At 34.5% G+C, this 72,089-nt stretch overlaps 2 protein-coding genes, 1 long non-coding RNA gene and 1 pseudogene across 3 annotated transcripts; 3 read left to right on the top strand and 1 right to left on the bottom strand.

The window, feature by feature from the left end:
• Positions 1-12,428: 12,428 nt before the first annotated feature.
• LOC142618467 (putative receptor-like protein kinase At1g11050) lies at positions 12,429-14,691 on the top strand. Its single transcript, XM_075791407.1, has one exon. The coding sequence runs from the start codon at positions 12,469-12,471 to the stop codon at positions 14,290-14,292; it is 1,824 nt and encodes a 607-aa protein (XP_075647522.1). The 5' UTR covers positions 12,429-12,468; the 3' UTR covers positions 14,293-14,691.
• Positions 14,692-39,285: 24,594 nt separating this feature from the next.
• On the bottom strand, positions 39,286-39,924 carry LOC142620472 (uncharacterized). Its single transcript, XM_075793836.1, has one exon. It carries the CDS (start codon positions 39,922-39,924, stop codon positions 39,286-39,288), a length of 639 nt encoding a protein of 212 aa, XP_075649951.1.
• A 4,635-nt stretch (positions 39,925-44,559) lies between these two features.
• LOC142618665 (uncharacterized) lies at positions 44,560-47,716 on the top strand. Its single transcript, XR_012841326.1, has 2 exons — positions 44,560-46,830; positions 47,353-47,716. It is a non-coding gene; the product is annotated as an uncharacterized LOC142618665 (long non-coding RNA).
• Positions 47,717-50,531: 2,815 nt separating this feature from the next.
• LOC142618990 (pentatricopeptide repeat-containing protein At1g77360, mitochondrial-like) lies at positions 50,532-51,963 on the top strand (annotated as a pseudogene).
• Positions 51,964-72,089: the final 20,126 nt, after the last annotated feature.

Below are 72,089 nucleotides of genomic sequence, written 5' to 3'. Positions count from 1 at the left end.
CTAGGAAAAAATGTGCACACCAAAGGAAAAGAGTGGGTTGGGTTTCTAAGATCTCAAGGCCTTCAATTTAGCTCTTTTAGCTAAACAAGGATGGTGACATATTAATTATTAATACAAAGGTGTGAATGACACTCATGAAATGATAAGTTGTTGCGACAATAATGTCTCCTTTTCTATACAAGAAATTTTATAGGCACAAAAATTTTGACAAAATTTTTTATAATCGTTAATAGGAGGTATAAAAATGATTTCAATGGTAGACCTAAATGAGACTAATACAAAGTTATTAATTCAACTGTTGTGAAAAATATTGTGAAATTTTTTGTACTTAGTGTTGGAGCATTTTAATATTAATTAATTAAAATGAATAAATATCACAACATAAATGTAAAGATGTGGAAGTAAATATAGAAGATGAAGAGTAAGTGAAAATGTTTAATCTCATATTAAAAAAAGAAAGAATATTTTATTCATTTTAATTATGGTGATTAATAGGCTAATATGAATTGACTTAGATATTGGACTAGATACATGCTTGAATCTCCTTAAAGAGAACAAGTGCCGCACTTCAATCCAAAGGAAAAGAAATGAAAGGAAAGGTCCTCTTCTACTTGAGTCTTCTTAAATTCGCCTACATCCTTACTAACAAGAATCCATCAAAGGTTTCTACCGATAAGATAAGTGAGGAAGAATTTAGTCTTCATCAAGAAAAAATAGATAATTATACAAAAGATGAATATAATTGTTGCTCTTATCTTTTTAATTGTTTTGCCGATCATTTCTATGATTATTATGATACAACTTATAATTATGCCAAGAAAATTTGGAAAGTTTTACAAGCAAGTATAATACCGAGGAGACTGGTGCAAAGAAGTGTGCTGCTAGTAGATTTTTTCATTACCAAATGGTGCATGGAAATACGGTGGTGGATTAAGTACATGACTTCCAAATGATTGTGGCAGAATTGAGATTCGAAGGCATAAAGATTGGAGACAATTTGGTGGTAGCTGATATAATTGAAAAACCACCACAATTTTGGAGGGAGTTCCAAAAGACTTTACGGCACAAAAAAAAAAAAAGGGACATCCTTGGAGACTTTGATCACACGCATTTATGTGGAGGAAGCTAGAGAACAAGATACACTCATGACACAAGAGAGCAATGGTAATTCTACCACAAAGGTAAACCTTATTTCAGTCAATAATAATATACCCAAAAATCATTTTCCTAGAAATGGTCAATTGAAGCCTAAAAAAAAGAGTTTTCAAAAATAATAATAGACCTCAAGGAAGGGGAAACTCGAATAAAAATTAAAATAAATACCAAGGACCCCCTTCACAAGATTAATTTAATTGATCATGTTTTGTCTGTGGCAAGAGTGGGCATATTGCTCGATTTTGCAAATTTAGGAAACGTGAATTTGTCCCACAGGCTAACATATGGTGCAATATGTTGAAGGGTGGTGGGTAGATTTTGGTGCTAATAGGCATGTCTGCTATGAAAAAAATTGGTTTAAATTGTACACTCCTTTTGAAGAAGAAAAAACTATTGTGCTTGATGACTCTAGCAAAACCAAGGTTCTTGGGAGTGGTGAAGTTGATTTGAAATTCACTTTTGGATGTGTACTAACATTAAAATATATACTTTACACTCTGTCCATGAGGAAGAATTTGATGTCAAGTTTTTTGCTTAACAAGACTGACTTCAAGCAAACTATGGAATCTAATAATTATGTAATCACTAAAAAAGGATTATTTGTGGGCAAGGGTTATGCTTATGATGGAATGTTTAAAGCATCTACCAGTTCAGTTTATATGCTTTCTTCTATTAATTTTTAGTATACTTGTTTATGTCATATAAATAGTAGATATGTGGGAATCATGAGTAGTTTAGGATTAATTCCAAGACTATCAAATTTTTTTGAAAAATGTGAAACTTGTAGTCAAGCTAAGATTACAAAAAGGCCTCATAAAAGTGTTGTAAGAAATACCGAATGGCTTGAGTTGATTTACTTCGATTTATGTGAATTTGAGAAAATTTTAACTCGTGGGAGAAATAGATATATTATCACTTTTATTAATGATTTCTCAAAATATACAACTATTTATTTGTTGAAAAATAAAGTGATTCTTTTGAAAAAATTTCAAGATTTTTTAAAAGAAGTTGAAAATCAATTCGGTAGAAAAATAAAAAGAATAAGAAGTGATAGAGGCCGTGAGTATGAATCAAGTGCATTCAACTCATTTCTAGTGCACCTTTACATATTTAGGGAGAAGCTATTTTAACTGCATGTTATGTTTTGAATAAGTTGCTACATAAAAAGTCATATATCACGCATTTTGAGATATGGAAAAGACATAAGCCAAATTTGGGATATTTTAGAGTATATGGCTGTCTTGCGGCTTATTGACCCTAAAATACCTAAATTAGGCATAAGAATTGCTACTTGTACTTTTCTTGGTTATGCAATTAATAGTGTAGCCTATAGATTTTTTGATCTTGAAAACAAAATATTTTAACTGCATGTTATGTTTTGATTAAGTTGCTACATAAAAAGTCATATATCACACATTTTGATATGTGGAAAAGACATAAGCCAATTTGGGATATTTTAGAGTATATGGTTGTCTTGCGGCTTATTGACCCTAAAATACCTAAATTAGGCATAAGAGTTGCTACTTATGCTTTTCTTGGTTATGCAATTAATAGTGTAGCCTATAGATTTTTTGATCTTGAAAACAAAATAATTTTTGAATTTGGTGATGCAATTTTTCATGAAGAAAATTTTCCTTTTAAATTGAAAAATAGTGGGGGTGAAGAAAATATTTTGTCACAACCTAGTTCTTCTACTTCTCATTTACAAAATCAAGAAAATTTTGAAATGGAATCTGGAAGGAGTAAAAGAGCTAGAGTTGAAAAGGATTTTGGTCTTGATTATTATGTTTTTAATATTGAGGAAAATCCTCAAAATTTAAAAGAGAATTTAACATCACTTGATGCTATATTTTGGAAAGATGCAGTAAATGATGAGATGGAATCTCGAATTTCTAATAGAACTTAGATTTTAGTAGGTCTTCCACTGGGTTGTAAGACTATAGGTTGCAAATGGGTCCTTAGAAAAAAGTTGAAATCTGATGGATTAATAAATGAGTTTAAAGCTAGACTTATTGCAAAAAGTATTAAATAAAAAGCTGATCTTGATTTCTTTGATACTTTTTCTCCAGTAACAATAATTACATCTCTTAAATTGTTAATTGCTGTTGCTGCAATTTTTTATTTGAAAATTCATCAAATGGATGTAAAAACTGCTTTTCTAAATGGGGACTTAGAGGAAGAGATTTATATGGATCAATCCGAAGGCTTTGTAGAGCTTGAAAAAGAAAGCAAGGTATGTAAGCTAACTAAATCGCTATATGGCTTAAAGCAAGCACCTAAGCAGTGGCATGAAAAGTTTGATTCCTGCATGATTGAGAATGATTATAAATCAAATAAATGTGATAAATGTATTTATTCTAAATCATGGAATAATTTACATGTTATTATTAGCCTCTATGTGGATAATATGTTGATTTTTGGCTCAAATATACATGTCATAATTGAGACGAAAAATATGTTTAATAGCCATTTTAACATGAAAGATCTTGGTGAGGCTAGTTTTATTTTGGGTATGAAAATTACAAAAATATGTGATGGAATATTTCTTGATCAATCACATTATGTTGAGAAAATATAATTTTTATGATCACAAAAGTATATCTACTCCTTTTGATTCTAGTGTTCATTTATTTCTTGTGAATAATGATGATGAGATTTTTAATAAAATGATTATGCTAATATCATTGGTAGTTTATGTTATGCTACTGATTGTACTAGACCTGACATTGCATATATAGTAAGAGTGCTAAGCAGATTTACTAGCAAGCCTAGTAAAGATCATTGGCTAGCTATTGAGCAAGTCATGAGATATTTAATTGGTACTAAAAGTTATGGCTTATTTTATAAAAAGTATCCTGCTATGATTGAAGCTTTTAGTGATGCTGATTGGAATACTTTGTCAAGTGATTTTCTCTCTTCCACTAGTTATATTTTTACCTTAAGTAGTGGTGCTATTTGTTGGAAATCTAAAAAGTAAACAATAATTGCTAATTCAATAATGGAAGCTGAATTAATAGCATTAGCTTCAGCTAGTGAAGAGGCAAATTGGCTTCGAGATTTGTTATATGAAATTCCACTTCTGGAAAAACCAATTTTACCTATATTAATTCATTGTGATAATACTGTCACAATTGGTAGAGTTAAAAACCGTTACTACAACAGTAAATCCAGACCTATAAAAAGAAAGCATAGTACCACGTGATCTTATTTGAGTAGTGGCATCATAACTGTGGATTATATTAAATCTAATGGTAATCTTACAGATCCATTTACCAAGGCTTTGACAAAAGATATGGTCTAGAATACATCGAGGGGGATGGGACTAAAGTCCATAGAATCATGAGTCATGTATGAGGATAACCAACCCAAGGACTAGAGATCCTGAGAATTGAGTTCAATGGGAAAAACGAACCATACGATGGTCGTAAGAAATGCACTATTTATTTCTTCCATTATTTATTTTATAAATAATTTTTTTATTGTTCATCCCTATTATGTAAGTTCATTTATCTTGTAATGTTGAAAGGTTGAGTAAAAAACTCTTAATGAAATTTGTAGCTCGTATGAGTGGAGTGTCAGAATTATAGAAGTACTATTAACAAAATTTCACCTATGTGAGTGTGGGGGTGGGGTCACTCCCTATGAGATTTGGACTTAATCTCAAATACACTCATGAAATTGGGATCAACAAAGTGCTAGCTATAAAAGTTCATGTCTACACTTGGGTTGTTATATGTAAGCAGTGACGCTTAATTTCTCCAAAACAATTTTAGTTAAAGTTGGAGATCACTACGACTCTGGAGTTGAGATCATTGTTTTACTAAGTGAAGGTTCAATACAGATTAGTAGAGCACACCTTCATAATGCATAGTGATCCATCTTTGCCTGGTAATATCTTTTTAATTAAAAAAAAGTTTAATATTAATATTAGTGAGGGATTGTTGGAGCATTTTAATATTAATTAATTAGAATGAATAAATATCACAACATATAAATGTAAAGATGTGGGAATGAATATGGAAGATGAGGAGTTAGTGAAAATGTTTAATCCCACATTGAAAAAGAGAGAGACTATTTTATTCTTTTTAATTGTGGTGATTAATGAGTTAATATGAATTGACTCAGATATTGGGCTAGATAAGTGCGAAAGGAGGAGGTGAAGGGTGGAGGTGTCAAAAATGAAAATGAGACAGCCTCTTGGATCCTCATACTTGACAACCTTTTCATTTTTATTATGAAAAATGAAAAACCATTAACCCACTTAATAAACTATCCGTTTGGGTCTTTTCATTCTTCAGAAACTCCTTATCTCACAATTAATTGTGTAACTCCAGCCCATCGAATTAATATCGAGCAATTAATCTTGTAACTCCCACTACATCAGAATGATTGACCTAATTAATTAGATTAATTTGGGTAGTAATTTCATGAGGCCCATTGAGCCTATAAATAGCCTTATTTAGACCCAATTCAAGTTACTGTAATATACACAAAAAAAGAAAGAAAGGAAGGTTCTTGTTAAGGAAATGTGTTTTTCTAGTGGAGTTTTGGACTTGAACACTTTGTGCAGAGACTGTTTTAGCCATATGACACTTGTTGGATTGTTGTATCCTAGATGAGACAAGTCAAAGAAGGTCTGCACTAGTTACAAAGTTTAGCTAATGAAGGATTTGAATCTCCTTAAAGAGAGCGAGTGTTGCGCCCCAATCCAAATAGAGTTGTGTAATTTTTCTCTTTAAATTAATAATATTCAGAAGTTATTAGGTTTCTCTTTATGTTATTTCTATTATTATTGTGTTTACACCAACACTCAGCATTGTTGCTCTTTTCATATATAGAAATAATAATGGGATTGATACATAGCCATGTACGATTTTAGAATCAAGATTTAGCTCTATGAAAAATCTGGTTACACTTCAATCATTTATTTCAGCTCTTGTACTGTTGTATAATAGGATAGCACAAATAAGATCCTCTTCAATTTAAGTCTTCTCAATTTTGTCATTTCACATTCAAAGTTTTATTTTTTAGATTTAAAAAATAATGTGACAAATTGTGATCATTTATATTTTTCAAATTTAAACCGAATTATGAAATAAATGCACTTTAATTGTAAAGTGGAGTCAGTCCACATGAGTCATCCCGTTCATTTCTTATAATTTTGTTATGTGACTACTTAATTAAAAAATATACTTTTATTAATGAAAAAGAATATACTTTTCTCATTAATGAAAGTTTATTTTTTCTCATTAATATACTTGGAATTAATCCAATTATTGTCTCATTACAACCTATAGTCTTGTAATTAATCCAATTATTGTATCTAAATCTTTCACGTCACAAGATAATGCATTGATAAATAAAAGGGATCAAGGACAAAGAGGGATACCATCTATGTTGTGAAGGTATTTGGCTAATGTTCTTTCTTCTTCTGAAGGCTAAGAATTTAACTCCTAATTTACGTACAAAGCAATATTTAATGATTATCTATTGAGCCTTTTTTACTCTAAGCATCAAGCAAACTCTTTCACAATTAGTATAACAATTAAAAATCCTGTTCAGTTGAGGCTTTTGACTAACGAGAAGTTTGGGGTGTGAAATTAAAATTGCTCAATTAATCCCGGCTCTCATCCAGAAATTTTCTTTGGTTACACTATTTTAAAGAAAATAGAAAGCAAGAATTCAAAGTACTTCGTTACTGTTACTGCTGCAGGCCATCTTAACAATCATGAAAATACTTTCTCAAAAAAAAAAAAAAAAAAATCATGATAAGAGAATCAGAAAGGTCAAGGTACAACTAGTACTAAAAATAAGGCTCTTGTCCTTCCCTGTGAATGAGTTTCCTAGAACTTTCCCTTGCCAAGTTTGGATTATTAATCTGAGGACATTATAATTATATTATGTGAGAATTTATATAAGGAAAAAATAAATAAAAAGAAGAATAAATAAAAATGAAATAAAAGGAGTGGATACGGATTGTTCTTTTTAAACGCGTGGAAATTTATAAACTAACAGAAAGAAAGAAATATATAATCTTGTTATTATATGTTTATTTCTTTTTTCTTTTTCTCTAATTGAATAGTACTAATGGGATAGAAAAGATTTCACTTACTTTGGATAGAATCATGGAATACAGAATTAATTCTTTTCTTTTCTTTCAAATGACCAAATGGTTTGCATCTATTAAGTTAACCCCTTTTTGTTTTGGAGATTGGAGAAGATTTTTTTTTTTGTTAAACTTTATTTCATTGTTTATTTGGTTATGTTTAATTTTTTAAACCCTTTTTTTTAGGTATCGAACGTCTTGAAGGGACTTTTTTAAGGTAGATTCATATTTTATATAATTTAATTTAATATTTTTTTAAACAAAATACATCAACAAAAGTAGTCTCATCCATCGCACGTGGAACTTGTGGATTCATCTTCTATCATCTTTTACTTAGAAACAGAAAAGGCAACAAGTTTAGCAAAAAAAAAAAAAAGAGAACGGCAACAAGGTGGGGTCTGCAATTTCATTTTACTCGCTTCATTTCTACCCAAATTCCCTCGTTTCAAACTATATGAATTAGTGCTTTGAAAATCAAGTCCTTCCAATTTAACGTGACATTTTTATTTTTTATTTTTTGGTTTTTTCTGTGTGTGTGGAAGAAACAGGCATATCTAAACTTATTCAAGGCTCAATTCCCTAGTTTTTTTTTTTTTTTTTTGGGTGTGTGCAATACCCATGTCTAAGGTTTTCAGACCCAGACCGTTCATTGAACCGTAAAAGGGAGAGATTTAAGGTTTGTAAGGTTGAACCGGAGTCGAACCGTGATGACGTCATAATTAATTTAATAATTATTTAAATATAAATAAATATATTAAATTAGTATAAATAGAAAAATTAAATTAAATGACCCAATTCAATATAAAAATCTATCTTTTAAATGTATTTTTTCATATAATAACTTTCACAGAACAAATAAGAAATATCATATTCTAAGCATACATAGATATAATATTTCTTTATTTATTTATATGTTAATTAGTTAAACTCGTCATAATAATATTGTAATAATATAGGAATTAAAAGGAAACTTAGTAATTTTAAATTAAAATAATTATTTAATAATTATTATATACTTAATTGTATATATTGGCTCATTATTTTTTCTCTACCATTCAATTTTTTCTTTTAAGTAAACAGTTAAACTTATTAAAATACACACAAAAAATATAACAAATAAAATATTATAAGTACTTTTAATTAATATTTACAAATTCTTTTAAAAATTTTAAAATTACAAAATATTTCGCAGCTTTTTTATCATTACCAAGTTGAAAAGTTTGAACGGTCAAAACTCTTTGACCATCTTGTATACTGTGCAGTAATGTGCACAGTGTACCAGACCTGCAGCATTAAAAAAAGAAAAAAAAAAAAAAACATGCTCTCTCTGTTCAATGAACAGTGTTCATTATACCATTACTGAGAAAAACACAAAGAAGTGTCTAGTGCCACAACACGGGCTCATCTAACGGCTGAAACAGTTTTCCCTTTAATTCAAAAACCAAAAGTTTTCACTTTCCCAATGCAAGTCACGTGAATGTTCTTTGGTAACATAAAAAAAGAATTCAGAAGTCAAAACAAGCACAAACAGAGAGAAGGTGAGAAACTCAGAAACCACTGCAGCAGAGACGGAAAGAAGAAAGAGAAGAAGGAGAAAAAGAAGAAAGAAGCGGAAGACGAAGATGAAGGCTGTGATTGGCGATCTGTGCTAGGTTGCTAGCTTGCTTCAATTTTGCACAACCCCTACTTTCTCATCTTTTTCTTCAATTTAACACGTGACATTTTTTTTTTTGGTATTTTTTTTTGGTTTTATGTGTGTGTGGAAGAAACAGGCATATCTAAACTTATTCAAGACTAAATTCCCTAGTTTTTTTTTTTGGGTGTGTGCAATACCCATGTCCAAGATTTTCAGACCTGAACCGTTCATTGAACCGTAAAAAAAAGAGGTTTAAGATTTTTAAGGTTCAAGGTTGAACCAGAGTCAAATCGTGATGACGTTATAATTAATTTAATAATTATTTAAATATAAATAAATATATTAAATTAGTTTAAATAGAAAAATTAAATCAAATGACCCAATTCAATATAAAAACCTATCTTTTAAATGTATTTTTTTATATAATAACTTTCACAGGACAAATAAGAAATATCATATCCTAGGCATGCATAGATATAATATTTATTTATTTATTTATATGTTAATTAGTTAAACTCGTCATCGTAATATTGTAACAATATAATAATTAGAAGGACACTTAGTAATTTTAAATTAAAATAATTATTTAATAATTATTATATACTTAATTGTATATGTTGGCTCGCTATTTTTTCTCTACTATTCCATTTTTTTAGTAAACAGTTAAACTTATTAAAACATATAAGAAAAATGTAACAAATAAAATATTATAAATACTTTTAATTAATATTTACAATTAAAAAAAAATTAATGTTACAAAATATTTCGCAGCTTTTTATCATTATCAAGTGGAAAAGTTTGAACGGTCAAAGCTCTTTGACCATCTTGTGCACTGTGCCGTAATGTGCACAGTATACCAGACCTGCAGCATTAAAAAAAGAAAAAAAAAAAAAAACATGCTCTCTCTGTTCAATGAACAGTGTTCATTATACCATTACTGAGAAAAACACAAAGAAGTGTCTAGTGCCACAACACGGGCTCATCTAACGGCTGAAACAGTTTTCCCTTTAATTCACAAAACCAAAAGTTTTCACTTCCCCAATGCAAGTCACGTGAATGTTCTTTGGTAACATAAAAAACAATTCAAAAGTCAAAACAAGCACAAACAGAGAGAAGGTGAGAAACTCAGAAACCACTGCAGCAGAGACGGAAAGAAGAAAGAGAAGAAGGAGATAAAGAAGAAAGAAGCAGAAGACGAAGATGAAGGCTGTGATTGGCAATCTGTGCTAGGTTGCTAGCTTGCTTCAATTTTGCACAACCCCTACTTTCTCATCTTTTTCTTCTCAGTTTGTTTTTTTTCCCTCACAATTCTTTTGGTTCCAGATCTGAAAAAAGTCCAAAGTGCATGCCGGCAAAATCTATAACTTCAGCCGGTATTTGCTGAAAAAAAAAAACCGCGAGAATCGTTCACGGTTTCAAGAACCGTGCGGTTCACACGGTTTCATGCTTTTCTTGTAGAGAGGTTGTTCTGGTTAAAAGAACCGCAAAAAAAAGGGTTTCCGATTAACCGGATCAGACCGTATGGTCCGGTCCGAGTTTCAAAACTATGCCATGTCTCACACATCAAATATCATAGAGAATCCTTTAGGAGTATCCTAAAACAGTAATTTGAGGTTTCAAACTAAAACTTCATGAATATTATAAGATCTTCAAAATGACTAAGCTCACGTCTTGGGATTGTGAATTTTGTGACTTTGATAGTAAAAGTAGTAAATTTCAGAAGCTTTCAATTTTATTGTTGATTTTTAGCGACCATCCTAAACATTTCGAATTTCCAATTAGAAGACTCGAGGTTTCTTTTGGACATATCGTTTTAATTTTGGGTGTTCTGGTTAAGGAAAATGAGCAGGAAACAATGATACAACAAAATAGTTTGATGAGCAATTCAATTACAAGATATATCGAAGTCACTAATTGCTAATAACAATTAATTTGGAATTATCTTTTTGACCGTGTGTTTGGATTAAAAGTAGAGTGTATAAGAGGAAGAAGTGGGAAAAATCTACGTAGGGAGAGGGATAACTTTTTTTTTTTTTTGTTGAGAAAGGGAGAGATCCTCTTCCCATCTGTTTTTGATGTTTTAAAATGAAAATGAAAAGAGGAAATGATAGTATATTGTTTAATTACAATTATACATGTTCAATTTAATTCAATCTATAAGTAAATTAACATGTGATCTCAATTTTTACATAGACTAGTATTTAAACTGTGCTTACGTATGAGGATGATAAATTATAGTAGTGCTATTGATGTTAGCTTGGGTTATAAGACATATAAGATATTAGTTCGACTAGGATATTTAGAAGTACTAAAATATTTTTTTTCTTTCAATTTTCTTGATATTGGTTACACTGAATTTCTCATTACATTACTATTTATGTATTTAATGTTGAAAATCACAATTAGATATTACATATACAATATTAATTTACAATCACTAATCATAGAATTCTACTAAATACAACACAAAATAAAAAAACAAATTAGCCCAATAGTATCTCCTAAATTGAATAGGAATAGGTGCTTAGATCGTTCAGCTTAATTAAAATTTGTTACGTTAATAGAAATATTATAAAAAATATGCTCATGAGTTGAACAAAAAAAAATAGCAGCAAAAATCTAAACAATTCAATTTATATGGAAAGCTAACAAAAGTAGAATTCACAATTTTGCACACAATTAAATTTTCTCTAAGCACGCGCGCGCACACACACACACACATATATATATATATATATATATATTATGGTTTATTCATATTGACTCCTTGTTTTCTACATTGAATTAACTCACTTAGCACTAAAATTTAAAAACTTGTATTAAATAAAACATGTGATGCAAAATTAAGCTCTAATTAAATTTCAACTTTTTATACTGAATTAACTAACTTGACACAAAAATTTAAAAATTTAGATTAAATGGGATATGTGGCATAAAATTGGACATTAATTGAATTTCAATTTAAAATCTAATTGAATTTTCTCTTTTTTCTATATATATTAGTATTTATTGAACATGCAAGTCATACAATAATCTCTGTTTGAAGTTTTTAATTTTTTTTTTTTGACAGAGAATTTCATCTCTTTATCATCAGACCAAAACACCAATCAGTTTTTGGAGTAGACGGGGATTGAACCCCAAATCTTTTATTTAACCATAAGAGACTTTACCAGTTGAGCTAGCTGGAACCCACTAAAACTTTTAATTGTTTTATATGATTTTCATGAATTTATAATTAGAAAAATCAATTCTTTCTCGGCCAATTTTGTTGGTCTTTACTTACAAAAAGTTGACGCGAAACTCAGTTCAAATTGAACACGGACTATAATAAACTGATTTTATTATTTAGTAACGGCCCTTATCCATATTCCATACCACTACCCGCAGCCAAACTTTCATAGAAACTTCATTGGCCGGTGGGTTTGATAGGTCAATGTTTGACCGAAGGTGATCCAAGAGAACTCACAAACATGCTTTCTTGACTAAACTACAGGCAGCCAGCCATCATAGTTTACTTCCCAGAACTCCACTCTATAATACGAGTCCAACTTGTTCTAACACCAATATTTCAATGTTTGAGAATATGGGCAAGTCCCTCACGTTCTCTTCCCTTCTCTTCCTCTTCTTCTTCACCAATTTTTTCATTGATTCAGCCACTTCTTCATGCCCCATAGATCTTAGCTACGTTGAAACGTTCCCATGGAACACTACAATGTGCCGTGAGGCCCGTGACCCGAATGGGACTCACTGTTGCCAGACCCTTCTTAGTCTCTTTGGCATAGGACTAGCCCAACACCTCAAAGACACCTCTAGGTTCCAACTTCCTGATTTAGCGTCTTCTTCTTCTTGCCTTTCCAATCTCCAAACCAAGCTTGAAGCTTTGTCAATCCAGCCTTCTTTAGTCCCACAATGCTTAAGTGCAACAAATTTTGTTGCTAATACTTCACAGTGTGCTGGAATCATAACAATCCAAGATTGGTACCAAAGGGTTAATGGAACAACACAATTGGATTCATCTTGCCAAGGAGACATGACAGGGCTGATCAGATGTGGCTCATGCGTTGATGCTGGCAAGCAAGTGAATTCCCAGTTGGCCAATTTTGACCAAAATAACTCACAAAAATGCTTCTACTTCACAGTCCTATATGCTGCAGGAATTGCTAATGAGTTTGGTCCAAAGGATGTCAGGACTGCTAATTGCATACTGGGCATGCCATTGTCTAGCTCTGCATCAAATAAGTCAGGGGACCATTTGAGTAGAACAACTCAATTAAGGTTGATTTTTGGGTTATTGGGTGCTCTTGTTGGAGTTTTGCTTGCTTTAGGAGGGATCATCTTGTATAGGAGATGGGACAAGAAAGAGAGGCAAAATTCTGTGCATGAAGAATATGTAAGCAGTTTCAGAAGTAGTGTATTGCCCAACGCAGGTGCAAAATGGTTTCGTTTATCGGAGCTTGAACAAGCCACAGATGGATTTTCTCAGAGAAATTTGATTGGTCAAGGTGCATATGGGGTTGTCTACAAAGGAACCCTTTCAGATGGGACTTTGGTAGCGGTGAAACAAATTCTTGATTTGGAGTCAACAGGGGATGAAGACTTTTGCAATGAGGTTGAGATCATTAGCAAAATAAGGCATAGAAACATTCTTGCTCTTCGAGGTTGTTGCGTTACAAGCGATAATCAGAAAGGTAAGAGGAGGTTTTTAGTTTATGATTTCATGTCAAATGGTAACGTTGGTGATCAATTGTTTTTATGTAGGGAGAGATTAACATGGCCTCAGCGTAAGAATATAATTCTTGATGTGGCCAAAGGGCTTGCTTACTTGCATTATGGAATCAAACCCGCTATTTATCACCGAGATATTAAGTCCACCAACATACTTTTGGACTCCGCAATGAAGGCTAGAGTGGCAGATTTTGGTTTGGCAAAGCAAAATAGTGAAGGTCAGTCTCATTTAACCACAAGGGTTGCTGGCACACATGGTTACTTAGCACCTGAGTATGCTCTCTATGGGCAACTAACAGAGAAGAGTGATGTGTATAGCTTTGGGATCGTTATTCTTGAAATCATGAGCGGAAGGAAAGCACTGGACACATCAAAATCCTCAATACTATTGGTCACAGATTGGGCTTGGATGCATGCAAAATCAGGGAATGTTGAAGAGATTTTTGATGAGTCAATAAGAGAAGAAGGGCCAAAAGGGGTCATGGAAAGGTTTGTTCAAGTTGGAATACTTTGTGCTCATGTTATGGTGGCTTTTAGGCCTACTATAGCTGAGGCCCTTAAAATGTTAGAGGGTGACATTGATATTCCTAGAATACGAGACAGGCCATTGCCACTTAGTCATGAATCTTTTAGATCTTCTTGGCGGAGGAGCATATCAAAAGAGAGATGAAGGCTTAATTAGATCAACCATGAGTACTAGAGCAGAATGCATCTATCAATTGGACTGGAAAACCTTGTTTGTGAGAAAACTTGGACTTGCATCCTTTGGGTCAAAAATTAACTTCCATCGACCAGCCAACCTTTGGACATTCAAATCAAATGGTCAACGCTGGCTAAAGATAAGTACTGGAATTTGAATTTTTCTTATTTTCTTTTTTTGTTGTCCAATTTATATATAGTACCATTCAGAAATCACACAGAGAGAAGGTACTGTTAGAAAGAAGTTTTTATTACTTTTTTTAACCTTATAAAAAGTGCAAAGGTTTAATTCTTGCTGAGAAATGTAATCAATTACTACTTTATATTATGCTACAAGAAAATTAGTGATGCTACCTTCATTTTTCTCTCATTGAAAAACCAGTGTTCAACGAGTTGTTTGGTTAGGTTATTAGTGCAAGTTTCTTTCTAATTAATTTTATATCTTTTCCGGTAGTAGTTTATCCTAGCTTCGAATTAATTACTTTGTTGTTATTCATAGCCATAAATGCATACTCCTTTTTCTCATACTTTCTCATATAATTGTAAGTCTCACTAATGTGAGAGGGAGAGTATGCACTTCTGATACTTCCAAAGTGTTCAATAATTTTCCATATCTATTTAGCATCAAATACATTTGAATTATATTTTGCACTTAGATACATTTAACATAATTAAAGCAACCTAACTTTGAATAGTTTAATTTCAGACGCTATGACCTTTGAACTTACGTTATGCAATTACACCCAGATAAAGTCAGGCATTTTTGGACCCATAACCCTTAAACACAAAGTCATATACATCCTCAAGACCGCCTTGTGGGTTAGAGCAAGATTTAGACTTAAAGCTACCTTGAATCACAATTTTTTTCATTGAACAAACAAATTAGCGACCACAATGGGAGATGCCAAGGAAAACAAGAAATGTATAAAACATTAATGGTCTGCTTGAATAGAAGAGAGAAAGTGGGAGAGTGGAGGAGAGTTGGCTTAAAATAGACTCATTTCTAGCTAAATCTACTTTACAATCCCTACTTTACTTTACTCCTCCTCCCACTCCCTTTCCTTCAATCCAAACGGGTCATAACAGTACAAATAATGAGACTCGAAACCCAAAAGGAAGCCAATTCAAGCTCCTTTTACATACCAATGCCACAATTATGTTTGGTAGCAGCAATTTGGGGATCATAATGCCTCTTAAATATAACATGAGTGTTGAAGGTCAGAACTACAAGAAATACCATCAAATGTCTTATTGATGTGGTAGGCAACAAACAAGAATGAAGATATGGAGCAAATCAGTAAAATAGCTTTTAACTACCAAATACCTAGCTACTTCTCAAATACTAAGGAGATTAAATAATAAATCCAAAATATTTTCTTTAAATGATGAGAAAGCTCTAGGTCCCAATGGCTTTAATGCCCTTTTTTTACAGTCGGCTTAGTGTGCAATTTGAAACGAAGAGATGCATGCCAAGATACCATTAAATGTTTCTTTGATTCAAGTAAACTATATTGGAATGATGGGTTGGGAAGGATTGGATTTTAAATCTTTTGGAAACTCAAGATTGGATTAGATTTGAGATGTAAAATATTTAACTTCAATGATCCGACCCAACTCATGTTATTAATAATAAGTGCATGTATTTTAAAATTGTTAGTTGATTTATTTTTAACTTTGAGATTTTGTTTGATCGCAGGTCTGATTTTTTTTAAGTAAAAATAATATAATTTTTTTCCTCTTTCTTCCTCTATGTGCTACTTCTTTGTCAACAACACCATCGTGACCTAGCTCGACTCAAGAGGTGACTAGACTCCAAGGTTAAATGTCTCACACGGTCACAAACTGGTACAACCCTATTGACTAGTCACCGTTTGGGGTGGAAAATGGGTGAGTTGGGTCATAAATGGATTGGGTGTGTAATTACTCATTTATCCATTTATGATCCGTTTATACATAAATTAATTATCCATTACTAACTCAACCCATGTAATTACTAACCCACCCATTTAACTCAATATGACTCAAATACCTCTAAAATTATTTGAATACCCTCTTGACCTACAAAATTACCAAAATACCAATATACTTGAAACGACGCAAATACCCCTACACTTCCAAAATTACCAATATACCCTTGGACATAAAAAATTATACCAAAAATCTCTAAAATGAGGAAAATATCGCCAAAATCTCTAAAATGAGCAAAATACCTATGAAATCTCTAAAATAACCAAAATACCTCTGATATCTCTAAAATTACCAAATATGCTCAAAAACCACTAAAATGACTAAAATATCCCCAAAATCTCTAAAATAAGCAAAATACTCATGAAACCTCTAAAATGGCCAAAATACTCCCGATATCTCTAAAATCACTAAATATGCTTAAAAACCACTAAAATGACCAAAATACCTCCAAAATCTCTAAAATGACCAAAGCACCCCTGAAACCTAAAAAATGACCAAAATACTCCCAAAACCCAAAAAATGACCAAAATACCCCCAAAAACCTAAAAATGTCCAAAATACCCTCTAAAACCAAAAAAATGACCAAAACACCTCCAAAACCAAAAAAATGACCACAATACCCTCGAAACCTAAAAATGACCAAAATACCCCTGAAACACAAAAAATAACCAAAATACCTCCAAAACACAAAAAATGACCAAAATACCCCCAAAACCCAAAAAACGACCAAAATACTCTCGAAACCTAAAAATGACCAAAGTACACCCAAAAACCAAAAAAGTTACCAAAGTACCCCCAAAACCCAAAAAATTACCAAAGTACCCCCAAAACCCAAAAAATGACCAAAACACCCCCGAAACCTAAAAATGCCCAAAATACCCCCAAAACCCAAAAAATAACCAAAATACCCCTGAAACTCAAATATTGACCAAAATACCCCCAAAAACCCACATTTCAGTACTGACCTCCTACATTTCAAGGGAGAATGCCGCTGCTGTTATTTACGCTATTTTTCTTCGTCCGCCTACTGTCTCAACCGATATTGATGAGCCCGAGATCAAAGACTCTCACTTCCAATCGCCAAAGTTAGCATTTCTTTTTCTTCCTTTTTCTGCCCTTTCTTAATAAGAAGCATTCTTATCCCTGCCTACTATCTTCTAGAAAAGACAAAGCGCATCGCTCTCACACTCGTTAGGAAAGTAAGTTATTCACCAATGAGTGTTGTGTACTAAAAAACCGGCTTACCGTAAGCACAAAGAAAGAATCAGGAAGAGCTTTTTTCCAAAAAATGGGAAAAAAAAGGATTCAATCCGGCTTGGGGTCTCCCCCAAGCTACCTTGTGACGAGTGATCCCGAGAAGGGATTTTCTGGCCCCACCCCTATTACTAAGACGGAAGGAGACGAATAAAGCTCAGAGAGAAAAAAAAATCTCATCATCAATTCTTTTTTATTAGCCTTCACTTTCTGTTATGATCTGAAAAATGACCAAAATACCCTTGAAACCTAAAAATGACCAAAATACCCCTCGAAATCTAAAAAATTACCAAAAAACCCCAAAACCTAAAAATTACCAAAACACTTCTAAACTCTAGAAATTTACCGAAATAACCAAAAAATATAAAAATTATTGAAATAACCCTAAAACCTAAAAGATGACAGAAATGCCCTCGTAACCTAAAAAATGATTAAAATAACCCTGAAACCTAAAAATTTTCTGAAATTCCCTCGAAACCTATAAAATGACTGAAATACTCTTTAGAACCTTTAATTTGTCTAAAATATCCACGAAACATCCAAAATGCCCTAAACCTCTATTTCGGTAATTTTAGATGTTTCAGGTGTATTTTGGTCATCTTACATGTTTAGGGGTATTTTGGTCATAATTTAGGTTTCGGGAGTTTTTATCAATCATTTTTTTAGGTTTTGGGGTTATTTTGGTCATTTTTTTTTAAGTTTTAGGGTATTTTTTATCATTTTTTAGGTTTTGGGGTATTTTTATCATTTTTTAGGTTTTAGGGTATTTTGGTTTTTTTTTTTTTTTAGGTTTCGGGGGTATTTCAGTTATTTTTTAGGTTTTGGAGGTATTTCGGTCATTTTTTTAGGTTTAGGGTATATTTTGGTAATTTTTAGGTTTTGGGGGGTATTTCGGTCATTTTTTTTAGGTTTTGGGGGTATTTTGTTAATTTTTTTAGGTTTTGGGGTTATTTTAGTCATTTTTTAGGTCTTGGGGGTATTTTAGTCATTTTTTAGGTTTAGGGGGTATTTTGATAATTTTTTTAGATTTAGGGTGTATTTTAAACGGTGACTCATTGTGCACGCCTTAGATTTCACATTCCAAATTCTATATCCCCTACATCAAATTTCCTCACCAATTTATTAAGATGATGTCAATATTTTTTCTTCAATTTAGTGCTTTGCTTTTCGGGGGGGGGGGGGTTGTGACTTGTGAACTCAATATAATACATACATTATGGTAAAACTATGGTGAAATGTGGTTTAATAATTTTATTTGGTCTTGGGTTAGAGGAATTGTCCTCTTAATAATTTACCATTGTTTTGGAAAATGCTATGTTTTGGATTCGATTATCTTAGTAATTTTTTTTGACATTTTCTACAAAAAAAAAAACAAAAAAAAAAACTCCAATCATTCAACATAATTCAAAACAACAAGAGGTTGAGCTGGGAAAAAATGTGCACACCAGAGGAAAAGGGTGGGTTGGGTTTCCGAGATCTCAAGGCCTTCAATTTAGCTCTCTTAGCTAAACAAGGATGGATATTACAAATGAACTCTCACTCCTGGCTCATAGAGTACTTAAAGCCCGTTATTTCCCAAATAAAGATTTCTTACACGCAGAGTTAGGCACAAAACCATCGTTTGCATGGTGAAGTATCTTGTCCACTCAATCCGTTGTGCAGTCGGGCTATCATTGGCAGGTAGGAGACGGTAAATCCATTGGAGTTTGGACTGATCATTGGCTGCTAAGACCCTCCACTTTCCGAGTCCTAACACCTCCTGCCTTACTTCCAGCAAACACAATGGTAGACTCTCTCATTGACCCGGATAGCAGTGATTGGAAAATCAATCTGATCAACCAAATTTTTCTTCCTGACAATGCCACTTACATCCTTAGCATTCCACTAAGCCGCCACAAACTGCGAGACTACATGATTTGGGCATACACTCCTAGGGAGTGTTTCATTGTCAATAGTGCATATAAAGTGGCGCTGTCCATGACCGAGACTTCAATTTTGGCAGAAACATCCCATGACACCAGTCAGAACCGGTTTTGGTGTCAAATTTGGAACCTTCACATCCTTAACAAGATAAAACTCCTCACCTAGAAAGCAAGCAAACATATTTTTTCTATCGAAGACAACCTCTACCATAGACGAATCATTGAAGACCCCACCTATGAAGCCTGCGTTCTTGCACCGGAAACAGTTGGACGCTTGTTCTGGGATTGTACTGTCACTAAGGATGTTTGGAATCTCTCGGATATAACGTTTGATAAAAACAGGATCAACCACAAAGACTTCATGGACTTCCTTTGGCATTTTCTCTTCAAGCAACACATGGGCACCGAACTTATTGAACTTGTCATCACAATGGCATGGAGTGTATGGTTCAGCCACAACAAGACACAACTGGGGGAAGCTCGCCAATTAGGGCACGAAATCCTGATGAGAGCTCGCTCACTACTGCAGGAATAACAACTTGCTCATCTTTGGCCCACCCAGTTCAAGGAAGCCACGGATGGTCGCTAGGTCCCACCTATGTTCCCCTAGTACAAGGTCAACATGGATGCTGCAGTCTTCTCCCACCTCAGCATGATTGGAATCGGTGCGATCATTTGAGACCACGTTGGATTTGTCATTGCTGCCTTAAGCAAGCGCCTCCCTCTCCCTTTGGGTCCTTTGGAAGCAAAAGCTATGGTACTGGATGAAGCCACTATTTTTGCATGGGACATAAGGGTCAGAGATGTCATTTTTGAAACTGACTCTACTACTGTATGTCATGTTATTGAGAGTCCCATTGATACCCCAATCTCTAGCTCTACTATAGTCTAGGAACTTGCTCTAGACTACGTGAGTTTTGTACTTTCTAATCATCACACGTGGAGGAGACAAGGGAATTGACTAGCTCATACTTTGGTAGCTTTTACTGAGAATATTGATTCATTGGTAACATGGATTTAAGAGCGTCCATCACATCCTTTGATTCTCAAGATGCCATCTTCTTTTTTGCAATTTAATGAAATGCAAGTATTTCTTATCCAAAATAATAATAATAATAATAACTACAAATTGACATGATACTTGTTAAGGGTATGCAGGCAACCTAAATACATTAATTAGGTGCAATCATAAATAAATGCAAAAACATATTTTCACTTAAAATACTAAAAAATTATAAAGACGTCATGATTAGAATCAAAGGATTTTTCATTAAAATAAGTAATTATAACTAAAAGATACATGGTCTTGAACGGGCATTACACATTAATAAAGCTCGTATAGAAGTACACCTAAAGACATACCAGTTAAATGTGGTTTAATAATTTTATTTGGTAGAAATAGTCACTTCGGAAACCAATGGAGGTGTTTGATACTTGATTCAAACAACAATTTTCAGTTTTTAAACAATATTACACATATTTTCATACATTTTTTCACTCACACGTATTTCTAAAAAAATATTTTAAACTTGAAAACTGTTGTTTAAATACACATACCAAATGGGCCCTAAGTCTTCCTCAATAATACGTGTTCCTTTGATGGGTAATGGGCTTGAGGAAAGAGAGTGGGCTGGGAATGATCTTGTAAGAAACCTCATTGCTCTCCGTTGTCACATCCATCGCTAGTTGTTGTCCTCATAAATGGGTTGTGCGACGACTTGGGGTTCGTGGTGATGGGTCAACATAGTTAGGGTTCTGGGTGGTTTATGACAGCAACTTAGGGTTAGGGTGGTGTTGTGGGATGGCTAATTTGCAAAGGTCCCCCCCCAATTGCTAGTGTGTCTAGAAATGATATTATTTTGATGGGATATACACCAAAATAAAGAAAATTAAATGATGTTGGTGTGAAAGTAGAAAATGTGACTTTTTTGGGTTTAGAAAAGAAAAAGTATGTCCAAGTCCAACTAGATGTGAATGTGCTAAGAAAAATACAAAATAAATAGTATTGGATAAATGGAAATTGGCTAATAGAAACGGGAAGGAAGAATTATAAAATTGTACATGGTATAGTTTCTTCTACAACTACAACTTTTGGCACAATTAGATGAGATTGTTGGAATCATTTTCATGTGGTTTTATCATTTTTCTTTACCACTTATAGTCAACTATTAGAAATTATGGTAAAAGTTGCGCCTCAAAAGTTGTGTGCCTAACTTGCTCAAAAAGAGTATAAAAAATTGACAAAAGAAATTAAAATAATATAAGAGAAGGCAATTCTCACCACAACTTTTGTTATAATTTGTTGAATATCAATAAGTAGTTATTAAAAATAAACGATAACTCTATGTGAAAATTTTTCCTCCCTTCAGCAATGATTATTTCAACAAATTACAAACAAAACCATGGGAAAATTCGAGTGCATGCAAGAACCGATAATATAATATTGTAAAAAGATAAAGTTGACAAAACATGGAAAAGTGAATGAGAAGAATATAAGATACTAGCATTGGATGTTCTAAATATTAAGTTTTTAGCATTTAATACATCAAACATAAAAAATATCACTATATTCTTGAGTTGAACTGATAGTGGTATTTTAATACCACTACACATGGAGAGGAGGGAGAATGTCTTAAAGAAAATGACAGTGGTATATATTTAAAAAGGACAAAACTTAGGTACAGTACCTTAGGTAATATTCCTTAGGTTTTCCTCTTAAGATTCAGTCATGCGGCTACTTAACTTAAAAATACACTTCTATCTCATGAGAAAAAATCCACATGGTAGAATTTTAAAAGGGGAACCTAAGGAATAGTACTTAAGTCTTGCTCATTTAAAAAACACTGCTATATCAAATGTAAATGACAAAAAAAAAAAGGTATTTATGACCGTACACTTTTATTAGTAGAAGTGTGCAGTAAAAAATGCTAAAGTTAAAAGTTAGTGTTAATGGATGTCCTTAGGATAATTGTTAATAAACTATAATAGGAAAGTTTTGACAAATCTTTCATGGGAAAAAAAAAAATAGCAATAACATTTATTTTTTTATCATTATCCTAATAAAATGTTTTTAAAAATAGTTCCTAAAGAATATTGGTTAACATTTCCCTTTTTTATTTAACGTCTCTCTCTCTCTCTCTCTCTCTCTCTCTCTCTCTCTCTCTCTCTCTCTCTCTCTCTCTCTCTCTCTCTCTCTAGGTAGTTGGTTCGATTTGCTAAAACTTTCGGTATTATATGATTACTTGCTCTATCTTTTATTAATAAAGAAAGAAATAAAAAAATTTTTTAAATAAAGTGAAAAATAATAGAAAAGGTGATTAGAGTGTTATGTTAAGTGGTGTGTCAAAATAGATAAAATAATTTTTTAATATGTCAAAATAGAATTTCTTTCATAGCTAATACTAATGCTAATGCAAATAGCCTAATACTGGCAACAGTACAAAAAACAGTGATAGTGAGATTGAGATATGATAATCAATACATAAAAATTATTGTGAAAAGGAGAAACAAATTTCCAGAGGCACAAATTCATCAATGAAAAAGCGAAGAGAGACGAATCAGATAAGATAATACAAGAACGGAGGCAGAGAACATGAATCACAAGAATAAATAAAGGAGTTTGAACACTTTGACTTTCTCTATTTTCAAATAAGGGGGAGAAATGATATTTAGGATCTGTGTCCCCGGCCACCGTAGACTGTAGACTGTAGTGGGTGTTTTGAGTCTTGCAAGCTACATGCAAATTTCTTCGTCTCTTAGCTTCTTGGTACAAACAAGTCTGCTGGTCCCTTCAAACGATTTGTGGGGGCAGCAAAAGTGTGGCAGCAAAATCTCTACAGCTTCCAGTGTTCACAATGAAACTTTTTTTTTTGATAGATACCAAATTTCATTACAGAAAATAAATAAAGAAATCTTCCATGCATGCAAAATTAACGAAACATTTGGTCACCATACAAGAAAGTTCCTAGTTCAAAAGCATTAGAGAAAATGTTGGATATAACAAGTATCTATCTGCATAATAATTATGGAGCGCTAGTTAAACTAAGTAAACTTTTCTAGAAATCTCTTTTTCTATTTTTGCTACCTACAATATCTAATAGGGTTTGGATTCTCGTATATCCACTTTATATATATATATATATATATATATATATATATATATATATATATGTATATTTCTACTCTAACCTAATCTAAGTGTATATGTGTGTGAAGCTTCCTCTTGAAGACTTGAATCCTGGCCCTTGCCCCCTGTTGAGGTATAAAAAGTCACAACATCAAGGCCCAAAGTAACACAGTGAATACACTCCATGGAAAATAACAATAAAAGAGTTAAAACTACCCACAAAAGGGAGGGGAGTAAGCCTAAGTCAATTAAAAAAAGATTTCAAGCCCAAGATCCATGGAGGGATAGGCCTTAGGGCTTGGGGTCCTCGAGGTGTGCAGAACAGCTGGGAATGAGATTAAGACAGCTCAAGAGGAGTATCAAGGAACGCAGGAAACGAAGAGCAAAAACATCATTCCCAATCACCCGATGATGCAGAAGGAAACCAGAAGGATTGGAAAGTAACAAGTCATGAACAAGGAGTCTGGTACCTTGAGGAATCCAAGAAGAAGAACCATGAAGGGAACTAGTTAGGGGGACTTTTAACCTGGCAGGGATAGAATCGGCTCACTTAGGAAAAATGACAAAAGGAAAGACGGCCAAAAGGCTGAGTCTGGAAAAGGAAGATAGAGAAGCCTTGAAGGAAGAGAAATTGAAGGTCAGTTCCCCTGAAGACACCTTAGAATGGAAGGTCAGCAAGGGGATTTTGGAGAGAAGGCACCAAAAGAAGAAACTAAGAGAAACAAGGAATGGACCAACCACCAAAGCTGCTGGCACGCTACGGGCTCTGTTACCTAAGGGAGCAAAGAAAGGGAACCGGTGGTACCCTAAAGCCCTAGGATGACGCTATAAAAGGAGGAAGCAGCAACAGTGAATGGGCATTCATCAATAGTGAATTAGAATAGAATCATTGAGAAAACTCTGTTAAAACACTCAAAGAGAGTAGTAAAGAGGAAATAAATATTGCCTGGTATACCAAGGCAGCAACTATAGAACATACTCGAATTCAAAGAGATTCAAACTTTGCAAGTCTTAGAGGTTGAGAGGGCCATCTAAGTCTGTAATTTTTGAGTTCATTTGGACCTTGTAACATATCCTAGTGAGCACTTTGTGATTCATCAATTAAAGGTAATGAAATATTCCTTATTGATTTAAGGATCCTTAACTTTCATTCAGCGTCCTTCTTTAAGTATTGTTCCTTTACTGTTTTTCTTGCTATTCAATATATATATATATATATATATATATATACACACACAACTTTCCTTGTTAGAATGTACGTATTGTAGGATCCCCGCTCTATGCACCACTTGGTTCGTAGACAGCCATTTTAGCTACGGTGAACCAAGCCCAGTTTCTTAACACAATAACAGGGCCCCTACTTCTATTTTGGGCCTAAACAAAACGGACCTTCACATTTTAGTGACTCCACTAGGGACTAGGTAAAGGAGAGGGAAGAAGCAGTCCCATCGCAGAGCATGACTCCAAGAGCAAGGAACAGCAAAGATACCAATATGCCACCTACGGCATCTGAACCCATAAGAAAAATGAAGTGGCCTCCAAAAGAGGAACGAGGCACCCTTGGTAGAACAGGAGGTCGTATCAGGACAGAAGCACGTTGGATAGATACTGGACCCTGTGGTTCAAATGGCAGAAATGCTGAAAAATTTACAGCAAGAGATTTGCCTCCTCAAATAAGGTAGGACTTAGGAAATCAGGGATAACGCCCCCCTGTGGTCAACCAGGACAGAGCCCAACCAAAGGGAGGGTCAGCAGTAGGGGGCAGCCAACCCCTAATATCTAACGCTAGTAGATGTCAATGCCCTTTTGGAACAGGAAAGAGAAAAACTCTCGAGGATCCCCAAACAATTTTCTCGGGATCTCCCATTCCCGCCAGAACTCCTTGGCAAACCGTATCCTAAAGGATATGAGCCCCCAAAGTTCTATCCTTTTGATGGAAGAAATGGGAATGCTGTGAAACACGTGAGTAGGTTTATTCACACTATGAGTCCTTACGTAGGAGACAGAGAGCTGTGCCTAAGAGAGTTTGCTAAGTCCCTAGCATGGTTTTGAAACTCGGACCAGACCGTAAGGTCTGACCGAAAAAACGGTGACCCTCTCCTTATTACGGTTTTTTTACCCCTAAAAACCGTTCTAAGCAAGAAAATCAGGAAACCATTCAAACTGCGGTTGAACCGCCCGGGTTTGAGAACCGTGAGTGGTTTTCACGGTTCACGGTCAGAGCTATTTTTATTTTAAAAATAAAAATATTACAGACTCACAAGACCAAATCACCATTGTTGAAGCTTCAACCATAACATTCGAGAACTCGCATCAATGTTCTAGATAGTTTCAGGCGAATATTTCTTTTCGGCAGTAAGTGCTTCTGCGAAATTTTTTTGACAAAAAAAAAAAAAAAAGAAAAGAAGAAGAAGAAAGGAGCAGCCACGGCATGCAATGCTCTGCAAGAGTTTTTGACCAAAAAAAAAACCATGATTGTTTCCGTGAGTGAGACTGAGAAGGAGCAGAGGAAGAGTTTTGTGAGGACTGAGGAGATTTGTGAAGAAGAAAGAGAGAAGAGTGCTCATAAAAAAAGAGAGAGTTCCCACTTCCCTGAAGAAACGTGTAGGCAGTAGACATTGGGAAAGAAAAAGAGGCATTGGGAAGGTAAATTTTTTAAATGAGTGGATGAGATAAATTTAAAATACTAGTAAAAAAAAAAGAAAAAAGAAAGAGATAGGGATGTAGAATTATAAACGGTGAGGAGATAAATCAATCAATTAACGGCGGAGAAAAAAAGGAAGACAAAATAAAAGAAACAGTAAAAGGAAAAATGGGTTGTATTCAGGCCATTTGAAAAGTATTAAGTTCACAATATTTTTATAATATTTTCACAATAAATAACAAGTGGTTAGTTGTTATTGGTTCAAATTTAAATTTAGTACTGAGATTACTTTTTTAGTCCAACAATAATAGCCAATAACAACCTGTCACTTAAAATTTGTTGTAAAAAAATATTATGGACATGTCATTTCTCTTTAAAAAGTATAAGAAATTTAAAAGAGAAATAAGATGTCCACAATATTTTCATAGCATTTTTATAATAAATTTTAAATAATAGGTTGTTGCTAGTGATTATTATTAAAGCAAAAAATTAATTTTACTACGTGCACCACAAACTTCAGATCACATAAGTATTGGTATATTTATTTATTCATTTCTTTTTGATGAGATTGATATAGCACTACTACCACAGTTGCTTAAGCTTATCAACTTTCCTCTTTAATATTTTAATAATATTTTATATTAGATTTATAATTGATAACAATGGTTACTGTTTGGTTTGGTTAGTGATTTAAGTATATCAATTACGTTTTTTTTTTATGATCAGCAAATCAACCTTGACATTGTTATGCATTTAATTATATATTTGTTTATTTATTATGTTTGCTTTGAATTTAAATTTTTTTTTATCTATCTTATGAAAGTTATAATATAAAAAATACATTTGAAATATAGATTTTTATATTTATTTAGGGATTATTTTAGTCAAATTTTGTATTTATATTAATTTAATATATTTAAAATAATTATTAAATTAATTATGACGTCATCACGGTTCGACTCTGGTTCAACCTCGGTTTGACCTTAAAAACCTTGAACCTCTCTCTTTTACGGTTCAATAAACGGTCCGGATTTCAAAACTTTGGTTTCTAGTGGATAGAGCATATACGTGATACACCACCCTAAAGCTTGGGTCTATTAAGACTTGGGACGAAATGATGGAGAGGTTCTGCGCAAAGTATTACCCAGGTGAGGTCAAGGTCACCTTCCAAAGCTTTCAGATGGTGAGACAAAGGCCTAGGAGGACCCTGTCTAGTTCATTAAGAGATTTGAAGATGTTTCTCTAAATTGCTATGGAGACCATGAAGAAAAAGAACTCGTGGAGACCTGCATATCTAACATGCTCTTTGATTACAGACTCAACCTCAAAAATTTATATGTAACCCAGTTTGCGGACCTGCAACAAAGACTTAGAAGGACAGTGCAAACCATGAGAACAAAGAGGATGCTAGTACCCCAGGTCATGACTGCTTCAGTTGGAGAAAAAAGAAAGAGGCTTGAAGGAAAAATGGTTGAGGAACCACAAGTGATCCTATGTACTGCAGAAGAATTGAATCATGTCTTGGACAAATGGATCGGGGATGGAATTTTCAGGCCATTTACTGCGTCCAGGCCACCAACCGAGAAAGTAAGGAAAAACTCCTTGTTTTGCAGAATTCATAACTATGTCAAGCATTCTACCAAAGGTTGTTGGACCCTCCGTAGGCTTTTTCACAAGAAGCTTAGGGAGGGGACCTTGGAGCTCACTCAAAAGGAACTTGAAGTGCAAATGAACCCTCTACCCAACCACAAGGGAAAGGAAGTGGTGGCTGTACGTAGTAATTCATGGGAACCCAGCGGAAGCAGAAGGATCTGAAGGATCCTTCCATCTAAGCACAGTCAAGACCCTTCAAAAGAATCCCAAGTTTAGGTCACTATTCAACTAGTTGGGATTTGGGCCAGAGGCTATAAAAGTGGCTACTGAGTCCCTCATGAGTATAGTAGCAAATTCAGGAATGGAATGCTTCACGGCAGAATCCCATGCTAGCCGAGCTTACTTAGAGACAACCAATGCAATAACCTTCGCTGATGAAGACATGAAGGTTAAGCATCCAGACCATCGTAGACCTCTTTATCTGATGGCCGCTATAAATGGAGTCCAAATCAGGATAGCACTAGTAGATACAGGGGCATCGCTTAACCTCATAGCCCTAAGTACCCTGGAGGCTGTGGGCCTGACTGGCAGGAGGATCCTGGGGGCTCCCATAGAGATAAAAGTATTGCACTATTGCAAATAGTAATGCTTTTGTTTTTGAAGAAAAACCATCCACGTGTAGGGCATGGACCAAATTGTAATTTCAAATTTGTCAAAAACATCTTGACTAGATACTTTAGGTCTTTAAGTTTAAACGTTTGGCATAATAGCTAGGATTTGAGACCGTGGGACAAAGTACTAAAGAAGATAAAAATAAAAAATAAAACAACAGACCAGATCAAGAAATCATACAAACAGAGAGAGAGAGAGAATCAGAAAAAGAAAAGAGTCAAAGACTCACCTGTGGTGGGTGACATTGGAGTTTACTTATCTAGTATCTATTCAGATGCAGACCTGCTAGAGATGTTCGACTGTGTGGCCGGTGATTTTTCTAGAATGAAGAGGAGATCTTCTCACCGTCAAATGCAAAAGTGCAAAGCCCAAAGGTTATTCAATGAAAATAGAGCAAAAATTAGAATCTTATTTTTTATTTTTAAAGTTGGTATAATATTTTCACAACAAAGTTCATTGGTAAATTATTATTGGTTCTCATTTTAGTTTATTATTAACATTTTTTTTACCTACTTGATATCTAGGTTTTATTGTGAAGTTGGTTTAAAAATATTGTGCTTTTAGCATTTTTTTTTTATATATATAAAAATCATATTTGAAAATTGGAGGGGCTAGTTCTAGTATTTTCTTAGAAGAATTTAAATTGGTAGAGATAATTATCATATTAATATATACTAATTAATTTTTTTGAAAAATTGGGTGGGCGGGGGGGGAAGGCCTCCTTCAATCTCAACATGGCTCCGCCACTGTCTTCAATCACATACATCATGAAAGCATTACATCCACCATATTATTATTATGGGAAACTAGTTTAAGGATAGCTATAGAATAGCAAACGCACTATCTTATTTGCACTTCGCAACTTCTATACCTATAATTCATAGGGATGTTAACTTAAATCTACAAACATACTTCTTGATGGTGATTTTACTACAATAGTCTCTGACTTTGGAACTTCAAGGTTGGTTCAAAGAGATCAAAAGCAATTAGCTATTGTAGTGCAAGGAACTCTTAGATATTTGGATCTTGAATACATGCAAATAAATCAGTTGACGGAGAAAAGTGAAGTTTATAGCTTGTGGGGCTACTAACAAGACAAAAGTCACTTTCATTTGCTAGGGCTGAAGAACGAAGAAATCTAGCTATGTATTTTCTTTTCTCACTGAAAGAGGATAAATTTTCTGAAGTTCTTGAAAATGATGTAGTGGATGAGGGAAACATGGAGCAACTCGAGGAATTTGCGAAGCTTGCAGCGATGTGCTTAGGAGTAAAAGGATATGAGAGGCCTACTGTGAAGGAAGTAGCATCTGAGTTAAATGCACTGAGAAAGATGGATGAGCATCTGTGGGATAATGGTAATCAAATTCAATGGAAGAGACCCAACCCTTGATTGGTGAAGCTGAATGGTGACACATCTGGCGATTAAAAATATAGCAGTCAACTTTATCATAGTAAATAATGAAATTGTTGGGACTGATAGCATTAAATCCTATGCATTTGTGAGCTTTAAAAACGGCATATGAACATCTCTAACGATGTCATGTCCTAGTCATGCTTATTGTTGTTGTTGTTGTTGTTGTTGTTGTTGTTGTTGTTTTTATTTTTTATTTTTATTTTTTTATATATATATATTTTTATTAACTTTAACGACTTCTTAGCATTCTCTTTATTGTTGGTCAGGCCACAATTGTGATAGATGCCAAGCTTGCTTTATTTCCTTTGTTGAACATTTACATCCATGTATGGTGAAAATGATTTACCAATACATTGCATAATTTTCGTTCGATCTTTAAGTTCTTTTGTCTTGCTCTTGTTCTCGTTCTTTTTATTTTAAATTATTATAGAGAAATACCCAAAATCCACTCTTTGAACACAAACCCTTGAGATTTTGAGTGAACCACATCTAAGTTCAAAATTTAGATACAATATCTTAATGCAATACATAAAATTTCGAATCAAATTCAAATACATTATTGCACTAACCATAAAGCATAAATAATGTTTCTTTTTTAAAGGAATTTAAATTCAGTACAACTGTGTTTGAATTTAATTAGGAAATCTGATATATTGTACCCCTAAAGTACTATATTTAAGTTTTATCAAATACTTAACCTTCATGTAATATTGTTTTATGTCAAAATCTAAATAGTTAATTATGCAGCACTTAATCCCTATGGGTTTTAAAGTGTAATACAAATGGTAGAACCTGTGGTGGTATTGTTTTTTACTTGTTTTTGATAATATGGAAAACAAGGAGATCTCCTATCTCCCTTCCTTTTCCTATTATGTACTAAAGGGCTGCATGGGCTTTTTAAAAAGGCAGCAGTTGATGGAGGTCGGACGGACTTCTCTCCTTGTAGACAAGGTCCAAAACTAATCATTTGTTTTTTTTGCATATGATAGTTTGTTGTTTTGCAGGACTAATTCTGAAGAGTGTGACAATATTCTAAAGCTGCTAACTATATATGAATCATCATTTGGGTAGAAAATTAATAAGGAAAAGACGACTCTCTTCTTTAGTAAGTCAACTCCTTTGGCCGCAAAAGAAAACATCAAAGGCCTTCTTAGGGGTACAGGAAATCAAATTTTATGAGAAGTATTTGGGGCTCCCATCATTACTTGGAAGAGGCAAGAGAGCAAGTTTCAACTACATCAAGGAGAGAGTTTGGTGGAAGCTTCAAGGGTGGGAAGGAAAACTACTTTCACAGGCTGGGAGAGAGGTCCTCATTATATTAGTGATCCAAGCTATCCCAACCTATGTTATGGGATGCTTCAAACTCCTGTTGGGGTTGTGTTATGAGATTGAAGCCATGATCAAAAAATTTTGGTGGGAACAATGTGGAGACAGAAGAAATATACATTGGATTCGTTAGGAGGAACTAACAAAATCAAAGATGATTAGAGGTATGAGTTTTAAAGACTTAATCCATTTTAATGATGCTCTTTTGGCTAAACAGACTTGGCGACTCTTGCATAATCCAGATTCTCTCTTCTGTAAAGTCTTTAAAGCAAAAGTTTTTCCAAATTGTTCCATCTTGGATGCAAAGAAATCAGCTTTAGGGGCATACTCGTGGAATCTCAAAGGGAGAGATGTTATTTTGAGGGAGTTTGCTGGCGGGTTGGAGATGGGAGATCGATTAAAATCTGGCAACATCATTGGTTGCCGATTGAACATCTTCCAAATATTATTTCTCCCGTTTTGGAATCAATGGAAGAGGCTACAGTTGATTGTTTGATAAATCTAGAAACTAGAACTTGGAACCATGAGATGGTTGATGGTTCATTTATCCCACAAGAAGCCAAAATTATCAAGAATATCCCACTGTTAAAGTGTGCAGCTGATGATTCGGTGTTCTGGCCTTCAGCAAAAAATGGGCAATACTCTTGCAAGTATGGATACTGGTTTCCAAAGGAGGAAGAAAATAGTTTTCGCCACAAAGAACCACCTGACCATGAACAAGGGTTGTCGAATAAATCTGGTCCCTAAAATCTCCAAATAAAGTTAAACTCCTTCTGTGGAGAGCATGCAAAAACTTGCTACCAACAAAGAGCAACCTGGTCCGTCGCTAAATAATTAATGACCATACGTGTGATCGTTGCTCAGGATCCTTGAAACATTCGCTGCATGCCGTTTGGAGCTGTACTGTGTTGGATTGTGTGTGTGTGTTGGGGGGGGAAGGGAATCAGATACATGGAATTTTCAGCCTCAAGTGGCTTTCCAGAATTTTAGTGATCTCATGGCTTGGATATTCATGAATGATAAGTGCCAATAATTGTTGGCTATGCTTGTTTGGTGTATATGGACCCAGAGGAACCAGATTAGAACTCAGCAAGTTCACTGCCCCACCGGTCATTTAGCACAGCTAGCGAAGCACAAATTTGATGAGTTTAACGCTGTTCAACCTGCTGCACATCCCAGACCGATCCCCCAGCGTGTTGGATGGAAACCACCTCCACTGAATGTCTACAAGGTTAATTGTTATGGCGTTGTTTTTTCGGCCTCCAACTGCTCAAGTATTGGTGCTATTATTCGAAATAATGAAGGTTTAGTGATTGCATCTCTAATTCAAAGGTTGAACCAAGCGTATCAGGCTGTTGAAATTGTGGCTTTGGCGGCTATTCATGCTTTGGAATTTGCTGCAGAAATTGGCCTTGACAGAATTGTGGTTAAGGGGGATTCAAAAATAATAACTGAAGCTTTGGAGACTAAAAATTTAGGTTTGGCGGTGTATGGTTTATTTGTTGCAGATGCGAGTGGTTTTTTAAACAAATTTTCAGAATTATCCTACTCTCATATTAAGTGGGGGTAACAAGGTAGCACATTGTTTGGCCAAGTTAGTGGCTAATTCTCTACATTGTGCTGTATGGATGGAGGATATTCTACCATCAGTTTTTCTTTTTGTTCAGGTTGATTTAGCCTCTTTATTGTAATAAAGATAGTTGTCTTCTCAAAAAAAAAAAAAAAAAAAAAAAATAATAGTAGTCAACATAATGCAATTAAACTTACAAGCATCCAAAATGACTTTTGAGGCTTCCTATTTATTACAACAAAAATTGCTTTTAAACATAAAAGTAAGTTTGGAAGCAGTGCCGGATGTAAAATTAAGACTTTTTCTAACCCAACTAAACTCACAGCAAGAAAAGGACTTGTTAAGTTCGCATAAAAATGCAGAATTAAGACTTCACACATGTTGTATTGTTTTATATGAAAAATGCATTTCTAAGCGTGTTTGGATACTGCTTATTTGCTGAAAACTAAAAATTTATTGTTGAAAACACTGTAGCAAATTAATTTTTAAAAGTATAAATAGCGCTGTGAGACCCAAATTTACCTAGAAATCTGTGTTTTGTTGACTTTTGTGGGTCTGTGAATAGTACCTATGGAACCACTAAAAAAAGGCAAACGCACGGATTGGGCAAAACGCCCAACCCAAACGAACACTAAGCTTTCATGTAAATATAAAGTTTTTTGTTTCACTCAAAAACCACAAGGCTTAAGTATGACATAATTAATAGTTTACATATATAACAATACTAGAGGGAGATTAAGGATCTATTTGAGAATAACTTATTTAGCTAAAACTGAAAACTTTTGTTAAAAGTGTTAAAAAAAAAAAAAAAAGTTAAAACCTAACTGAATAGTATCAAAAAGTGTAATAGAACTCATGAATAGTACTAAAAAGAAGTTACAAAATCAAATAACCCGATAATTTTCATCACTTCCTAGACGGACTCTAAGTGTTACCCTAAAAACTTAAAAGGGATTTGTGTTTTATGAAAAGTTGAAAACCATAGGGATATCTTTTTAATACCCCACTTTTTTCTACTGAAGATCAGAAAGAGTTTATAAACAAAAGTTACATAATCAAAGTGCCCAAAACGCACGCTTGACAATAGAGAGAGACACTCTCTACTAGTCTCTACACACCGGAGAGGAAAATCGTGGCATCCCAGTATCCCACTAACACAGCAGTAAATTAAAACCATTGGAGGAATGAAATTGAAAAATCTTTGCCTCATTTCGTGGTCACTGGCAGTGCTGTGTGAAAATATTTTGGGTTGTGGTTTTTGGGTTTTTCGTGTTGGCTGTTAAAATTGAATTCCTATTATTTGGGGAGATGTTATTTGTTTATATGGGTGGTAAATTATCTGAAATTCAAAACTTTCTTTGATAGTTTATACTTATGCACGGTAGGTGTTTGTGAAAATGTGTGTGCTAATTCTGTAGTAGTTGTTGGAAATAAATGAGAGATAATACCTGAATTTTCCTTGAATTTTACACAATTTGATTTTACCAAAAGAGGTGGCAGAGATGAGGCGTGGACCAAGTCACTGTCTCGTCTACAGTATATCCGATGTAGTTAGACAAATAGTTTCTGCACGTTGTCCTCAGGATACAACAGCTCAGCCATCTTTGCTGATTATACTTGCGAGCCTACACTACTCATAGAATATAAGCTCTCTATAGTACTTTCTTTTCCCAGAAAATTTTGTAAAAAATAGAATATTTTTGTAAGTAGTAAGAAGCAATAGATGAGAAGTGTTTAAAAAAGAAATTGTTTTTGAAAAGTATGCAGCTTTGTAATTCAAGAATAAAAATATGTGTATATGTCAAACTTTTATTTCTCTCTCTCTCTCTCTCTCTCTCTCTCTCTCTCTCTCTCTCTCTCTCTCTCTCTCTCTCTCTCTCTATATATATATATAAACCGGTCAAATCTTTATGTACGTTGAGAACAAAAAAGAAAGGATCATAATGCCAAGCATTTAATGGCCCATTATTACAATAACTTTTCAAAGGTTTTCTTTCTGAATTTATGTTACAAAAATTGCTAGCTGTTATGCTGTTTACTCTCAAAAGATTGCTAGCTGTTTGACCACTTTCAATTAAGCCAAATAGTATATATTTGTGTATATATGGTAATTTATTATAACATAAAATAATTTAGCAATAACTGTACATTTAAGTGCTGAAAATCTTGCATATATAATGTTATTATGTCATATTTAAATAAGAACGTTTGAATACAAAACGTTTAGAATGGAAAGTATACTAAAAGTTGGCAATATATGGTATTAAAATTCACATTAATTTTCAGATATTTTCTAATTAAAACCATTGAAATTAGCTATTCAAATTTTGAATTATATTTAAATTTTCAAAATTTAGCAATTAACGTATTTGACATTAAGGGATAATTGATTTCCTCAATTCACATAAATAAGTATTAAAATAAATATGATATTTTTTATAAAAATATCCAACAATTCCCCACTTATTTTTATAAAAAATAAATAGGTAAATATATATATATATATATATATATATATATATATATATATATATATATATATAAAAGAACAATTTTTTCTAGGTTAAGTAGAACATTATGCATAATGAGAGTGCCAATGGCTTGAACCCTCATTTAGTGTTTTAGCAACATTTTTCCAAAGTTAATAGTAATCTAAGTCTTGAACTATAACTTTTCCTATGGATACAAAACATTACATCACACACATAATATTCCAATACTCTACTACGAGCTTCTAAGCCAGCACATTACGGCCTTGTGCTTTATCCCAGCATCCATGAGCTATTTAGAGAACTAGCCCCATTCTCAAAGGAAGCGGCCTCACTTCCATGCTCACTTAGGTGTGGCTATCAAGGATGTTCTTGTAACTCTAACATCCCACTCATAAGCGCTATAGTCCACATTAAGAGTTTTTTTTTTTTTTGATAAATAAAAACTCATCCTATATAACGTTACAAGATACATGCACGCACACCATAGGGAGGGACATGAGTATTATTACTCATACATATATTTAGTGCATGTCAATCAAACTACTCTATGATTAGTTTTTCCCTTTGAACCTAGTTCTTGGGATCTCCAATCACTAGGTAGGGTATTCTCATAGGTAGTTTATTCTTCTTTGGGCTTAAGTCCCATCCCCCTCGATGCTATCTAGATCTTTTCTCTAGCTAGAGCTTTAGTTAATGGATCCGCAATATTATCATTTGTACTAATATAATCAACATTTATGGTACCATTGTTTATGTATGATCTCACAGTACTATGTTTTCTTCTAATAGATCTGGATTTACCATTATAGTATTTATTGCGCACTCTACCAAAAGTGGCAGTACTATCATAATGAATTAAGACAGGTGAAATTGGTTTCTCCCACATGGGAATTTTAGATAATAAATCTCGCAACCAACTTGCTTCTTCACTAGCTGAAGATAAGACAATTAATTCAGCCTCCATGGTGGATTTAGCAATAATCTATTGTTTTTTAGATTTCCAACTTATGGCTCCACCACCTATTGTAAATACATAGCCAGTGGTAGACAAAGAATCCCTTGATAACGTGTTCCAATTAGCATCACTATATCCTTCAAGAACAGTAGGATATCTTTGATATAGCAAATCATAGTGCGCTTTTCTGTTTAAATATCTCATTAATTGAGTCATGGCATTCCAATGCTCAAAATTAGGTTTGCTAGTAAATCTTGCTAGAACTCCTACGGCATAAGCAATATTAGGTCTAATACAATCAGTAGCATATCTAAGACTTCCAATAATACTAGCACATTCCTTTTGATTGTAAATATCATTTTCATCTTTAGTAGGAAAAAGATGCACACTAGAGTCAAAAGGAATACTTGCAGGTTTACAATCAAAGTAATTATATTTTTTCAAATTTTTTTTCTATATAATGAGATTGATTTATAAATATGCCATTTGAAGTTCTAGAAATTTTCATGCCAAAAATCACATTAGCTTCTCCTAAATCTCTCATATTAAAGTTATTTTTAAGAAGCATTTTGGCAGCATTTATAATATCCATATTAGGACCAAAAATTAGAAGATCATCAACATTTAAACAAATTATAACATGAGCATCATCAAAAGTTTTATAATATATACATTTGTCACTTTCATTTGTTTTAAAACCATTAAAAAGCAAACATTGATCAAATTTCTCATGCCACTGTCTAGGTGCTTGTTTTAAATCATATAAAGATTTTAATAATTTACATACCTTATACTCATTACTTGGCATTGTAAAACCTTCTTGTTGGTCCATGTAGATTTCTTCTTCTAAATCTCCATTTAGAAATGCCGTCTTTACATCCATTTGATGTATCATCAAATTATGAATAGTTTCTATAGTAATCAATAATCTAATAGACGTAACTTTAGTAACAGGAAAAAAAGTATTGAAAAAATCAATATCTTTTTTTTGTTTAAGAACTTTAGCTACAAGCCTTGCTTTGAATTTTTCAATAGATCCATCAGGTTTTAATTTTCTTCTAAGTACCCATTTACATCCAATTATTTTACAACTTGGAGGTAAATCTACAAGTTTCAAAGTATTATTAGAGATAATAGAATCCATCTCATCATTGATGGCTTTTTTCCAAAAACCTGAATCAGGAGAAGATAAAGTTTCCTCTAAAGAGGTAGGGTCACCTTGTAAATTATACACATAATATTCAGGACCAAAAACCTTTTCAATTCTAGGTCTTTTACTCCTCCTAGGTTCAATCTCATATTCATTAATATCTTTTGACTTAGATGTTGAACATTCAAAATTCTCTTGTTGTTCAAAACCCCCACTATTTTTATATTTAAATGGAAATTTATTTTCATGAAAAATTGCATCTCTTGATTCAATTATTATATTATTATCAATATCAAAAAATCTATAAGTTGTGCTATATAAAGAATAACCCAAAAATACAAATGTAGAAGCCTTTACCCCAAGTTTAGGTCTTTTAGGGTCAGATAGCCTCACATATGCTAAGCAACCCCAAAGTTTGAAAAAATTCAGATTTGGTTTATATTTTTTCCATAATTCAAAAGGAGTTAAAAAAGTCTTTCTATGAGGTACTCTATTCAAAACAAAATTTGTAGTTAAAACAGCTCCACCCCAAAAATATTTAGGAGCCCCAGAACTAACAAGCATAACATTAGTTAAATTTATAAGAGTCCTATTTTTACGTTCAGCTACTCCCTTTGAAGATGGAGAATAAGGGGCAGTATTCTCATGAACAACACCAAGAGATTGAATATACTTATTAAGACCAAGAGTATCATATTCTTTTCCTCTATCAGTTCTAAACCTTTTAACCTTTTTATCAAAAGTATTCTCAACTTCTTTTAAGAAAATTGATAATTTTTCAAAAGCATCACTTTCATTTTTCATAAGATAGACATATGAATATATTGAAAAATCATCTATAAAGGTTATAAAATATCGATTACCTCCATGTGTCAAATGTCCTTCAAATTCACAAATATCACTATGGATTAGCTCTAGTAATTCAGTATTTCTTTCAATTGATTTATGAGGCTTTTGAGTAATTTTAGTCATACTACATATTTCACATTTTTCAAGTTCATTTTCAAGTTTAGGAATTAAACCTAAACCACTCATATTTTTCATATATTTATTATTGATATGACATAGTCTACCATGCCAAACATTCACACAAGAAACAATATAAGCAAAACTTGAATTTTCATTCATCTTAACATTAAGTTTAAACATGTCATCACAAACATAGCCTTTGCCAACAAACATGCCCTTTTTAGAGAGTACATATTGATCAGCCTCAAATACTTGTTTGAAACCAGCCTTATTCAACAAAAAACTAGAAACTAGATTCTTTCTAATGTTAGGAACATGAAAGACATCTTTGAGAGTGACTTCTCTCCCAGAAGTAAATTTGAGAAGCACCTCTCCAATACCCACAACATCAATGGTATGAGAATCACCAAACATGATTTTCTTTTTCTCATCTAAGATGGTGTAGGTCTTGAACCAATTTTTATCATAACAAACATGTCTGGTTGCCCCAGAATCAATCCACCACCCTCCTAAGCCTTCGAGAATATTAATCTCGGTAACCATAGCCACAAGAGACTCTTCAATGACATTGGCTTGAGCCATAGGCCCATGTTTTCGAAAACGACAATTTCTAGCCGAATGTCCAGGCTTTCCACATACAAAACATGCATAATTGCTATTATTAGTATGGTTGCCATTATTTGGAGCATGCTTAGGATGGTGTGCTTGGTTCCTTCTTTGATTAGAGTGAGTCTTATGTTGAGGCTGATTTCCATTTGGCCTATGTTTGAAGTTCCTTTTCTTAGGCCTTACATAGTCATTATTTTTTGCATTGGCTTTTGGCATGTTTTCATTTGAAGAGATAAAATTTACCTTAGGACCATTTGCTCCATGGAGTTCAACAGTTTTGTCTTGGTTCCTTGCCTCTTTCTACACTCTCAAATGGGTGATAAGGGATTCAATGGAGAGTTCCTTTTGCTTGTGTCTCAAGACTTTGGCAAACTCCTTCCAAGATTCAGGCAGCTTGTCAAGGATGGTTGAAACTTGCATTTGTTCATCTACACAAATGCCTTCATATCGAACATCTTGTGCAATCATTTGGAATTCATAGGATTGTTCCACCACGGACTTGCCTTCAACCATCCGAAATCTGAAAAATCTGCTACATGCATATTTTTTGGAACCAACTTCCTCTGTATCATATTTCTGATTCAATGCCTTCCATATCTTTTTGGCTAATTTGTAAGCTTGATCATAATAATTATACAAATCATTAGAAAGACAATTAAGTAAATAATTTCTACAGTAAAGACGATCCTTATCCCATTTCTTAACATCTTTTTCATGTTGAGAAAGTTCTTCTTCAGTCAATTGTTTAGATTTCTTTTTCTTTGGTTTTTTCTCAGTTAACACATAAGCCACATTCAAGAGAGTAAGATAAAATAAAGTCTTTTGTCTCCACCTCTTAAAGTTAACACCACAGAAGCGGAATGGCTTATTAAGATCACCTGCTCCAGAGGAATTAGACATAACATTACCATTTTCCAAGGATGATTTTGTGTACTCCATATCGATTTGTCTCAAATTGTTGGAAATAAAGGAGAGATAATACCTGAATTTTCCTTGGAAATTACACAATTTGATTTTACCAAAAGATGTAGCAAAGATGAGGTGTGGACCAAGTCACTGTCTTGAAACAAATCGTGCTGTCTACGGTATATTCAATGTAGTTAGACAAATAGTTTCTGCACGTTTTCCCCAGGATACAACAGCCCAGCTACTTTTGCTGATTATCCTTGCGAGCCTACACTACTCGTAGGATATAAGCTCTCTATAGTACTTTCCTTTCCCAGAAAATTTTGTAAAAAATTGAATATTTTTGTGAGTAGTAAGAAGCAATAGATGAGAAGTGTTTAAAAAAAAAATTGTTTTTGAAAAGTGTGCAGCTTTGTAATTCAAGAATAAAAATATGTATATGTCAAACTTTTATTTCTCTCTCTCTCTCTATATATATACGGCCAGACATTTGCTTGTCCTTAGCCAAGAAATAAAACGTTTGCTATCTTTTTTAAAACTTTTAAATGATCATAATATATATATATATATATATATATATATATATATATATATATATATATATATATATTATAAACCGGTCAAATCTTTATGTACGTTGAGAACTAAAAAAGGAAGGATCATAATGCCAAGCATTTAATGGCCCATTATTACAATAACTTTTCAAAAGTTTTCTTTCTGAATTTATGTTACAAAAATTGCTAGCTGTTATGCCGTTTACTCTCAAAAGATTGCTAGCTGTTTGACCACTTTCAATTAAGCCAAATAGTAAATATTTGTGTATATATGGTAATTCATTATAACATAAAATAATTTAGCAATAGCTGTACATTTAAGTGCTGAAAATCTTGCATATATAACGTTATTATGTCATATTTAAATAAGAACGTTTGAATACAAAACGTTTAGAATGGAAAGTATATTAAAAGCTGGCAATATATGGTATTAAAATTCACATTAATTTTCAGAGATTTCCTAATTAAAACCATTGAAATTAGCTATTCAAATTTTGAATTATATTTAAATTTTCAAAATTTAGCAATTAACGTATCTGACATTAAGGGATAATTGATTTCCTCAATTCACATAAATGAGTATTAAAGTAAATATGATATTTTTTATAAAAATATCCAACAGTAGTTACAGTACGGTCAAAGAAATGATGCTTGAATTATTAATCATGTAAACAAAAATAGTTTATACTATCACGAGTTATTAGGGAATATAAATTCAGATGCATAGACAATTTATGTGGGGTGCCGTGCCATGTAATAATTTTTCAAAAATTGCTTGTATTATCATGTTATACTCATATTGTCTGTGTCCATGCTTCCTAAATAAAAATTAATGCAAGAATCATTTGTGCGGAATATTGGTACTCTTTTTATAGCTCTAGTTTACAATGGGTTTTGTAAACTGCGGGAATATTGTTAAAGAGTTATCGTCAGTGAGCTATTATGTACGAGGTAAACTTATAGAGCTAGCTACTGTCTGTCTTCGTGTTTCATAGAAAGATGTATACATTTCCTTTGAGACATTTTTTATTCATTGCCTTCTTGTCACCTGAAGAAAATTTCTTAAAGAAAATTCTGTCGGCCTTGCACGGAAAATGTAGACAACCCCCACTTTCTTTCTCCACTACACATGGGCTACATTTGCGTCGAATTATGGTCGTTGATTTACCAACTTGGAATTATTATTGCATATTGTCTTATGATTGTGTTGGGTTGGTGTAATTTATTTCTATTTTGGCATTAAACATTTTTGTTTATGTTGTCCTGTTGATTTTAATAAATAAAACAATGGAAACATGATGGTTGTTGTAAGTGTACAATTTGTACACAGACCCAAAAACAAGTGATGGGCTCAGGCTCAAAGAGCCTTATACAATGAAATTTGTAGAGTATGGGTTTGAAACCTAGGTTTGGGATGTTGGAAAGTTGATTAACAGGCTAGAATGCCGCTGTCTATGTAAGTAATAGATGGACGTAACAAAAAACCCTCATCGGACGTAAGCCGATGACAATTTGTATAGTATTTCTTTTTCTAAGAAAAAGATTACAATTTTTAGTTTTTTACCAAGAAGAAGATCTCCCTCTTCTTTCCTCTCTCGTCTTCTTATATCCTTCTTCTTCTTCCCTGTTTCACCCACGTGTAACACAAATCTTTCTCTTAGATACTTGTCCCATCCACCACCTTCTTAAAGTCTTCAAATAATAGCTGGAAGGCTGAATTCTACTGTTCAGAGGTCATTTCTCCATTAATACGGCTAGAGACGTAGATGCAGGGTCTTTAATGCGGTGGTAGCAGCTTTTTCCTCAGATATTTCTTACACGTTCTTGCTTCTAAAGGGTGCTTGGATCACACCTTTACCCAACAGATCTTCTAGAATTCTGCCTCTAAGCCGTTTAGTAAGTCCCAGGGCCTTTGCTGGGCCTGTCCGAGGAAATACTCCTCCTCGGACAACTCATCGGACCACTATAGTGCGGACTGACCTGTGGGCCTAGAGACCCTGATTAAACAGACTTGTACCAACTAATCAGGCCCAAAGCCTAAACGTTTATTCAAGCACTTTTACCCCCCATAGTCGTTTTGTTTGACTTTGATTGTTTTATGAATATTTAAAATTTAAGGTCCAGAAAATAATGCTAAGAAGTAACTTTCATTTTCCTTAACTGACTTTGCGCTTGTGTTTGAATAAGTTTAAATGAATATGATCTGTTTGTTGTATCATTGGAAATTAATTTCTTCTTCAATTCTAGCAGAGGCTGGACTTATTTGAAATCAGTTATATTTTTCTATTGCTTTGGAAGTAGTCCTATCACATTGGAGAGAGAGAGAGAGAGAGAGAGAGAGAGAGAGAGAGAGAGAGAGAGAGAGAAGTGTCAATCACAATAAAAACATGATTTAATGATATTGTTCTTAGTGATTTGAACATATTAATACAAAACATGTGTCTTTTCCCACAGTTCATCATCCCAAATAGGCTAGTCAAAACTTGGATATGATATTGATAGTTGATAGGGAATTATATGTTGCTGGCTTGAACGTGTTGTTTCTCTTAAGTGGTTTAGAATGATTCTCTCTTTGAGAAACCAATAATGTATTGCTTCGGCTATAGCTTTATACTTCAGTGCAGGATTGCTTTCCAATCTATGTAATAATAAAGTATTTCAGCGTTTGGGATGTGGATTCTTTTTCTACAAATCATCAATATCAATATACATATAAAAGTACAGACCTCATGCGAGAAAGTATGAGGTTCTACCATGTGACGAACTCTATGAAAAGAATTGAGATACCCTTAAGCCATATTAAAGATAAGAACAAATCTAATAGTGGAGACTCTTTATTTCCTTTAGTTCAATGTTTCAAGACTAATTTTTGTTACATCTTATATTCAATGTTTTAAGACTACTATTTATTTCATTTGGTTCAATGTTTCAAGACCTTCCATCTCTCTCACTCACAAAAAACTCTTTGCATTTCCATTCATCCTTTTCACTTTTTCTCCTTTATATACACATGTCCATAGCCTTTCATATCATCCTATCTCAAATACACTTAAGACAAAAAATGATGTTATTTAGCTTCGAGCTTTCAATGACACCTACATAACTCCAACATTGTAGTATCATTTGATTGTAAAAAATTGTGTTAGAATTCATAATTTGTAGGTTTCTTTGTATGTAGCCATAGTGGTAAAAACAAAAATCGATGGTGACTTAAAAGTATATTTTGCTTTTTTTTTAAAGGATACAAAAGCCCAACTAAAGTCAATTGAATTTTGATAAAAGGATGTGTTTTTCGCAAATTTTTCTTCGTTTAATCACGTTTTCTTTATGTTGATACTTACAAATGATTTCCTTAATTCCATTGAAATAATTAATTGGGCGTTTATGATCAAGGTCTCCATATTTGATTGTGAGAATAGAGTGATTGAGAAAGTGTTTGGTAGGTTGCTTAAATTAATGTAATTTTAGGATATTATAATATATTATAATCTTACAATGTTATACAATTTTTTAAAATAAATTATGAATTTATTCAAAGTATTTAACAATATTGTGGGCAAACATAAATATTATACAAAAAAAATAAGTATTAAGTATTATATGTAGATTTTAATATACATAAAAATGATTTTAAATGAAATTTTAAAGTAATCTGCGTATTGCGTGAGATATCATCTGGTAATTAGCAATATCAAAATCTCAACTTGTTATTCTATAATGATTTGAGATATTTCCTCTATTCCATTCTAATGCACATAATGGGGAAAAAAAATGAGTCGGGATGGTAAGGGTCATTCAACAATGATATTCAATATGATTTATTTTATTTTTTGTTTGGTAAATTGTGATTCTCTGTTCAATTCAACAATATGATTAGAATTCGCAATTGACGCAACAAATCTATATCTAATATAATCTAATCTCATACTATATATAAAAGCAGAAGCATTTTTCTGTAATTAAGGAGGTGCCACGTTAGGAAAAAAGACTACTTTAAAAACTAACACGTATATAACTTTAAGTTAAAAAAGCCGCACGTTGTATCGTTTCAATGATCTTAAAATTTTAACTTTTACTTCTACAACACCATTTGAAAGCATTTCACTATAAATAAAAAATAAAATAAAAGTCTCAAGCCAAACATTAGACAAAAAAAAGCATCCGCTGTTTCCATTCGTTAAATACAAACTGGCCAAAAGAAAAACCCCTCCTTGCCGATCTGCTTTGCAGTTTGCCCCATGTTCTGTTTCCTCTCTGCAACAATGTAAACTTGCCCACTTAGATTTCTGCCATCAAGTCAGTTTAGAGTCACAAGAGAACGATCGTTACATCGTTTGAAGATTCTTCTAATAATCGTTTGGAATCAGCCGATACAAAAGGAGAGAGGACGATAGAGAGGCGATAAGTCTGAATAACGACTTCTGTCATCACCCTTAGGTCCTCTGCCCATAAGTTCTGTTTTTAATTTTACAAATTGGGGGTTTTTTTGGGAAAATCATTGGGGCGTTACTTATGATTCGGGTATTTTGGTTTGATTGGTTATGATTTAGGTTTTTTGGTTAGGAGTAGTTTTGTTTAATTTATGTAGATAATAGGTTAGATTTGGACCATTTGGTTTTCTATTCAATTACCGTTTCTAGGGTTTTGAAAATTACTGTAGGGTGTAGATTTATTGATGATTTCTCTCAAAGTGAAATCGATTTGGTGATGAAGAACATGGATTTATGTGTTGCCAAAAAAATAAAGTTCTGTAAGATTTTCCCCTTTTTATATTTTCGTTTCCCATGTCTCTTTTGTGCCATTGTTGTTAAGGTTTTTGCAGTATATATTTAAAGTTTTTCGTTTGTAGTTGCTCTGATTTTAAAAAATTAAACCCTGGAACATAGACAATTAAAAGGTATTGAAAATTAAAATGCCTTTCTGCCTCCACTGATGCCAATTTGCTACCTTTTTCCTTAATTTCCGATTTATTTTTACAATTTCTTGAGTTCTGTTTGTTCGATTGTTGTGTTGATTAAATTTTGTTTGTGTTCAATTCAATATATTCGCTTTTGTTATTATTATGTTCCATTTTTGTTTTAGGCCCTTTTGATGTCATTTTTCCTATGATGAATGTGTTGTTCATTCCGTTATGCAAGTTCAATTTTTGGTTACTTCTGTTATGTTTTCATGGTGAGATTTAAGTTTTGTTGTAATTGGTTTTTTAAATAAATGGTTTTATGTGTTGTTAAATCCATAAATCTGATTAATAAGACTTTGGTTCTATGCCCTCTGATTTGCAAATGTTGGGTTCTTTTGCATATGACTAATTGTAGTAGATAAAACGAAAATCTTGATTAAATATAGAACCACATAATTTTTTTTTGAACTTTACTTATATATTTTACTATTTTATCCGCTCAACCCTCTCTATAAAGGATCTGGTCCTAAAAATCTTCATTTGTTTTCATGAAATCTTTTTTCATGCTTTCTTATTCATTTTGCAGATCCTACTTAGGTGCATCAGTCTTTTAGTACTGGCCTAGTGATTCTTCTGAAGTTTAAGGAGTTGATGCAAATGGCGTCTTTATATTGTATGATGAAATGTTACTGTTTGGAAACTACAAGACCAGAATCTTAAAATTGTCATTTGGAGTTTTGGTTTTCCTTACCTGTTTTAATCCCTGTTTCTCTTTGCTTTCCTTTCAAAATATTGTAGTATTTTGACTTCCCATATATCGTTCAAATGCCTTGGAACTGTTTTATTATTTTCAAGTGAACATCTATTGTACTTCAAGGAGTTTGGGAGTTTTAAACAAACGTGCCTTTTGAAATTTCTGTGTTATTTATCAAATAATAGTTGTATTCTATGAGCCCTTGAGTTGGTTAATTGATGCTAGGTATTTTACTTGGTTTTAATATAGATGCTTTGGTTTATTTGTGTCCTACATTTACACTCTTGAATCTATTTTGTCTGATTTTGTAAATATGGTATGCTTAATTATGGAACTGAATGGTATGTATCAAAAAAGATTTTATGTAACTGAATGGTGCTCCATAAGTTAAAAGGTTATGTATTACTATGTTCTATTGAAATTTGAAGACCACCACATTGTTCATGATTATATCTTGACTGTTTTTTATTATTATAAAGTAATGGTATTTTATTGCACACAATAATGAAAACCACATAGCCTAAAAAAATTACAAAAAAATTATGCACAAAGGTATATCTAACTTCTTATCTGTTCAATTTGCTTACCACTACTTCTACTGCAGGTAAGGCTTTCATGCAGGTTTACAAGCCATGGTTTTTACTACCTTGTGATAGTGCGTCACACTAGCAATTACTTACCCAAAACGCATGCTCTTGGGGGGTGGAGTACACTAGGGAATAGGCTAAAATGTATGCATCCAGATTTTTTACTTTTTATCTCACCCTTTTTATTTTTAAATAAAACCCCAAAACTAGCTTTTGTCGAAAGTAAGCTAACTTCTATCTTTTTGTCTCACCTTTAGCAAATAGGCTATCAAATGGGTTACTTGGAAATTTCCCTGTCTGCAAAAATTTTATGGAGATTTGAAATGATGTTTTTATTTGTGGTACTAATAGGCATATTCATGGATTTTCCCCCCTACTTGGGCTTAATCACTATAAGTATTTGGTTATTTTTCTGTTATTTTGGTAAAGAGGATGTAAAGTACTTTGATGATTCAATTTTTTTCAAGAAGAGGTGTGGATTTTGTGGTTTACTAGGATAGATTTGTGTTGAGGGAGTATTTTCATGTAATTGCATTCTTTATATTTGTTTGGTTCTTTAATCTGCTTCTTTAACTGTTCTTTTAAATATTATTAGATATTATTCTCATATACTTTAAATGAAAACATGACAAATGTTAATGCCTAACTGATTAAAAAAATTTGTAGGTAACTAGCGACTGTCATTCACATGGGCAACAAAGCTCTACATCAACTTTGACATTCCAAAAGTCACAAAGGAAATTATGCCAAAATAACCTCCTAAAGGACTGGATGGATAACTTTTCTTACATAATAGAAAAATAGTTGCTGAAATAGAAGACTTGGAAGCATAAAAAATGCTTAAGAATTATGCACCAAGTTCTATTCTTCGTACCCTTTTCTTATTTACTTAATTTTCTGTTTTATTTTAGATTATGAGATATTTAATTTTTTGTATTTAGGCTATGGTTTTGTAATCTGAGCACCCTAAGACTCTTATATCAACATGAATTTAAGTTTTGTAATATATGTGATTCTAATTTTGAACTCAGTTATAATTGTAAATTGCAATTCAATTGTCTCTGTTAGATTGCCGCACTGTACAGTGTAGCCTTATTTTGGGAATACAAGATTGATGAAAATTGAGAATGCTATGAGTATGCATTTTTATAGGTGCTGCATTAAAAAGCTTCTAATTTCAAGTAATGAAACTAAATATCAGAAAACCTATTAATCTATTGTGCTGGGTGTATCACAGATGGATCAAATTAATTGATGACATGCAAAGTCAAATTAATTAATTAATTTTGCATGTCTTATATACAACACAAAAGGTCAAACCTATCAAAGGAGTTTTATGGTGTGAGTGATGTAAAGGTGAACCTAAATTATAAAATTATCCCGTGCATTGCGCGGGTTAAATACTAGTTTCACTAAAATTAAAAGCGTGACATTTAATGCTGCTGAGCTCCTGTTGCGCCACCTCATCACCATGTCATTTGTCAAATAATTATTATTTATTATTTATTCCTAGTATTTTATTCAAAAAAAAATATAAATAAATTATTGACTTTACCTATTCATCTTTGTCGGTTTTAACATCTATATATATTTCTTTTTTCTTTTTTTTCCAATTTTCCTATAATTTTTTTTACATTCACTTGTTTTTTAAATATTTATACTTTCTTCAACCTTTCTTCTTCCCTTATCTTTTCATCTCCCCACCACCCTTTACTTTAATATTGTTATTCATCTTTCCCTTCATCTTCCGTTATTTGTCTATTCTTATCCCTTTCCTCTTACTATAAATTTGTCACTCTTTTCCATTCTTTGCATAGTTTTTTTTTTTACAAAAATGTTCTCTCTCTCTCTCTCTCTCTCTCTCTCTCTCTCTCAATGTTTTGGTGGATTTTTATTTTTTATTGCATCTTCGCTTTACGTTGATAAATTTTTGTGTTTTTAAGAACTCTAATTTAAGTTGATACGATTTAGTTTTGTGTTTTAAGTTATTATTATTGTTATTTTGCTCTTTAATTGTTAATTTTTTATCCGATTACATTATAAAAAATTTAAGATAGTAGATAAAAATAAAATAGTATTCCATTACATATCATAATTTGAATAATTTAGTGTTTATTGTTATATCTTTTAATTTTTCATATTTTTTTCTTCTCTTCTATTTTACTCAATATTGAAATTCAACCACATCCTCCTTATCATTAAATTATTTATATTTTCTCTCTCTTTTTGGTTTAAAAAATAAAAAATGTAATATTTTACGTAAATTCAAATGTAATATTTTATTATCATCCTCTTAGTATAAATTTTTCATTCACTCTTCCATTCTTTACATAATTTTCTCTCACAAAAAAGTGGTTATTTCCCACTCTTTCTCCCTCAATTTTTTGGTGGATTTTTATTTTTATTTTTCTTGCATCTCTATTTTAGCTTGATAAAGTTTTGTATTCTTTAGAACTCTATTTTGGTTGATGGGATTTAGTTTTGTATTTTAAGTTTTTTATTTTTTGTTTATTTTTTAATGACTTTGATTGTTAAATATTTTCATATTGTGTTATAAATAATTAAAAATAGTATATAAGAAAAAAAGAGGTGTAGGGAAAAAAACCAATACAAAGTAATAAAAAGTAGATAAAGAAAAAAAAACATCAATTAGTAATCGTTGGTTGGAAAACAAAGAGGTTGTAAGGAGAAGTAAAAAATAAAATAGAGTTTACTGTATGGAGAACATTAAAAACTTTACAGTGTAGTAACGTAAATTGTTAAACTCACTTAAAAAATTAAATAAAAAATCAACAATTAAAGTTTTGTATTCTTTAGAATTCTATTTTGGTTGATGGGATTTAGATTTGTATTTTAAGTTTTTTATTTTTTGTTTATTTTTTATGACTTTGATTGTTAAATATTATCATATTGCGTTATAAATAATTAAAAATAGTATATAATAAAAAAAGAGGTGTAAGGAAAAAAAACCAATACAAAGTAATAAAGAGTAGATAAAGAAAAGAAAAGAAAAAAACATCAATTAGTAATCGTTTATTGGAAAACAAAGAGGTTGCAAGGAGAAGTAAAAAATAAAATAGAGATTAGCATGTGGAGAACATTAAAAACTTTACAGTGTAGTAACATAAACCATTAAATTCACTTAAAAAATTAAATAAAAAATCAACAATTAAATACAATCATAGTACTAAATTTAAACTTAAAACTAATCAAACTCAAACTATGAAAACCATATTAATCATAACTAAAAAAGAGATGTTCTCCGATATTAGTAGAAATTACATAAGAAATAAAGTTATAAAATTTAAAAATCCATTTTTTGACATTTCATTTAACCTTATTTATAATATATATATATATATATATATATATATATATATATATATAATTTTCATACACTATTACTTTTAAAAATTTAATGAACAATGCTACCTCTCATTTATCGTCTTTTTTATGCAAATCATCAGTTAGTAAATATATGATAATGGTAAGAAGCATTACAAATAAGATCACTAATATATATATATATATATATATATATATATATATATATATATATAATTAATTAATTAATTAGCTGCTATATATCATTATGGAGTAGGAGTCTAAAATTTTACGTAATAAAAAAAAAATGGAATATATAGAGTTTTCTTAAAGGTATATGTAAAGATTCACTATATATGTGTGTAAAGGTAAAAAAAAATAGAAGGTATATTTAAGGTTTTTATTAACTTAAAAACTAATGAAAAACCAACGGTTAATAACTAAAATTATAGTATTAAGTTTCTAAAAAAAAATTATAGTATTAATAAAATATTTAATGAGATCATTTAAAAAAAATTATCATGTGCAATGCGCGAGTATGCAACTAGTTATTTTTTAAAGGGACGATGTTTGTTAGGATGTAGAATTCTAGTGAACTAACAAGAGAGGTTTTAGATCAAGGAAAGGAATTTGTGAAATTATGATATCTTGCCCAACATTAGCTCTTGATACTGCTATTAACCAAAATAGAATAAGATAGTTTCTCAAGATATTGTTGAGGATGTACTCGAGATTTGAGAATGCTGGTATGTTGGCATATTAGTTCTTTAAATGGGTTGGAAAACAACAAAATTACATGCACAGTGTTGGGGCTTATCACACCATAATTGAGTCTCTGGCAAAGATTAGGCAATATCAGATCATGCGGGATCTTGTGAATACTATGAGGAACAAGAGCATGCTTAGTGTTGAGACATTTTTCAATATAATGAGAAAGTATTTTTGGGCTCCTAAGGTGGAGGAAGCAAGTTAGACCTTTAACATCATTGAAAAATATGATTCCACCCCAAAGCTAGCAGCATTCAATGGTCTTCTAAGTGCTTTGTGCAAGTCCAAGAATGTGAGGAAGGCTCAGGAGATTTTTGACAGTATGATGGATAGGTTTGTTCCTGGCCCAAAGAGTATATTACTCGAGGGATGGGGAAAGGCTCCAAATCTGCCCAAGGCAAGGGAGATTTTCTGAGAAATGGTTGACATGGGTTGCAATCCTAATATAGTGACCAATGGCATTATGCTTGACATCCTTTGCAAGGCTGGAAGAGTGGTGAAGCTCTTTGAATTTTTAGGAACATGGAATCAAGAATTTGCAACCGAACATCTTTCATTTATAGTGTTTTAGTTCATATGTAATATGGGATAGAAAACCGGATTGAATATGCTGTAGATACTTTCTTAGAGATGGAAAGAAATGGAATCAAACCTGATGTGGCAGTGTATAATGCCTTGATTAGTGCTTTCTGTAAAACAAACAAGTTAGAATGTGTATATGGTCTTAAATGATATGGATTCCAAGGCCATTACACCAAATACAAGGACCTGCAACATTATTCTAAGTAGCTTGATCATCCATGGAGACACTGATGAGGCAATTAGAATCTTTTGTAGGATGATCATAGTATATGAACTAGATGCAAACACATATACAACGATGATAAAGATGTTTTGTGAAAGGGACGAGCTAGAGATGGCTCTTTTAAGTGTGGAATTACTTGAGGTTGAAGGAGTTTATCCCAAGCATGCACACATTTTATTCAATCCTTGTAAATGGATTGTGTGAGAAGGGGAATGTTTCAAAAGCTTGTATCTTATTAGAAGAGATGATAGCGAAGGGAATCTGACTGTCATGTGTGACATTTGGGGGGTTACTACAATTGCTTATGAAGGAAGTAAGAGAAGAGGTACGCAGAATTTCTTCAAGAGAAGATGAATCTCCTGGACAAGAAGCCTTTATGATGTTGAGAGGGCATGGCTAGCAACATGTCAACACTAGAGCTGCTTATATTGTTGATCCAGCAAGTACGTCATTTGGAGTTGTAATCCAGGATACTCCTTGGTAATAAAGATCAAATATTATCTTTTGCATGTCATTTGTCTTCCCTTTGTATTCAAGTAACAATCTGGATATATATATATATAAGAAAAGATTAATGCTTTTTATTTATTTGAAAAAGTGATTTGAAGTTCTTTTTGTGTAATCTATGTTTTGAGTAATGAAATCATCTATACTAACAATAGATGCTTCCTCGAGCAGTTCTGTTGATGTCACGAAAGAAGTTATTGCAGAAATCTAATCAAATTCAAAGGGGCAGTCATACATATCTTGGACTATGCCAATAGATGTACATCAGCTTCTGAGAAATATTGGGCTAGAGAAAAAAATGGATTTCAAAGTTATCAAACTGCCTTTGGGTTGGCTTTTGGAAGTGACAATAGGAAGGTGACTAGTAACTCACACACGCTTGTTATGTGTTTGTATGAACTATGTAGATACGTACTTTTGGCGTGAAACCAAATGATATAAACAAGTGGATAACCTTAACTAGGCACTATCATATATTTTCTTGTCTATAATGCACTTGGAACTATGTGGCTCCCACATATGTAATCAAACAAATGGAGTTTATTTCATATTTGCAGCCTGTATTTCTAATTGATATTAGGTTCCTAATTTATTTCTTCAGGTGAAATGAAATGAGCGAATTATCATTCATCGAGGAATATGTAACTTTCAAAATAGGGAAAATGAAATTATGGACCGTGATCAGGACACAACATTCATGGGTATTGACTATTGAGCTATATACTTCTGCTCTTTCTATTGGTAACTCACATTCTTTCTTGTGGGAGTGTTTGTAGAGCTAAGGTCTCTCCCAAGGTTGCTTTCTTTGTGTGGACAACTGCCAGAGATTGAATTCTTACCAAGGACATTCTTCATAAGAGAAAGATTTGTGTCATTGAGTGGTGCTGTTCGCGCAAGAATAGTGGTGAATCTGCAGGTCATTGGCGCTGATTTTTCGTGGCGGCTCTGGTTCTTGCATTTTTTTTTTTTTTTTGGGGGGAAGGAACATAATAGGCGAGTATTCAACGGGTTGAACTTTCTTTGCCGTATCTCAAGTCCACTTTGCTTCGCACACTGCATGAATGGTTGGCATTTTGGTTTAGTCCTTGTATGATCTGTTTGCATTTTTAGGTGCTTGTTCACTTAGAAAATGTTTTCATTGGTGTCTGCAATCACCTACTGGTGGTCTCAGCTTGGGGTCAGGGTGGCATTGCGAGATGGATGGATTTGCTTAGGGATTTTTTTTTCCGATTGCTGGTGTGTAGGAAATATATTATTTTAATGAGATGTATTGCAAAATATTAATATGATGTAGGATGTGTTTTAAAAGTGAGTGATTAAAGTAGAACATATGACTCTTTGATGGACTAAAAATAATGTCCAATCTAATTACGAAAGCCATAAGAAGCAGAGTACATTATGAATAGTATTGGATGAATGAAAATTGGATCATAACTGTTAAATATGGGATGGTATTGGATGAATGGGGAGTTGAATAAACTGTTAAATATTTGATGAATGGGAGATGGATAACTGGTAAATAGAATCAATTCCATTGTGACTCTTATTTTTGTTACATTGAAGAAGTGGTTGACTATGAGCATTGAATAGTCACTTCACTTTAGGGATGGACTCAGGATTTTAAGCTAGCGGCCGGAGTGAGTATAAAGAAAAAAAAATCCAAATAAATATCTATATATTATTAAAAAAATTACTAATACACAAAATCATTGCTTCTATATACATTAAAATACAATCATTTACTAACAAAGTCAAAAACAAAAACAAAAACAAAAAAATATAATGTTTTTTTTTTTTTAATACTAGACTGGTCATAGTAGTATTGTTAAAAAATTTAGCTTTTAGCACCTCAAAAAACTACTTTATCTATTTTACCACCTCACTTTACAATACACCCAATATCAAATGTTCTATTTTTTTTTTTATCACTTCATTTAAAATAATATAAACAACTCATTAAAATAATCTAGGAAGAGAGAGAATTGAAATTTTTTAATTGAAGGAAGAGAGATAATCTTAATAAAATATTTTATTTTATTTTTAACAATTTGGTACAATCAACTAGTATTTAAACCAGTTTATTGAAGTTACAAAAAATTTAGTTTTAGCTTCTCCAATAACACAGGATTTTTTGGTTCTTTGGTAGTAAAATAGTTTTTTTTTTGGCTAAAATGTAATCACTATTGTGAATTTTTTTTATTGTTTTTCTTAAGTTTTTGGGTTAGATAGTTGTTATTTAGGTGAGGCTAGCTAAGCTTATTGATGAGAAGGGGAGCCTAAGGTTTTGAAAGGGAGGCTCAACTATAAAAATGAAATATTTAATAACTAGGAAAAAAAAAATTTGGACCCAAGGGGGGCCTGGGCCCCCACCTGAGTCCGTCCCTGCTTCACTTTCACTTGAGTGCACTACCTTTTCCACTTGGGTCCGTCCCTACTTCACTTTCAAGTGCACCACCTTTTCCTTAAAGCTCGTAAAAAATATATTAATAAAGCCTAAATTAATATAAAAATTATATTAGCAATTTGTGCGTCTAAACAAAACAAGAGTAGTATTTAAACAAGATGAAATATAAAAAGTTTAATAAAGAATATTGAATTATTTAAATATTAAAAAAAATATACAAAAATTTATATTCTTCTTAGCCCTCAAAATATATTGAATCGGCCCAGACTAGATCCCAATGAGGGTTCATGCTTAATACCATATTGACAAACTACCATGTTGCACAGTGGTTGATGTAAATGTTAGACATTTTTTTAGAGAATAAATGTTTGAAACTTTGAATTCCATATTGCGCACAATGGTTGATGTAAATGTTAGAATTTTTCATAGAGAGACTGTGAATGTTAGAACTAGAACATTAAACGCTTAGAAACCGTCAAATTTTCAATTTGAACTATTCAATTGAAATAAATAATATAACAACAAAAATTGGATTAATTGTCCTCTTAAATTCTCAAGTATCATATTTATGAATTGATTATATTTTTTTCCGTTGTTAATAATAATTTAAATAAATACCAAAGTAATACTAAACAATATTTGGTTAAAAGCTATGACATTAAAATCTAATTCATTCATTTCATAATAAATATATAAAATTCCAAAATTCAATATTAGAGTCGATCTTAAAAATTTTAAAAGATCCTAATCCAAAAAATATAATGATTAATTTATATACATCTCCCCATGGTAACCCAACTTTAATATGCTAGCATGCTATTGGTATTTTAGTGGAATAGTATTAAGTTGAAATATATTATATGTTCCCAAAATTAAGTTTATTTTTCTATTTTTGCCCACAAAATTTAAGAATAATAGAATTTTGAGTATCTAACCTATCCTATAAATGCTTACTCCTCATTCCAAGACCCTTACATGAGAAGGGAAAAGTTTACCTCCGAATTATGTACATGCCAATTGATAAAACTATTTAAATATGTGTACTTTTAGACTTTTAGTTATTTGGAATATTTAATAAGTTATATAATTTGCTTAAATAATACATATTGATAATCTTATAATGTAATGAGTTTGAGCAGATTACTCCAAACCTAATGAATAATGGGTTAATTTTTAATTTCAAATGCAGTTGCTGGCGTAAGCTTAATTGCTGTACTTGTGGTTAGCTCTTGGCTGTGTTTTTTAATCAAGAAAAGAAGGTGTGGGGGGTAAAAATTTCCGAATAAACATTTGGGCCTTGGGCTTTATTGACAGGTACCAGTTTGTTTTTTGATTAAGGCCTCTAGGCCCACAAGTCAGTCTGCACTGTAAAGGTCCGAGGAGTTGTTCGAGGAGGAATGTCTCCTTGGACAAGCCCGACAATGACCCCGGGACTTGCCAAGAAGGTTAAAGGCAGAATTTTGGAAAAACTGATGGGTAAGAGGGTGATCCAAGCACCCTTTAGACGCAAGGGTGTGATAGAAATATCTAGGGAAAATGCTGCTACCTCCACATAAAAGACCCTGCATCTACCTCCCTGGCCGCATTAATGGGGAAATGACCTCTGAACAATAGAATTCAACCTTCCTGCTATTATTTAAAGACTTCAAGAAAGTGGTGGATGTGACAAGTATCTAAGGGAAAGATTTGTATGACACGTGGATGAACAGTAAAGAGGAAGAAGTATATAAGGAGACGAGAGAGGAAAGAGAAAGATGGGCACTTTCTGCTGAGAATAAAATAGGAACTAAGGACTGTAAACTTTGGCCTAGAAAGAGAATATTTATACAAATCATCCTCAGCTTACGTCCGAGGAGATCTATCTGTCATATTTGTTCATCATTTGCACAAATTGTAACACTTTAGCCTGTTAATCGAACTTTCAACATCCCGAGCCTAGATTTCAAATCCATACTCTACAAATTTTATTGTATAAGGCTCATTGGGCCTGAGCCCAGCATTCGTTTTTGGGTCCGGGTACAATTGTGCACTTACAATTGGCGCCATCTATGGGGAATCTAGCGTTGAAGGAATTGGAACATCATGGCAGGTTTAGGCTCACACCATGCAGAATCTCAAGGATCACAACCCGAAGATCTTTTTGAGCGTCTTGAGAGCCTGATGGATCGAGAGGGAAGCGTTTATACTGTACATCTTGGCGCGAGTCATACGCACAGTGGAGGCAGTGCCTCCCATGAAGATGATGCCAAGGCCATGCAGAGGGAGATTAACCACCTCAAGAAGAAGCTGCGCCGTGTTAGATGAAGGCGGGCTTCACCCCCATCCAATCCTTCTTCAGGGGAATCCCGGGGAATCAGTTACAGTTCAAGGTCCAGGACCCCCCCCCCCCCCCGGGCGAAACCTTCTCTTGCGAAGAGGATGACCTACCGGGTCGTAAGCATAGGAGGTTTCCTTCCAGGGGCTTGGGGAACAACGCTATGAGCCGAGCATTACACCAACTCTCCAAATCACCTTTCTCACGCAGGATTGAGAATGGAAGGCTCCCCAGGCGGTTCACCCAGCCCACTTTCACCATTTATAATGGCCGGATAGACCCGATGGAACATGTGAGCCACTTTAATCAAAGCATGGTGATGCATTCTCACAATGAGACCTTGATGTGCAAATTCTTCCCTTCTAGCTTGGGACCTGTTGCTATGAGATGGTTCAATGGACTAAAGTCGGGGTCTGTCGGTTCGTTTAGGGAACTTACTAGGGCATTCGCGTCTCGGTTCATTACATGCAGTAGAGTTCCTCGACCATTGGACTCGCTACTATCTATGACCATGAGGGAGGGGGAGACGTTGAAAGCATACTCCGACAGATATTGGGAGATGTTCAACGAGATAGATGGAGATTTTGACGAGGTGGCGATTAATACTTTTAAAGTGGGCCTTCCTACTGACCATGACTTGAGGAAATCCTTGACCAAAAAGTCCGTACGGAGTGTATGTCGCCTCATGGACCGTATTGACAAATACAAAAGGGTTGAGGAAGATCAACAGCAGGGTAAGGGTAAGGCGAAGGTTATCCCGCAGGATTGGAGGGAATTTAGGTCGGACAGGTATCACAACAATAAGCTGAGGAGAGATTACTCTGGGCAGTCTGGCTCAGCCACCCCTCAAACAGTTAATACTGTATTCCGAGAACCAGTGCACCAACTATTGGAGAAAGTTCGTAAGGAACCCTACTTCAGATGGCCTAGTAAGATGGCGGGGGACCCTACGAAGCGGAATCAGAATCTTTTTTCCCAATACCATCAGGATGTGGGTCATACTACTGAGAATGTCTACCCTCCGGAACCATCCGGAAATCAGCCTTGTTGGCGAGGGAAATTGAAGCAGCACTTGTACCAACCTAACGGGCAAGGCAGTCAGTCCGGCTCAAATAATCAGAAGAACAACTCATCTCGGCTGCCCTTGGGAACGATTAACGTTATCTTCGCCGCACCTAGCAGGACCGGTTCCTATCCCACCAGGGTGATGGCAGTTTCACACTCCCAAGCCGAGGAGTCAGGCTCGAAGCCGAAGAGGATTAAAGGGAATGTGCCTGTCTTGGGATTCTCAGAGGAGGATAAGGTTGGGACCATCCAACCCCATGATGACGCCCTAGTGGTCACTTTAAGGATAGGAAATTACGACGTCAAAAGGGTGATGATCAATCAAGGCAGCGGCGCGGATATTATGTACCCTGACTTATTTAAGGGGCTAAGGTTGAAGCTGGAGGACCTCACTCCTTATGACTCGCCACTAATAAGCTTTGAAGGGAAGGCCGTCATACCAAAGGGGCAGATTCGATTGCCCGTATAGTCCGGCTTAGAAACGGTCGAGGTGGATTTTATTGTGGTTGCCGTGTATTCCCCATACACGGCCATCCTTGCCAGGCCTTGGTTGCACGCTTTGGGTGCTGTCTCCTCGACTTTGCATGTTAAAGTAAAATTCCCTTCGGGGGGATTCACCAAAGAAATTCTTGGCAGCCAAACAGTGGCAAGGCAATGCATACCGGCTGTAGTACTGCATCAAGCCAAATCAGAGTCCTCGGCCTCGGTTATGAAGGACTTATAGCAATTAACGACTCTAGATGCACCCAAAGGACTCGTTCCCGATGCCACGCATCGATCAGCTTGTGGATGCCACGGTCGGTCATCCTCAGATGAGCTTTTTAGATGCCTTCCAGGGCTATCACCAAATTCCGTTGGCGGTGGATGATCAGGAGAAGACTGCCTTCATTACTCCAACAGGGAACTATCACTATAAAGTGATGCTGTTCGGATTGAAGAATGCAGGGGCTACTTATCAAAGGATGATGACCAGAATGTTTGAGTTGCAACTTGGAAAGACCATTAAGGTATATGTGGATGATATGTTAGTGAAGAGTAAGACAATACCCACGCACGTGAAAGATCTGGACGACACCTTTCAAATACTTAGAAAGTACAAGTTGCGCCTTAACGCCTCAAAGTGTTCTTTTGGAGTGGGTTCCAGAAAGTTCCTAGGCTATATGGTGACTCATAAAGGGATAGAGGTGAATCTAGCGCAGGTCAGGGCCATCCAAGGCTTACAGCCACCTCGGAATCCAAAGGAAGTTCAGAAGTTGACCGGAATGATCGCTGCTCTCAGCAAATTTATCTCTCTGTCAGCTGATCGGTGCAGGCCTTTTTTCCAACTGTTAAATAAATGGAAAGGATTCCAATGGTCCGAGGAGTGCGCTTTAGCTTTCCAATGACTTAAGGAATATCTTTCTCGGCCACCCATTATGTCTCGGTCGGGGGTTGATGAAGTCCTGTTTGCGTACCTAGCTGTGGCCATCCATGCAGTCAGCTTGGTCTTTATAAGGGATGACGGCGGGGTGTAAAGACCGGTCTATTACATTTGCAAATCCTTGAATGAGGCTGAGGTGCGTTACTTGCCCTTAGAGAAGGCACTTCTGACCGTAGTCCATACCACGCAAAAGCTTCCTCACTACTTCCAGTCTCACACCATCGTGGTTTTGACCCAACTACCTCTCAAGTCAGTGTTACAAAGTGCTGACTACTCCGGAAGGGTAGTTAAGTGGGGAACTATTTTGGGAGCTTTTGATATCAAATACATGCCGTGCACCTCGGTGAAGGGCCAGGTTCTTGCAGATTTGGTGGTGGAGTTTACTGAACCATTATTGGAAGAAACTGCAAAGGAATCACACATGGATGAAAAATCAGTTGGCATGATCATGGACAAAGGACCTCCAATTTGGAAAGTGTCCGTTGATGGGGCAGCCAACCAGAGGGGGTCTGGTGTTGGACTTGTTTTGGTATCTCCTAAGGAAATTGTCTTCGAAAAATCATTGAGATTAGCGTTCTCGGCAACTAATAACGAGGCCGAGTACGAAGCGGTCTTGGTCGGTATGAACATGGTGCGAAGGATGGGGGGAAAGGAAGTTCATATGTTCTTAGATTCTCAGTTAGTGGTTGGCCAGGTGATGGGGACCATGAAGGCTAGGGATCCAAGAATGCAAGAGTATCTGACCCAGGTCAAATGTTTACAATCAGAATTTGATTCTTTTATCCTTTCTCACGTTTCTAGAAGTGGAAACACACATGCAGACTCATTGGCCACCTTGGCGACGTCCTCGGCTCAGTGTCTGCCTAGGATTATCCTCGTTGAAGACTTGCTAGAACCCACTCTAACCATTGTAAGGGCCGTCCGTATCCATCTGATAAGGCTCGGACCTAGCTAGATTGACCATGTGATATCTTTTCTAAAAAGCGACGTTCTTCCCGAGGACAAGTCTGAAGCAAATAAGATCCGTCGAAAGGCGCCTCGTTTCTGGCTATCCGAGGATCAGAAGTTGTATAAACGCTCCTTCTCCAGACCATACTTGTTATGTGTACACCCCTAGTCAACGGAGGCACTTTTGGAAGAATTGCATGAGAGAATTTGCAAAAGCCATACTGGGGGAAGGTCTTTAGCCCATAGGTCTCTGACTTAGGGATATTGGTGGCCTAATATGCAGAGGGAAGCTCAAGACTACACAAGAAAGTGTGACCAATGCCAAAGGTTCGCTCCCAACATTCATCAGCCTGGGGGAGTCCTTAATCCTTTGACCAGTCCTTAGCCTTTCGCTCAATGGGGATTGGATATAGTAGGGCCTTTTCCGAGAGCTCTTGGAAACAAAAGGTGGCTACTCGTGGGAACCGACTACTTCACCAAGTGGGTCAAAGCTGAGCCCTTAGCAAATATTAGGGATATTGACTCCAAGAAGTTTATTTGGAAGAATATTATCACTAGATTTGGGGTACCCCACACACTTGTTCCAGATAATGGCGTACAATTTGATAGTAGAGCTTTTAGGAAGTATTGTAGTGACATGGGCATCATAAACAGATACTCCACCCCAGCTTATCCTTAGGGAAATGGGCAGGCCGAGGCCGTTAACAGGGTCATAGTCAGTGGACTCAAGAAGAGGCTGGATGACGCGAAGGGTAGATGGGTAGAGGAGCTACCACATGTCTTATGGATGTATCGAACTACGTCGCGCAGATCCACTGGAGAAACACCATTCTCTATGACTTATGGAGCCGAGATAGTGATACCTTTAGAATCTGGTTTCCCCACGCTAAGGACGAGTTCTTTTAGTCTAGAAAATAACGACGGCCTCCTAGAGAAAAACCTGAATTTGGTTGAGGAACGGCGAGAGGGCACTATGGTCCAAATGGCTTAGTATCAGCAGAAACTTAAACGAGGGTATGATGCCCATGTAAAGATAAGGCCAGTAGTGCCTGGGGATCTGGTGTTGAGGAAAGTTGTGGGTACCGCCAACAACCCAGCTTGGGGAAAGCTAGGACCAAATTAGGACCAAATTAGGAAGGACCCTATCGGATCATCTCTGTAGAAGGCATAGGATCATATCGGTTAGCTGATCTAGTTGAAAAAATTGTGCAACGCACCTGGAATGTAAACAACCTGCGAAGGTATTATTATTAATAAAAAGCACTTTTATTATTCGTGGTTCAAATTATGAATGTGTTTGGGTTCATCTCTTATAATTTTTAAGTATCAAACAGAAACTTGGTGATGCATGGTCCTCGGACCACATACCTTGTGGAAATTGATATCTTATTAAGTGTCAAACAGAAACTTAGTGATGTAGTGTCCTTGGATCACATACCTTGTGGAAATTGATATCTTATCATTTGTTAAACAGAACCTTAGTTATGCCGGGTCTACAGACCTTCTACTTTGGGGAAATTAACATCTTAAGTTACAATTTTTAAGTATCAAACAAAAACTTGGTGATGCATGGTCCTCGGACCACATACCTTGTGGAAATTGATGTCTTATCATTTGTTAAACAGAACCTTAGTTATGCCGGGTCCACAGACCTTCTATTTTGGAAAAATTAACATCTTAAGTTACAATTTTTAAGTATCAAATAGAAACTTGGTGATGCATGGTCCTCGGACCACGTGCCTTGTGGAAATTGATATCTTATTAAGTATCAAATAAAAACTTGGTGATGTAGCGTCCTCGGACCACATACCTTGTGGAAATTGATGTCTTATCATTTGTTAAACAGAACCTTAGTTATGCTGGGTTAACAGACCTTCTACTTTGGGAAAATTAATATCTTAAGTTACAATTTTTAAGTATCAAACAAAAACTTGGTGATGCATGGTCCTCGGACCACATACCTTGTGGAAATTGATATCTTATTAAGTATCAAACAGAAACTTGGTGATGCAGTGTCGTCGGACCACATACCTTGTGGAAATTGATGTCTTATCATTTGTTAAACAGAACCTTAGTTACGCTGGGTCCATAGACCTCCTACTTTGGTGAAATTAACGTTTCAAGTTACAAATTCTAAGTATCAAACAAGAATTTGGGTATGTATGGTTCTCGGCCCACGTACCTTGTACAAATTGATATCGTACTTATCATTAAGACAAAATTTATTTATGTCAAGTCCTTGAATACTTTACTTTGGAAATACTAGCAAAAATCCATGTCCTATTAATGTTGAGATGTTGATGAAGTATTTTGATCACTTTATGCCTCAAATTGAATCCTAAGTTAGGTTGTTAGTCGTTCATCATTGTGTCACACATGTTATGTTCTCGAAGCGTAATTTGTAAAGTGTAAGCTAAGCATGTGTACTGTTGTTTAAAGTTATGATAGTTCAAATATTGAAAGTGGAGTTAGTTGTTTCACTCATTCATCTTTTTGTGCTGATGAGAACTTTTATACTAAAAAGTACAAGTCAAATGAAGATTAAACAAGACAGTCTTTCATTAATTACTTCTAATGTACATTACAAAGAAAGTCTTTGTTACATAACAAGAAAGGGGAAAAGTCCTAGGCTCGGCCCTAAGCTTTTGAAGGAGGGTCCTACTCGGAAGTGCTGGCCGCTTTAGTGCTTTTTAGCTCCATTACAAAAGAGGATTGGATTTGTTTTCCTTTGTTTGTTGCTACTGGTGGAGGGACGATAGGCTCGGCGCTTTGGCTTGTAGCCTTCTCAGCACCTTCACCCTATTCCTTCTCTTTATTGGAACTCGTAGGTTCTATAGAAACAGGAATGGGCTTTAGGATCACAGGAGGGGGCATGGAAGGAGCTGTCTCAGGGGCAGGGGCGACAGGAGGAAGTTCTTCTATCTCCTGGATGTCTAGGGGAAGCCAGATGTTCTTGGGCTTCCTCAGCTCGGAAGTTGAAGGAATCCCTGCTACATTTAAGGCTTTCCCCCAAACTTGTTGGCAGTATTCTCGACACAGCGCGGCGAACTCCTCTGTCAGCTGGTTTTCTGTCGCTGCTACCCCTTCCTTGTAAGCAGCTTTCTTCGAGGCCTCTAGTGAGTCCTTGAAGGTGCGAGCCTCGTCCTTCATCTTCGCAAGCTCCTCCTTCAAGTCGGAGTGTTCCTGTTGAGCTTTGGATAACTCTTCATCCTTTTGACAAAGAAGCTTGCGCTGCCTCTCCACCTGGGTCCTCATAGTCCTCAGGCTGGCCTCGGCACCATCTTTTTCTCTTTTTAGCTTTGCTAGCTGCGTTGTGAGCTTCTCATTCTGCGCGAGGGCCTGGCCTAGTGACTTCTCGGTCTCCAGCCGAAGCTTCAGTTCAAGTCCAGCCTTCTTCCGAGAATCCTCCATCCACTTCTCGGCAGCAAAGACTTCCTGGATGGCCTGTGACGAAATATCAAAATATCAAACGCATAAAAATGTCTCCTACAATGAGGTGTGATGAAAAAATAAGGTGAAGATAAGATTTAAATACTTACCAAGCCCAAGTCCCTTTTTAGCGAAAGGAACAGGTGGGACTGGTTCATCTTGTCCAGGGCTTCCATGTCCTTGGGCAGCAGGAGAGGACGTTCCAAGGTATCGGCCAGGTGGAGAGCATGGCCTTATTGGAACATCCTAATGTTGGACTGGCTAGAGATGGGTGCCCCGTCTAGCTTAAGCTCGGGAGACCAGTTAGTCGGTGCATGGCGCACTTCGCAAGGTCTCTGATCTCCCCACTTTCCACTGAGGAGGCACGTCCCTTGCCCTTGTCATGTCTTTGTTATGGGGGTTGTTGCTATTGTTGTTGTTGTTGTTTCTGCTTCTTCTACCTTTCACCATCTGCCTCCTCGGCCTCACCCTTCCTTTTCTTCTTAGGCTCCGCAACAAGAGGCTTAGGATCAAATGGAGGAGGGGGTGGCGGCAAGGATGGGGGGGCCTGTGACCCAGCTGCTCCCTTTTTAGAGACTCTCGCGCCCTTCTTCTGCATCAGTTCCTTCAGGGCGTCCATCTCTTCTTCTTCGGAGCTGGAGTCAGGGTGGGCAACTACTAAACCTTGTATCCCCGAAGTCTCGACGGGCTCGTGCTCCTCGTCTGAGAGAATGACAAACGGGTTTCCTCGAGGCCTTTCGACGTCCTCGAGTTGAAACTGGTCTATCTCCTCGTCTAACGAGTGCGGCGAGGACGCTTGCTGCGAAAGGGTGTGTGTACAAGATGGTGGTGGGGCCATCGGGAAGATCGTGGTAGGAAAGGAAGCTTGGCCTTGCCACGTTTATCCTTCTACGTCTCTTATCCCTCACGATGATTGCATTTTCAATCTCCTGGAAGTCCACTGATATAGGATCGTATCCTAATATCAAGTGTGCAGCTCTCACTTGTAAATCTTCACTCACGAAGACTTTTGAGCAGAGGACACGATTCAGGTCGGCAACGTTGCAGAAGCTGAGACGAGGGCGTACGTGTTGTTTATCTGTGAAAAAAAAAAGAAAAAGAAAAAGAAAAAACATCCGAGAAGAAGAACATGGTCAGACTGGTGATAAACATTAAGACAAAAAGGAACAATGTGCAATAAAAAGTGAAAATTGGTAAAGGTGGCAGGATTGAATTATGGGTTAGTAAATCTAATTCCTAAGGAGTCACACCTAGATGTCCCCATACGACCGGGTAGTGAGGGCTGTCATGCCAGTTTCCTGAGGCGATGAGGCAGTCGTCCTTCATGCCTTTATTGGATTTAGGCAGACAAGAGATCAACTTGATTATATTGGACTGCGACTTAATGTAATACCCTACATTTTTGAGTTTGTGGCATTCGTACATGAAGGCAACGTCATTCCATGTGAGGTTTAGGCACATCTGCTCATTTAGAGCGTTAACACTACCTAAGACCCTAAACACGTTCGGTGCGCACTGGTCTGGGCATAACCTATGGTTGCGAAGGTATTCTCTAGTCACATTTCTCATAAGGAGTCATTCCACCTTCTATGAAGGCGATCATGGGAATGATGACTTCTCCCGTTTTTCTAGAGCCGCCTACGGCTTATACTGGGCAATACTTTAGACCTACGTCATCGGGAATTTGGTATTTGGCCCTAAAACCTTCCATGCCGGCGTCGGTATCAACCAGGCACTTAAATCTACCCATCTAGGATAAGCGAAAATGCGAGTTTAAAGAAGAAAAGAAGTTTAGAGGGGAGCCGAGGATAGAATCCGAGAAGGAAGGAGCAAAGAAAGTAAGAACTTACAAGATTTGGTTATGCAAGTCTTCACGAGCTTCTGGAGAGAAAGGGTAATGGTTGACGTTTAGATATGATTGATTGCTGGAGAAATGAATGAAGGCGCGGGTTTCCAGGCGTTTTGATGTGTGGGAGGCGGCCTCGAAATTGAATTTGTCCCCCTCAAATTTTTAGGGGCCAACCTGGACCGTTGGATGCTCATCTTACTGTCAAACGTGGGGAACAGGATGTAACTTGTGGTCATAAATGCGCGTGTTCCAGGTTTCGAAGCGTCAGAAGGCATTTTCAGGGAACGAAAAGACCCATACACATGCGGTGGTTTACAGAGCATGTGGGAGGTAATCTGGTTGGATCAAAACTCTATTTCTCTCCTTGGATGGGTGGGAAAAATAAAGTTTTGAGGGGCTATTGTGAGGGGTAAAAATTCCCGAATAAACATTTGGGTTTTGGGCTTTATTGACGGGCACCAGTTTGTTTTTTGATTAAGGCCTCCAGGCCCATAAGTCAGTCTGCACTGTAAAGGTCCGAGGAGTTGTCCGAGGAAGAATGTCTCCTCGGACAGGCCCGGCAATGACCCCGGGACTTGTCAAGAAGGTTAAAGGCAGAATTCTAGAAAAACTAATGGGTAAGAGGGTGATCCAAGCACCCTCTAGACACAAGGATGTGATAGAAATATCTAGGGAAAAGGCTACTACCTCCACATTAAAGACCCTACATCTACCTCATTGGCCGCATTAATGGGGAAATGACCTCTGAACGATAGTATTCAACCTTCCTGCTATTATTTAAAGACTTCAAGAAGGTAGTGGATGGGACAAGTATTTAAGGGAAAGATTTGTATGACACGTGGATGAACAGTGAAGAGAAAGAAGTATATAAGGAGACGAGAGAGGAAAGAGAAAGATGGGCACTTTCTACTGAGAATAAAATAGGAACTAAGGATTGTAAACTTTGGTCTAGAAAGAGAATATTTATACAAATCATCCTCGGCTTACGTCCGAGGAGATCTATCTGTCATATTTGTTCATCATTTGCACAAATTGTAACACTCTAGCTTGTTAATCGAACTTCCAACATCCCGAGCCTAGATTTCAAACCCATACTCTACAAATTTTATTGTATAAGGCTCATTGGGCCTGAACCCAACATTCGTTTTTGGGTCCGAGTACAATTGTGCACTTACAATTGGCGCCGTTAAGCTTAAAGAACAATTTTTCCAACAAAATGGAGGATTGATTTTGCAACAACTCTCCAATAAAGAAGGATCTAGTGAAACAACCAAAATTTACACTGCCAAAGAGCTAAACAAGGCCACTGAAAATTATGACATGAGTAGGATTATTGGCCAAGGAGGTTATGCAACATTTTATAAAGGAATTCTACCAGATCATAGGATTGTTGCAATCAAGAAGTCCAAATACAGTTGATAGAAACCAAATTAGGTAATTCATTAACAAAGTAGTCATTCTCTCCCAAATTAACCATAGGAATATTGGGGTGTTATTTAGAGACTGAAGTTCCCTTATTAGTCTATGAATTTGACCCTAATGGCACCTATTCAATCACATCTATCATGAAAGCAATGCATCCACCGTATCATGGGAAACTCATCTAAGGATATCTGTGGAAACAGCAGATGCATTGTCATACTTGCACGCTGCAGCTTCGGTACCTGTAATTCATAGAAATATCAAACCTACAAACATATTACTTAATCAGGATTTCACTGCAAAAGTCTTTGATTTTGGAACTTCAAGGTTGGTTCCACTGGATCAAATGCAAATAGCCACTGTAGTACAAGGAACTCTTGGATATTTGGAACATGTGCAGACAAATCAATTGACCGAAAAGTGATTTTTATAGCTTTGGAGCATGGTACTCATGGAGCTACTAATAGGACAGAAGGCAGTTTCACTTTTAAGGCCTGAAGAGCAAAGAAGTCTAGCTATGTATTTTCTTTGCGCATTGAAAGAGGATCGATTGTTTGAAATTCTTGAAAACAGTATAATGGATGAGAGAAACGTGAAGCAAGTCAAGGAATTTGTGAAGCTTGCAGCGATGTGCTTGAGAGGCCTACTATGAAGGTAGTAGCAATTGAATTAGATGGCCTAAGAAAGATGGAGAAGTATACTATTGAATCAAACATAATGGAAGAGACTGGACACTTGATTGGTGAATGTGGTGAGACAACTGAAGATTACAAATATGGCGGTCAATTCGATCATAGTATTAAAACTGTTGGGACCGATAGCATGGAATCCCATGTATTAGTGAGCTTTAACAATGGTAGATGAACATCTACCCAGTCATTGCACATTTTTTGTTGAAACTTAATTTAAGTTCTTTAGTTCTTCGTTCTTTTTCTTTTTATGATTATGTTTTCATTTTATTTTATTCACAAAATGGCTTTTGTGGTTTACCACTTTACCCTTAACAAACAAGATATTAGGGTTCTCAATTAATTCAAACATATTGTTGCATTGACCATTGAATCATGAATAGTATATATTTTTCAATGAAAATTAAAATCAATAAAACTATGTATATGAATTTAATTGAGAAACCTAATATATTGCACCTAAAATTAATATTGTACCAAAGATTTACTTTTTTTTTTGGTGGAGAAAATGCCTAACCTTTACCCAATACTTAATTCCCATGTGGTATTGTTTTGTGTGTAAACCGTTAATTGTATGACACTTAACCCTTGGGGATTTTTAGTGTAACAAAAAACGTCATGTTATATTGTTTTATATGAAAATATATCCCTATATTTTCATGGAAAACCTGTTTGAGAATAGCCATAGAAACATGTGTATTTTTGTATGCTTACTTTGTAGCTTCTATACATATAATCACTACAAAAACCTAGGCCTATAGTGGCCTTTTTTTTAGTGGCGTTTGTCAAAAACACTGCTATAGGCATACCTATAGTAGCGTTTAGGGACTTGTACAGTGGCGTTTTAAAACAATGGGTCTATAGTGGCGTTTCTAAGGGCTTTTAACAGTGTTTTTAAAACGCCACTATAGGTCCTGGTTTTACAAGGACCTATAGTGGCATTTGACAAACGCCACTATAGGCACTTTTTAATAAGGGCTCGAGGGAAAAAGACCTATAGTGGCGTTTGACAAATGCCACTATAGGCCCTTGTAAGAGTAGGACCTATAGTGGCATTTGACAACTACAACTATAGGCACTTTTTATTTCAGTTTTTTATTTTTATTTATTTTTTGGTTGGGTTTTTTTGGTAAGGATGAAAGACCTATAGTGGCATTTGACAAACGCCACTATAGACCTTTGTAAGAGAAGGACCTATAGTGGCGTTTGACAACCGCCACTATAGGCACTTTTTATTTTAGTTTTTTATTATTTTTACTTTTTTTTTTTTTTTTTTTCGGTTGGGTTTGTTTGGTAAGGGCCAAAGGAAAAAAGACCTATAGTGGCGTTTGTCAAACGCCACTATAGGTTCTTAAAGATATTAATAATATATATATATATATATATATATATATATATATATATATATATATATATATATATATATATATATCCGCAGAACAAAACTATGGCATATTCCAAACTATTCCTTAAAAAAAAAAAACCAAATCCAAATTCAACATTCAGCAAGTAGAATGGCATATTTTAGGAATATGCCTAGAATATTTGAATAATATATATATATATATATATATATATATTTAAATGTTTATATTATTATATATTTATATTTATATTTAAATCAAAGATGTTACGTCCAAAACATTTTTACAACATTTTTATAATAAATTATAAGTGGTTAATTGTTATTAGTTCAAATTTGAACGTAACACTAAGATTACGTTCACAATATTTTTACAACAAATCATAAGTGGTGAGAGATGCTACATCCACAATATTTTTACAACATTTTTTCCCTAACAATAACAACAAGTAACAACATGTCACTTAAGATTTGTTGTAAAAATATTGTAAAAATGTTATGAACATATCATTTATATATATATATATATATATATGAACTAAACAAAAAAATTCAAAATTCAAAACCCACTAACCCCACCTACCCCCACTCACCTTATCAATCCCTTTCCACGTAGCTTCTTCAGACTTCCTTTCCTTTTTTTTATTTTTTTTCCTTATCTCCACTCTTCCATCTTTCTTCTTTTCTATTTCTTTTTTTCCTTCTTTCACTTTTCTTTCACTGCACGCATAGATTTATTCTTTTCTCTTTCTCTCCTATTTGATTTTATTTCCCCTATTTTATTTGTGGTGGTGTTAATATTAGTGGGTTTTGGATTTGAAGATGGTGTTGTAACTAGTTAATTTTGTTCAAATTTATAAATGGTGCTACTGTTATGGGATTTGCGATTGAAGAAAGAGTGTTATTGTATTTATAACGACCTAAGGAAAAGTGCTAGCCACATCTGCGCTATACCTCAAACGGACTAGTCACAATTGAAGCTCCTTGTAGTTGTTAATAAAGCCTAGATCTACCCAGTAAATACCCGATGTGAGACTCATCACACACCCACACACATCACACAATCAATCAAATTAGGGTATCACCATCTCCTCCACTTAAATCTCTAACGTCCTTGTTAGGGCCCACTTTGTGGGGTAGTGTCTCTGAGCCTACATGGGGTTACCGAGCCGGCTCTGACACCATAAATATTGTCATGCCCAAAACCCAAGAAAGAGCTAGGCATGTGACAACAGCCACACACTCATAAAGTTTACAACCTACAAGTGTGTAAGGCCCTCTTAACAATAAAAGAGTTATCCTCAAAGAAAATTTCATCAATAAATTTTAAACTATCCTCAATAATGCAATTCTCAAAAGATCTCCAAATAATAATCTTCCAACATCAAAATGAAATAACTAAATCCTTTAAATCTAAAGGTCTACACAAAAAGGTAATCTTAAACATAAAATTTCAAATCTTATTCCATTGATTTCCTAAACTTCACTCATGCGCACATCCCAGCGGAAGCCCAAACATATGCTACACTTCCTGATCAAAATCTGGAAGGAGAAAGAGGGGAGGGGGGGTGAGTTGACAACTCAATAAGTAACCAAAATCCTAATAAGTTCTATCCAGCAATAGATCTGTAAAATAATAAAATGTAATATGAATCTTCAAAAGTTATAATATGCTATGGGTTTTCAAAAATAACTAAAGAAATTTCATAATCTTAAAATATACGTTGCAAATAGATCACATACTTTAATCTTACAATTATATCATAGATGGTTTAGAATGTAGTTAGTTTTCCATATATCAAAAGCTATAACTTACAATAAGTTTCAAAAATACATAAGCAGTTTTAATAACCCAAAATAGTTAAATATTCAACGTAATTCATATAGTTAACAATCTTATAACTATGGTCACGTTATATCTCCGTGACTGAGCATCAGAATATCAATGAATAATCCCCATTGACTGGGTATCAGAGTACCAATGAATAACCCCCATTGGTTTGGGTATTAGAATACCAATGAATAACTCTCATTAGTTTGGGTATCAAAGTACCAATAAATAACCCCATTGGTTTGGATATCAGAATCAATTCATAGTCAGACTGTCCATAATCATATATATGAAATCATAATTTCTAACAAAAATATATTTTATTCAAATGTATATACATATAATCATATATTCAATATTTCAATACATTTGTGATATTTCTATATTCCTTACTTTAAATCAATATAGCTAAAAAAAAATTAAATAAAATAAATCTTATATTCAATGCTCATATGTATTTGTGGAAATTATTTATTCTTTACTTTGAATCAGTATAGCTAAAAACAATTAAACAAAACATATCATATATATATTCAGTAATCAGATATATTTGTGATAATTCTTTACTTGAAATTAGTGATACAATAGAAATAAAAATTTTAACAATTATAAACAAATTTCCAGTAATTAAAAATACATTAATATAAGCAAAATAAAACCCAATTAGGATAAGGTTACTTACCTCAGCTAGCTCACCACAAAAAACTTCTCCCTAACACTTTCTCTTAGATCCTTAGATATCACCTCAATTGTGCAATCAAACCTTCTCTACTTGAGTATTTTGGCTAGTCTCCTCCCTCAAAACATCTGTCAGTATACGCTGACTTAAATTAGACTATATAAAACTAGGGTTTCAACCTTATTTTCTAAAAACCCCTTAGTAATTTTAATTATAACAATTGACCCCATAAACAAATTTACTTAAATACCCCTCCTTTTAATTTTTTTTTCTTTCAGGTATTACATACCCCCCCCCCCCCCCCCCCGCCCTTAAAAGAAGTTTAATCCTCTAAACTTGACATACTTGAGTCCTCAAAAAGATATGGGTATTTCTCCTTCATTTTATCTTCTAACTCCCATGCAGCCTCTCTCATAGACTGGTTCCTCCATTGAACCTTGACATAATGTATGGTACGACGCTTTAACTCTTGCTCCTTCTTGTCCACAATTTTAACTGGTTGCTCTTCATAAGTTAAATCATCTCTCAAATCTAGAGGCTCATGATCCACTACATGACAAGGGTCTGGAACATATTTCCTCATCAT

The sequence above is a fragment of the Castanea sativa genome, chromosome 12 (genome assembly GCF_040712315.1).
Source record: "Castanea sativa cultivar Marrone di Chiusa Pesio chromosome 12, ASM4071231v1".
Classification (NCBI taxonomy): Eukaryota; Viridiplantae; Streptophyta; class Magnoliopsida; order Fagales; family Fagaceae; genus Castanea; species Castanea sativa.
This window is presented reverse-complemented; position numbering and strand designations above follow the sequence as displayed.

Excerpts from the sequence above, each read along its gene's own strand:
- LOC142618467 (XM_075791407.1), top strand. The coding sequence starts at position 12,469 with ATGTTTGAGAATATGGGCAAGTCCCTCACGTTCTCTTCCCTTCTCTTC.
- LOC142620472 (XM_075793836.1), bottom strand. The coding sequence starts at position 39,924 with ATGGAGTACACAAAATCATCCTTGGAAAATGGTAATGTTATGTCTAAT.